A 72,089-nucleotide genomic window follows, 5' to 3' on the forward strand; every position below is an offset into this window, starting at 1 on the left:
TCAATGATTCCATATAGATAGTTAGAATTGGTTTGAACTTGCAGCTTATATGGCAAGAGTATCGTCCAAATAATAGCTTGCAGAAAGCTCCGCATTGAAAAATTGTTAGCTTAGAACAAGCATGAGTAAAAATTTCTTGCATCCTTAAAATGAAACTGCTGCTGACATTTTATGCCAAACTTTCATAATAACATATCGCCTCAACATGTTTTCCGCTTGTGCTCCACTGTGAGCAAATTCCGATTGCTCGTGTAACTATGAGCATAGTCCCACATTTGATCCTCAATGAGAGTGATTGCCTGAGAAATTCCAACAGTGGTTGGGGTTCCACTTTGAAAAGTAGACCCGGTCTTATGTTTTCCCGGTGCTTAAGGAAGATTCTAAACTACATTTCTGCTTACTTCCTCGTGGAAGCTTTCAAAAACCTTACTAGCAAGGCAGGGTACCCCGATTGTGATAAGATTGCACACACATAGTATGCCTTCACACAAGATCCTGTGAGCCGCTCATGTGAGCTGCAGCTGCTAGCTTTACATTGTGTTAAATGTACGCCTTCACACACGCGTCTTGGTGAAAGTGAGCGGCGGCTCTAAGCTGCTATGAAGATCACCCCGCCAGTAGCCGGCTCAAGCGGGATGCTGGCGGGGAAGAAACTAACACGCTGTCTTATGAGAGCCCTTCACACGTGAGTGCCTCACAAGATCTAGTGTGAAGGAGCACTACGTATATTTGATATTTATTTTTTTTTTCATTTTGGTGTTACTCTGATGAAATGCACATTTTATACTATTATACAGTTCGTTAAACGAAGATATAAACATCCTGAAATAATCGAAAAATGTTATTTCGTCTTTTCTCAGTTTAGGAAACAGACTGGTACAACGATAACATGTATTTGCATTGTTTGTTTCATTTAATATATAGGACAAAAGTGCACTAACGTATGCACTCGCTATACGATAGCAAAAGTAGGAGAGAATCATATAATAATCTTATTTTGTAGATGTTATATTGCCAGTCGATAGATATCAACGTTTATTGATTCGTTGTTAAGGACAATAGTACGGTTGCTATGATAACAGGTCCGTTGCCAGACTTGTTTATCTATGCTTGTTAAAAATATAATGCAAGAGAACGCCACATTTAAAAGATTGCAAATAGTATGCCATCAATATATACTTACCGTAGTAAGTAGCAGTCGTGTATGAGTTATACTACAAAAGTAAAACCGAACTGATGCAAAATATAACATTCCTTATACTGTAGAATGAATTCTTCCAGTCTTGGTCGAATTATAGGATAAACCCACATTGTTGTATATCTTCTTTTCCTTTTTTTCTTGCAATTTCTCGCCAAGATAAGGCTGCAGCTTCTTCTGGCTCTAGCATGACAGCCATTTTGATATCACGATGTTTCTAGCGTCTCAGAAGTATTCCATGCCTTCACACTACAGGTTCACATGAGCGGCTCACAAGATGTAGTGTGAAGGTGCATATAGAGAACATCGAAAAAGAAGCGACACGTATTTTTTTATATCTGCCAACAAACGCATTTAAAGGGTCCAACAAGGGAATAAACATGGAGTCAAAATGAAATTATGTTGAATATAGCGAGAATGAGAAGAGATATCGGAAAAGCTCAAGTGCACGAAATACTACCTATAGTCGACGCAAGGCAATGAGGTAGAACGCACCCATGGGAAGAAAGCAAAACATCTGGAAATGGACCAATCACATGTACAACATTGTCACGATGTGCTACGGAAATGAGTGAAGAGGTGGCAAGGAACAGGAAGAAAGAAGAAACAACCAGTTGAGAATGCTTCACGAACGATGCATTGCCAGAACGAACTTAAAGAGAATGGAGAGATAGAGCGGGAAGGATAAATGTCATTATTCCTAGACGTAAAAGTAAATCTTTTTATCCGCACCTTCTCTTTCTCGCAAAAATTAGCAATATATCGCAAAAATATCATCTCTCTATGACTTACAGTTCTCGAAATATGGCTGCTTAAAATATCTAGAAATTCGAAATTTTTTGGCCAATATCTGGGGAACGGTGGCTAGTTTGCCAGTAGACAGTTAATCAGTGGCCACCGGTTACTATTTGGTACCAAATATTTACCATCATTTTAGATATTGATCAACACCCACATGATCTCTCTATGACTTACGGTTCCCGAGATATGGCTCCTTAAATCACTGGAACTGGTCCATTTTTGGCCAATATCTCGGGAACGGTAAGAGTGGCGCGAAAAATTTAATCACTTTCTGTGATAGTTTTTGATGCTCTATCGAATGCAGGGTTCAAAATTGAAAAATCGCAAATAAACAGACAGGCGGACAGACAGTGAGACACACAGACATAGAGAATTCAGTAACGAAGTTCGTTGAAAATGGGAAATACGTATTTTTGCTTTGGGTGCATACGTAACCCGCTGGCGAAAGGGAAGCAGATCACCAAGATTCATCTCTACACGCAAGAAGCATGCAAACGCCGTTCGTGTAGGCAACCAGCGAGGCAGTACTGCACAGTGGGTTGCATATATTGCGTAATGGGAACAACGATGAGATGCATGTTTGAAACGAAAATGTGTGTAGGTAGTAGTAACACAAAAACAAAATGCATTGCACAGTAGAATGTAACAGCAGGTGGTCCACATGTAAGATAAACAACAACAGTAATATAAGTTCCACGTATGAGTATCAACATTACATCAACACGAAAATACGCGTACATAACATACAACATAAAAGTAAGCGGGGGTGTATGTTGGAAACAAAACTCTCACTCCAGATAAGTAGCACAAAAAATGATATTTCAGGAGGAAATCGTCTAAACAAAAGCAGTGTTGGCACCACGAACACTTGATGATGGATGGGTTTTGGCACTCTGCTTCGCAGACCAATGACGTCAACTGATGAAAACAGACATCCGCTGAATTTGGGAAGATATCTGATCGTGGTAAAAAAAAATCGTAGACTCGTAATGAAATAGCTATTGTGTCAACACTGTTCATTGGAAAGTCATGGTTTATAGTTCATTCTCTTAAGCATGAAACAAGCTTTCCAGAAATGCTATGTATTGGGGTCAATAATGTATTTTAACAAATAAAATTGGGAGAATGTGGGTAAAATTCCCTCCAGAAATTCCTCCCATCAACTTTGGACTCCTCTGGAGTGGCCCCGGGTAAAAGCACTCAATCCAAATGTATCTCGAAAAATACTATAGGGAATAACAAATGACTATACCAAGTTTTATATTGATAGATATGAGGAAAAAGCTTGTATACCAATACATGATTTCACCTCATACCTATTGTGTCTATGAACGCAAAACTTACTACAGTAATTTCTTATACTCTATAGTGTTTTTCGAGATACATTTGGATTGAGTGTTTTTACCCAGGGCCACTCCAGAGTGGTCCAAAGTTGATGGGAGGGATTTCTGGAGGGAATTTGCCCCGCATTCTCCCAATTTTCCCTATTCAGGTACATTATGGACCCCAATACATAGCACCTCTGGAAAACTTGTTTTATGCTGAAGAGAATGAAGTCACGACTTATCAATGAACAGTGTTGACACAAGTGGGTCATTCCATATCAATCCAACACATTGACTTAACCGCACCATCTCAGATTTTAAAGAAATTTAGCACATAGTTGTCCTATAGTTAGACGAAGTAAAATACCAAATTTCAACTTTATACTATATATCAACCTGTATTGAAGATAGGGCTATGTAAAGTTTGAAAAAAATTCCAAAATAGCATGCTCAATGAATTTTGAAATTAGAATTGCAGCTCTCGTAATTGAGTTAGAGAGATGATTTAGGTGTCACTTTACAGCATTTTCATGCCCTTTCCTGTGGCATAGGCTAATACAGAATCTGTTTTATTAAAATCGAAATCAAAATTTTACTTCCAAAATTTTTCAAAAAGTACATATTTTAAAATTTTGAAATTAATTTCGTAAACAGGTAGTATTGTTGTAAAGCACCTGGCAAAATATGAATTTGGGATGTTAATGGGTTAATGTTAAAAATTCAAAACTAACATTTGATTTTTCACGAATACTCTGTACGTAGGGTAATAACACAAGAATGCTTAGTTTTACTCTTCCGTGAAAATAAAAATAAACAGTTACTTGAAGAAAGAGTATAGATGAGTCAATAGTAAAACTTTTCAATGAGTAATAGGATATGTTTATCATTTGAAGTTTGAGAAAGATACATTCGTTAAGCATACATCACTTTCAAGGAGAGCATAACTTTTTCCAGTGGGAGTTACAGGATCCACTTTATCAGAACGTCCACTACTAACATCCACAGAATATAAGCATTTCTTGGATATGAGAATGATGGAGATGGCCAAGGTGGATGAAGAAGTTATTTTTACTTCATCGAGTTCTTCAATTTTCTGTAAAATATACCCGAGCCACCAATTTCCTTATAGACAGCGGTGACGACTGGTGTCTCTGGCATGTAAAATTGGGGGGGGGGGAATCAAAGAAGGTGATTTAAAAGGCATTACCTGGTCCAGCCTGTTTATTATCTCCGATTCCATTTGCTACCTTTCTGCTTATCTTCACGGACCCCCTAAAATATATTAAGAGCTCTGTATTAATCATTTGAACCCACCTCTGAAAAGCTGTGTATCCCCCGAAATAAATTCCTGCGTAGGTCCCTGATAACCAGTGCGTGAAATGGCGTTTAGAAAAACAAAGAATGCTGAAATTTTAAAATTAAAAATTTAGTATGAGATATCACTCAAGAAAAATTAAGAAAGTCCATTTGATAAGCTAGAGATGTAGTCGAAAAAGTTTGCCTACTTCCTATAAATATATTTAAGCAAAGTTACAAAATATTGAAAACTATGAAACAGATATTCAGGCAAGCAGATAGATAAGATATAATTTGTTTCCTTAGCAGGGGTGGCTTCAAGATTTTAATTCTGAGTAAACCAATCTTTTTTAATTTTATTTTTTGCTCCTTTTCAGTAAATATATATTTATTATCTTTTAGTTGTTTATATTTTTCAAAATTTTTGGGTAGGTACTGGTCTACTTCCTAAAGCTGTTTCAATTCGTTTGGTTTGTTTAGACTTAACGTCCTTATGTAACAACGAGGTTATGAAGGACAAATTACTTAAAGTGGCATCTGAACCACTACTCGGTTTCTAGCTGAGAGAAATCTTGTAGGCTCATCGGGACCCCGTAATTGCAAGGGGAAAATTAGATTCAACTAACACAAATGATTCGAGACATGTGAAAATGTCACTATGAAATTCACACAGCTTGTGGCATTTATTGTTTACACCATTTAAAAAAAACACCTTTTTTAATACAGCCTACCCTGCTGTTGCATCAGTGCTAGATGTGTACTTTATACAAACCACGTTTTTATACAGTAAAATTTTTAATTGTGAAACTTGTATTAGTATTATTTTATCAGCTTTTATAAAATTAAACTTCAAAATTATCAGCACTTTAACTTAGCTTTAAGTTAAAGTTTTTGGAATATGAGCTAATAATTGTTGCCAGCCGATTAGAAGTCTATATGATATATTTTAAACCCATTACTCTACTAAATCCATTACTTCATATTTATTCCCACAAGTAAAACAAAAAAAAAAAAAAAACTTGGATACTTATATTTTTCAGCTAGATATAGGATATTAATGAAAACTCTAGTGTTTGTTTCCATTTTTTAAACAATGAACCCATTATCACCCCAAACTCAGATTTTGAATGAAGCTTTACAACAGTACTATCTATTAATGGAATTAATTTCAAAATTTTAAAATATCTACTTCTTGAAAAATTTTGAAGTAAAATTTTGATTTTGATAAAAGAATTCTGTATTAGGCTATATGTTGATGTACGTGACAGGAAAGGGCATGAAAAATTCTGTAAAATGACACCTCAACCAGCTCTCTACCTCAAATACGAGAGCTGCAATTCCAATTTCAAAATACAATGAATATATTATTTTGGGCATTTTTTTTTGAAAATTTATATAGCCTTATTACTAACAAAACTCAAACTGAGCAAAGCAGAATATATATATATATATATATATATATATATATATATATATATATATATATATATATATATATATATATATATATATATATATATTAAGATGAGATATTTGTGTTACAGTTTCGGCTATGTAACAACCTTCCTCAGGCACATTATCAGATGAGACAGATAATGTATCTGAAGAAGGTTATGTTACCTAGCCGAAACTGTAACACAAATATCTCATCTTAATATATATATATATTGCTTTGGTCAGTTGGAGTTTTATTAGTAATCTTGTATATAGTCTTATCTACAATACCGGTTGATATATAAAGATGAAATTTGGTACTTTTCTTAGTCTATATGAATAGTGCAAAATTTCATGACAATCTGAGATGGTAAGTTAAATTTTGTCTTAAAATTATGAAAACTCAATAGCTATTTCATTAGAAGCCTACAATTTTCTTTTACTAACAGGGTTGATTGGACCCAGGGACTTACTCCGTTCTCCATGGCACCTAATGTTTTGTGTATGAATATATTTTTGTTATGTTTATCGAATGGACTAGGTTTCATTTCCATATAACGTGTATAGCCACTATTAAATATATCGAATGCAAGCATCACTAAAATTTTTATGCGTGAATTGAGGTAAATTAATAACATTATTTTGGTCCAGTAGAAAAATTCTGGGGAGGGCCAGCTTTGCTTCTAGGGGGCCGGTCCTCTTTGGCCCCCCTATAGTTCTGTTTATGTTGGAAATATCAATATTACAAATAATAAAAATTTCCTTTAATTACCCAACGGGAATCGAACCCACGACCATCGGATGTGAAACCAACGCTTATCCCACTACTCTAAGACATCGCTGTCGATTAAGGGGGGAAATTTGGTGTGAAATGTCTTCAGCAAATTTCACACATTTACGGTTCACATCCAATATTTTAAAATTCTTCTTTCGGTCATAATAAAATAGAAAGTATTATGTAGAAACAATAGTAAAGATCATTCAAATCTAAATAATCAAAGTAAATTGCTGAAAAATGAGTGATAGAAATAGTAATAGTGGATGTTGTTGCAGCATTTAGATATGAATAAGTTTAACCCTTCAAGAATAGTGGGACAGATATGGGTCATAGTGGTACATAATATGTGCTTATGTATATACGTAACTGTATGTACTTGCTAATACATTTTGGACCAGATTAAGAACGTTAGAAGCTAGTTGTAATTCCACAGTTTTCGGGTAGATGGCACTATTAAGAGTACCGGTACTTCCGTTACTCATTTTTATTTTCAATTGCAAAACTATTTTTTCACAGAAAATAAAAAATCATGCATTATAGGGTTAACGCCCTGCTTGAACATCGAGAGTAAATTGTTACGTGAAACTACAGTTTATATATACGTATATCTCTTTGGGTATTTCTTTATAATCATAATCTTTCACGATGTATTAATATGCATTGCAAATTGTCGAGTTCAATGTTTTATCCAATCTACTCGATATTGATCAAAATCTCTAACCGTTGGCCCGCGAAGGCATGATGTATGACCCGCACACTAAAAGATACTTTGTATACATATTTTCTGTTTATTACGTTATTTTGTATGGAAGTTTTGTTTTTGTGCAATGTAGAAAAATAGATCCTTGTTTTAAACCCTTTACTGTGTTGTTATTCATACCAAGCCGGATACGTTAAACCAAACATTTTTTAAACTTACAAGTCAAGAGAAATCAAAGAATTTAGATTTTCATGCTTGTGTACTAGCAACGAAGTCATGTGAGTTAATTACTTCTTTACATTGTATGGAGTTATATTTGTAATTGCAATAATTATGAAATTGCATATATATATATATATCTAAAATATATTTAGTACATACCTAAATATAGGTATATACTATATTTAGGGCATTTACGATAATCAGGGTATATTCGACATTTAGCGTATACTATATTTTATTGCTACAAAATAGTATTGTTTATTGCCTACTTTAAACCCTTTGAATTTCAGTCGCAAACATCCGAACATATATATATATATATATATATATATATATATATATATATATATATATATATATATATATATATATATAGGGTAACTTCAGCAAATAACGCCATTTAAAGCCTTCCACAGTGCTAGCATGAACACGTGGTTCGTAAGGTGAACGCTTATCAGTGTGTGATAAACAGTGATGCCTGTTGTCTTTGTGGACATAAAGACTAGAGGTCAGCCAGGCGTCAGTAAAGAGAAACCAGTGAACAAATGTTGACGTGACAGCCGCGGAGCAGAGGAAACAGCTCGCAAATTATTTTTTGTGCGTCAGACGAAGTAGGCGAATTGTTTGGGTAAAAGTAAGATTTTACTATTACTAAAGGTATGCGTTGATAGGGCCGTACTTGTATAATATTATGATATAGATATGATATGCAGGACCGCTATTCTTGGCATAGAAATAATGGCCAAAACAAAGTCTATTGTTTCTGGAAATAACGCCACTATTGCGTTGGGAAATAACGCCCCTCCATCTAATCGCTAATCGAAACTAATACTAGTGTTAAAAGTTTATTTTTCTTTGTCGTAGTGGTAGAACCGGAAAAGTCTGGTTTTGCTTTCATGGCAAGACACTCGAATATCGTGTGCAGAAAAGCAGAGAATTTGAGCTAAGGTAAACTCATGCGTTTCAACAGAACTATAGTGAACGAATTGTATACGCTATTGGGAAATACACTTGATGCTATGAATCTTTTGTTACAATCCTAAACTTATTTACAATGCAGATTAAATGAATGACTATAACTAACGTACAACAGTAGCCTAAAAAGTTTGGCACAGAAAGGGAGCAAGCAAGTACTTAATGCCACACATGGCGGAAAAGGTGAAACTGTGAGTGTTATTACGTGGACTAATGTATCAGGTCCAAATTAGATCCCTCCGATGGTGTTATACAAGGGAAAGTATGAAAAAAAATAGTTTGGTGATGATTTTCCTCCAGGTAACACGTAAAGGCGTATGCAATGACACGTAAAGGCTATGTTACAAAGGTAGAATTCCGTACATTTCTGGAACATTTCAACAGACATCGGATCCCGGCCCGAGCACTGCTTATTGTAGATTGCCATCGCAGTCATCTTGATATTACCATTCTAAATGCTGCTGAAACCAAGTGTATATTAAACTGCTCTGCTTGCCTGCACATTGCACCCACGAACTTCAACCTTTTGACAAGAGCTTCTTCAAATCGTTAAAATTGTACTGCTCTGAAGCAGTTGACAGTTATCGACGAACGCATTCCGGAAGAACACTTGGGAAGCTACAGTTTCCAAAACTGTTTCCACAGGCATGGTTCAGTTCAGCAACACCTCAGAACACAATTTCAGGCTCCAGCGCTACAGGGCATCCTTTTAACAAAAATGCTATACCAGATGTCCCTTTTCTCCCCAAATGATGTCTCAGAGCAACAGCAACCTCCACCAACACCTCCAAACACATGACCAGCCTCTATCTCTTCTTCAACACCACCAAGTGCTCACTCCATCCACGAGCTTCTGCCCACAGCTAAAATAACTAGGAGTAAATCTCATCCCAGAGGGATTTCTCTTACTGCCAGAGGAGTATTGGTAACACTAGACCTATTCACAAGAGCTAGCCCTTTCACTTCTTCCGGCACGAAGAAACAAGCATCCTCTAGAAAGATGAAGGCTGGAGATATACTCCGTGGGGAATTTGGAGAATATTACTATGATCTCTTTGGTCTTAAAACGTGGATTCAATGTATTGAATACAAGATTTGGTTTCACGAATTATGTGATTCAGACAGCATTGTTAAATGTGGATTCTGAACATTTTGTGACGCTGGTTGTGCATTGTTGTCTGGCTCCGACGAGTAGTGCTCCATATGACTGCAGCTGTTATGTTAAGAGGTTCGCAATCATCGAAAGAATTACCGGTTAACAACATGTACGGTGACTATGAGTTTTGTGTACCAGTAAAGCAGGTAGCACATTGCTAAGAACATTGTTTAGTTGTGTTCAAAATGTATTTCGTTACGATTCCAACATCTTTCCGTTGTTGTAAAGCAAGTGGCGTTATTTGCCGACACGTCTGGTAATAACGCCATCTCATACTCATTCCGATTCTCAGTGCATTGTGGTCGACATTTTATGTGTAGGATCATTGTTTTCTCATTGCATTATAACGGAGAGTTCACTCCATCTTCCATGTAATTTGCAGGGTTCTAGACATAAAAACACTTACCAGAACAATATGTTGAATTGGTGGCGTTATTTGCGGAAGTTACCTTAGTCAACACTTTACCAACTACGATACTACCGCTTTGTATCCGTAGCCTGTAATTTGCATTATATAATTAATTTCATTCTTTAGACTATGAATTTATCTAACAATGGAGTATAAAAGTTGTAAATATGAATATAAAACTTTACTCAGTTGGAACTTATATGGAAAAGTGGCAAATTTAAAAATATCCCTGTTTTAACATTTTTTTTCTATAATGGACATCATTAATACAAATGTTATTTATTTCAAAACTGTTTTAGCTATACTTGTGTTGTAAAGCCAATGGCTTGAGTTTCAGGTTGTTTACATTAAGGGGTACTCTGATTGGTCAAAGTAAAAAAAAAAAAAAACTCTACGATTTATCACTCTACATGAGACGTATCCTTCGTCTCCTCCGTGGCGAAGTCGGAAGAATACGCGTCTACTGATCACAAGATTAGTGCTTCGCGATCACCCCGCGTTACTTTTTCTTTAGCATTTTTAAACTCACTTTAATGTAAACAAATCACGTATATAGACGATTTAACATATTTTGGGGAATAATTTTGTTGTTCATTGGCGTTTCGTCGCGTCTCTGCCGCTGGTGGCATAATTTTCAAAAAAGAAATGGGGCAACAGCGGAACGTATCTGCAGGGCATCCAATTTTTGCTGAGAGGTCCCTAGTTGCAAATCGACGGTCCATCGACGCTTTTGGCATGGGGTAGCTTGATTTTCAGGTTTTTTGCATTATAAATTTTCTTTTTCTACATCTCACAAAAGAAAAACTTCCATACAAAATAACGTAATAAACAGAAAATATGTATAAAAAGTATATTTGAGTGCCTGGGCCACATCTTCGCGGGCCAACAGTTAGAGATTCTGATTTACCCAATATCGAGTAGACTGGATAAAATAATGAACTCGACGATCTGCAATGCATATTAATGGCCCGTGAAAGATTATAATTATAAAGAAATACCCGAAGAGACATATTTAAACTGTAGTTTTACATAACAATTAAGAATCGATGCTCAAGCAGAGTGTTAAATTTCCTCATATTTAAATGCTGCAACAACATCCACTAATATTATTTCTATCACTCATTTTCAACAATTTACTTTGGCAATTAAGGTTTGAATGCTCTTGACTATTGTTTCTACATAACACTCTATTTTATTATGACCGAAACAAGAGATTTACAATATTGGAACCGTAAATGTGTGCAATTTGCTGAAGACAGTTCACACCAAGTTTGTCTCCCCTTACTTAACAGCAACGTCTCAGAATACTGGCATGTACATTGGTTTCACATCCTTGTGGTCGTGGGTTCGATTCCAGTAGGGTAATTAAGGGAAATTTTCTCATTTATAACATTGATATTCCCACTGTAAGATAACATGGAAAATATTCAATTTCTTTCAGTTTTATTGTCGAGACAACTTTCTTCAGGGCACTCGCAATAGAAAAGTGAACTACGAAAGATGATGACAGCCGTATCAACCTTGATTCGCACTGTCTGGAAATGTAGCGTGTTTGGCGAACAATTGATGAATACGTAACACATAACGTTAGTATGGGTCAACCATACGAATGATCAAACACAAACGTTTCCCAACAATTGCTTATAAGTTTCTACTACGAGTACTTCTTCTATTGCTACTACTACTACAAATATTAGTGTTTAAAGCAACTCACCTATTCAGATACGTTCCATATCAACAAAATTACTTGAAATTCAATCAAAAACTTCATAAAATATAAAATATGTAGTCAAGTCTCGACTTTTCAATAATAATAATAATAATAATAATAATAATAATAATAATAATAATAATAATAATAATAATAATAATAATAATAATAATAATAGCGGAATAAGGGAATTAAAATTCAATTACGTAAACAATACCTTCCAATAAAGAAAAAATAATAATTGCCATGAGGGAATTCGAACCCTAGTTTCTGCCATACGAGTTTTATGCTTTACCATTCTTCTAACAATTACTCATACAAACATAAGATAATAAACTAATAGTTACGCAAGATAAAAATGGAACTTTCTGTTTGATACAATTCAAGGAATGAGAAAATAATGTCTGCCATCTTTTCTTCTTTGGAAATTAGAAGTTAAGGTGAGGAAGAATAGTAGTAATGTAAATCGAGACCATCGTTAAAAACGATGAAGTAGCTTTAACTTGAAGAACGTTTCGTAATATTTTCCTCATTGACGAAGGTCTATATAACTTGTTTTTGAGTTAAAGGAGGGAATCTTGAGTAAGTCATTGTGACACTCACATAAGGAACATTTCTTTGTACGAGCATTAGTATCTCGTGTATGTATAGCCTTACATGCAACGATTTTAGGTAGCTAATAGTTTAGGTGGAAGATGAAGTAAGGCGGTACGTATGTGGTTAGCGTGTTGAATCTATTTGGCGAACCCTGGTTCAAATTACGGCCATCTTCAAACTTTTTCAAATGTTTCAATATCAATTTCCATACATACTCAATCTGGCAGGGAATATCTTCTCTCTAGAAAGAAAAAGATGTTGGAATGAGGAGAATTGGAGAAGGTCTGTTAATGGAGGCAATCATTTGCAAAATTATTTCCTGCAGTTGTTCTAAAGGGCCTGTTGCACTTCCATACGGTATCTGGACCACAACAACCGATTTTTATGAAACTTGGTACACTAATAGGACACCTTGCCAAACTAATGTGACTAGCACGAATTTATCGAAAAAGTTGTAGTTTCTGAGATACAGTCGATTCATTAAAGATGACATTTGTCATGATATCTCGGAAACGGCTCCACCGAGAACAAGCAAACTTTGCAAGTCATAATAGATACATGATAGCTTTAAAACGAAATTAAAACGAATCGTCTGCACCTGCGCAAAAATGCGCATAATGCGCAAAAATTATGCGCATGCGCATATCTCGAAAACGTGAAGACTGAAATATATTTTCTCTTGCTCAGCTTGAACTACATGACGAGTATAACATAATGCAAGAAAAAAACTAGACTCAAAGGTGAGCATTTTTAAGCAACTGAGGTGCGAATATGTTGGGAGTGGTCTGCCCCCAGACACCCGCCTCTAGTTACGCACTCTGTCTGGCTTCTCAGTCATACATTTCCACTACACCTGTGTAGAAGTCACGTAGTTAACGCTAATAGTCGCCATATTCGGGGCGTATTGATATCATGTACACTAAGTTTTCAATGTTGCACAGCAGTAATACAGTATTAAGAGAGCATAAGGATAAACTATCAGGCCTATGGTCGCGGTCTATTGGAACACATCAGTATGATGCAGGCATCTATGCATCAAAGAAACGTGCCAAAGTCATAGACCATAGGGTTACCTATATATAGTTAGTGTTGCCACGAGACAAGCTCTTTTTCATGTCTCGTCTCGTCTCGACAACGAGCAAACACTTCGAGACGAGACCTGTCTATTATTTACGAGACTAGATACGCAACAGTGTTGTAAGGAGACGAGATGCGACAGTCCCATTATCCCGCCTCGTTTCGTAGCAATACTACCTAGTTGTAAAAAGCAATGGCTAACGTAAGAAATCCGCGACTGAGGTTACGCAGGCTTGTTCGGGTCTTGACTACCATATAGTCGGTTTTCCCTTCATTTTTATTACGAATTTTGTCTCGTAATGTTCTACGAGACGACACGGCACCAGACACAGGCTTCGAGACAAAGACACGAGAAGACACCAGCCTCTCAAGTTTGCGACGAGACTGTTTCATGCAACGAGATGAGACAACCCCAAAGGTTTCGTCTCATGGCCACACTAACTATATATAGGTAACCATATGGCCTATGATTTTGGCACGTTTCTTTGATGCATAGATGCCTGCATCATACTGATGTGTTCCAATAGACCGCGACCATAGGCCTGAAAGTTTATCTTTACTTCTCTTAATACTGTGTTACTGTTGTGTGACATTGATGACTTACAATACTTGATATCAATTCGCCCCGAATATGGCGACTATTAACGTTAACTATATGACTTCTACGCATGTGTAATGGAAATGCATGACTGAGAAGCCAGAAAGAGTGCCGAAAATAGAGGTGGGTGTCCGGGGGCAGACCACTCCCAACATCTTCTCACCTCAGTTCGTTGAAAACGCTCACCTTTGAGTCTAGTTTTTTTTTCTTGCATTATGTTATACTCGTCATGTAGTTCAAACTAAGCAAGAGAAAAATATATTTCAGTCTTTACGTTTTCGAGATATGCGCATGTGCACAATTATTTGCGCATGTTGCGCAGTTCTGTGCAGGTGCAGACAATTCGTTTTAATTTCGTTTTAAAGCTATTATGTATCTATTATGACTTGCAAAGTTTGCTTGTTCTCGGTGGAGCCGTTCTCGAGATATCACGACAAATGTCATCTTTAATGAATCGACTGCATCTCACAAGTAAACCTTACGTTTGGGTGAATCGAGTTGCTGACTGAGACACATATGAGAAAGTAGTATTAAATGTGGTCAGTATTTCAGTGAAGTTGTAGGTGCGAAGCTCCAGAGGTTTAGGAGATACAGCTACCAGAACATCACATGGAAGTACAGAATAGTCTTCATACAGTTGGAGGTAAAAGCCCTGTAAGACCTCTTGTAACGACCAAAGGTGAATAACAAATATATGGGTACATATTAGGACTAGAGGGAAGTCATATACTAAGGGTATACCTGACGGCGGCCAATCTTGAAATCCGTCATTTTGAATTAAGGTTAAGTTTTTAAAATAGGAATAGGGTTATGTGATACATGATTTAAGACGCAAATTTAATCAGAAGAACAATTGTGACGTTAATTTTGATTTACGCGCAATTGGTAAAAAGTTACAGGGAAATTAAATATTGTTGCAGCATATGTATTAGTCCTTTACCCCACCTTGTAAATTTTGTGTTAATGATAATAATTAAATAAAAAGCAGGTGGATAAATATTAGGTCTATGGTAAGAGTTGCCTTGATGGCGGCCATGTTCAAATCCGCCATTTTGAATCAGACAAAAGTTTTAAACAAAACGCATAACATTGACACTTTATTAATAGCAAATTTTACCATAAATCCAATGGTATAACCATTTTTGCTTTATCATTAGCCAGCATTTGTTATCGCATAAAGAAGTTGCTAATTGAACATGGCCGCCATCAAGGCAACTCTTACCATAGACCTAATATTTATCCACCTGCTTTTTATTTAATTATTATCATTAACACAAAATTTACAAGGTGGGGTAAAGGACTAATACATATGCTGCAACAATATTTAATTTCCCTGTAACTTTTTACCAATTGCGCGTAAATCAAAATTAACGTCACAATTGTTCTTCTGATTAAATTTGCGTCTTAAATCATGTATCACATGACCCTATTCCTATTTTAAAAACTTAACCTTAATTCAAAATGACGGATTTCAAGATGGCCGCCGTCAGGTATACCCTTAGTATATGACTTCCCTCTAGTCCTAATATGTACCCATATATTTGTTATTCACCTTTGGTCGTTACAAGAGGTCTTACAGGGCTTTTACTTCCAACTGTATGAAGACTATTCTGTACTTCCATGTGATGTTCTGGTAGCTGTATCTCCTAAACCTCTGGAGCTTCGCACCTACAACTTCACTGAAATACTGACCACATTTAATACTAATTTCTCATATGTGTCTCAGTCAGCAACTCGATTCACCCAAACGTAAGGTTTACTTGTCAGAAACTAAAACTTTTTCGACAAATTCCTGCTAGTTATATTAGTCTGGCAAGGTGTCCTATTAGTGTACCAAGTTTCATAAAAATCGGTTGTTGGGGCCCAGACACCTTATGGAAGTGTCACAGAATATTTGATATTTTCATCTACTTTCAAGCATTTTCTGATTCATGCGTGGTCAGTATTTTTATTCCTCTGGACATATAGTATATAACGAAATAATACATTACATACACAGCAATATTGAGAATAATACATGGTGTTGATTGGACAACACGATCCGAACCACAGAGATTCATCTTGGAATGGAGAGTTGTTTCATTAGTCACCTGCTTTACGATTTTACCTGCGTAAACACGTTGCTCAGAGCTACCAACTGCTGAAAGTGCCGGGAGAAGTTACGTGTAAGTTGTTTTGCATCTGTCCAGGCGTTCTTATAACTGCAAATTATCTGGACCCCAAGTAATGGAATTATAGCAATTAACGGGGAGATGCTTTTGCTGGTGGCTGTACTACGTCGTCTGACCTGGCACTCCTTCATCTATTAGTCGTTTCTACCACTCGAAGTTCTGCTCCTCTATGCAACCCGTTGTGCAATACTATGTCGCTGGCTGCCTAAACGAACGGCGTTTTTATTCTTCTTGCGTGTAGAGATGTATCTTTGTTCAGTGAGATTAATCTGCTTCTCTTTCGCATACGGGTTACGTATGCACCCAAAGGAAAGATACGTATTTTATATTTTTGTGTCTTTTCTTCCCGCTCCTTGCCATAATCTTCACTCATTTCCGTAGCATATTATGACAATATTGTACATGTCATTGGTCCATTTCGGCATGTTCTGCTTTCTTTCATGGTTTGTGTTGTACCTCATTGCCTTGCGTCGACTATGGATAGTATTTCGTGCATTTAAGATTTTCTGATATTTCTTCTCGTTCTCGCTATATTCAACATAATCTCATTTTGACCCCATCTTTATGCCCCTGTTTGTCCCTTTAAATGTGCTTGTTGGCAGATATAGCAAATACGTGTTGCTTCTTTTTCGATGTTCCTATGAGTGCGCAATCTTATCACAATCTACCTTTTACACCGGGGTACCCTACCTTGTAAGTCAAACTCGTTATCTTAAAACTAGCATTTTGGTATCCACTGAACGAAATTGTGACGAACTTGGTGTGAAATACTTTTATTATTATTATCTCACTAAATCTAAACTTACTGACACAAGGTCCCTAAGATGGTGTAGCTCATAATTATTTCGGATGATACAGTACTTTTAAACTTACCTCCACATACTTAACGTTAAATACAAAAAATTTATACGCAGTCAAAAATGTAAATATTACTTATAGGAGAACTTAATTTCTGCAATGCATGTTGTTTTAAAATGTGTTTAGTTTTCTTTAGTATATATATTATTGTATATAAAAATTATTAAATCAAAAATTTTAATGGAATTTTAGGAAGAACTTACCAACAAATGTATTAAGTTCTTCTTTTTTATTTCTTATTTTGTTTTTGCATTTTACATACCTTTAGCCTAAAGAGGACATGAGAAAGAGAGGGTGATGCTGAAATGAATAATGCAAGAACAATACGTAACACTTATGCCTTAAAGTGAATTCAAACTCGTGGCAGAAAGTTCTTGCAACAGCCAATTTCATGCCTTAAATATTTTCACTGTAACAACTGGCTTAAATTCACCATATAGCAAATGTTATACAAAATACAGATTCATATTGTTTTAAAGCACGTAACACGTAAAATAAAGGTGTATGAAGAATATTGCACTAAACAGTGTACCACTTTGTACACATAAGTAATATGTTATTGTGCCGAGATGTTAATTCAAGTTTGAAGTGTGCTTGCTGAATCTACCTAATTTGAGTAATCAAAATTCAAGCCAAAAGTGTGCTTGAATTGAATCATCAGGTTTAATAAGAGTGAAGAACAGAAAGTGTCGACATTAATTTTTGTACTCTACATTGTCCCTAAGCTTTACTCTATACTTCAGATGTAAGACAGAAACAAAAAAACAGTTCCTAATGACCAAATTTGCTGGTTATTGATTGAAAACTCTTCCACTTGTACCGTTTGTTTCGATTTCCCAACATAATGATTTTTGAATTTTTCCCTTCTTACAACTGACAATTAAATTATCCTTGAATGGAACAAGTTGTGTATGCAAGTCCAATGCCAGCTTGAATCATGTTCTTTAAGCAAAGTTGATTATACAAATCAAAATAAGAAAAACTCGAATTTGCCAAAATTTTCATGTTATGTGGGAAACATATAAAACCCACACACACATTCAAACAGAAATGCTGACTTCGTAAATAGGTATTGCTCTACTCGTTCACTGAGTAATACCTTCAATCAGAAAAAAAAGTACTGAATTTGTTAGTTAGCATGTACTACTTCTTTGTTTTGGTGAGTAACATCTATCATTACAATTATTTTGAGGAATATTATCTCATGTTAAAGTATATGGTTTACTCTATGGATGACAGTCTTTAAAAATAAAATGACCCTAAGCAAATTTCGTAAAAAAAAAATCAGTCAAACTTTGACTTTTTATTTTTTTTAATTTAACGTCCCGTTCAGCAGCGAGGCTATATGAGACGTGGACCTAATGATTAACGTGGAATCCGAACCACATGAACTCCTGCCGTGAATCGAACCCGGGTCTTCCACGCCAAAGGTGCGTACGCTAACCGCTTAGCCACGAAGGAGCTCTCAGTCAAATTTATATAAGGAACAAAATGCTGAAATCATACACAAGACAAAATGATAATGGTTGTTTGGAGTTCCTTGTTGCAAACATCTCAAGTTTTTTTTACAAGAGAATATCAGACTTCAGAAACGTAATATGGCATACAAGTTACCAAAATATAAAAGAGAACAGTGGAAGCTACGTATTATTGAACTCTTTTTTTTGTTTTAAGTCAATTGTCTAAAATAAATGACTTACCCCTAAAGCTTCCACTTTTCTGCAACTATGCACTTAGCAAATACGTGGGAACTTGGCTATGATTTGCTATGAAACTACGGAAACGAGCACTGCCTTCTAGACTGTGTGTGCGTAAGATGTTCTTGGTCTATATCTGTAATCATGTTTGAGTTAGCAACATTAAGTACACTCATAAATACTTTTTGTCAACAGTATCACTTAATGTATACAACTTGTGGATCACACCTTAGAATGGAGTTAAAATGGTTCTTCAGACAACTTCCCCACTCCAATTTGCCATTTCTGAAGTTCTTACACTTTGTTAGGTAAACATATCAAGTGTTCTTTCTTCTATAAAATATAAAACATTTTCATTTTAAGGCTGACACTTCTAGTACTCATTGACTTTTGCAGTATTTATGATCCAACATACAGAACTTAAAAGTCAAAAGTAATAACTAACGTGAAAATAGAAATAAAGGAAAAGACCAAATATTGCTCATTCTTAATATGAAGGAAAACGTAACCCCTTTCAGTAAACATTAAATCTTATCACTAGTTTGTGCTATATTCACTACTGATTGTCCACTGATTTAAATCGCAAAGGAGTAAAGAAAAAAATCTTCATTCTGGGGTCACTTAGCTAATTTCACTGGAGAGTGTACCGGTCTGCTGTGTCAAATAAAATAGTCAATGTGTTAAATGTACAGTGTTGTTCAAAACAACCTGGCCACCCATCTATAATTTTTGAGTGGCAAGTAAGGGATGTTGTGTAACCAAACGGCGTTATATTACAAAATGTTCTAGTGATTTGAGGTTCAATTTTACTTGCTTTGCTAGTGGCGAATCTCGAATTAACAAAACGGCATTTTAGTAACGGAAATAACGCATATATATATATATATATATATATATATATATATATATATATATATATATATATATATATATATATATATATATATATATGTCAAATTTCCCTGTAATTCCTAATTATAATTTGTCTTGAAAACAAATGTTAAAATAAATGACTAGAATGTAAATCGTTCCACTATATTCGTATATATACTTAAAGTAGAAGCTTCGTGTATTCGTGGTTCTACACAAAATTATAAATTTCTTCCGCATATTTCCTAATTCCCCGTGTAACGTGGATTCCTGTCACCACGACATAGCGCGTCCTCAGGTTGCGGATCGAGAAGAAGGCCTCTAGTTATAGAGGTTAGCTGCGAATATACTGAATAAGCAGTCGCGGACAGACGACTAGGAGTGGTCCTCCAGCTTGGGGGTTTGGGTAAGGCTAACAGCCTCATCCTGTTAAAAAAAAAGGCACTTGTTTAAAAACATTCACTAAAGCCTCGGACAAGGACTGATAACTTGGCACGACCTTACTAAAGGAAAATGAACATGAGATTCGGAACATGGAATATTAGAAGTCTTTATAGGGCAGGCACGTTAAAATCCGTAACAAGTGAGTTAGAAAAATACAGGATGGACTTAGTGGGAGTTCAAGAAGTTAAGTAGGAATTAAATGGATCTGTGAATTCCGGTTATTTTACGTTCTTTTGCGGGCAGGGAAATAAAAACCACCAATTAGGAACAGGGTTTTTCGTTCACAAACGAATATTATCAGCAATTAAGCAGGTTGAATTTGTTACTGACAGACTTTCTTTTATTACTCTTAAGGGTCGGTGATGTGATATTATTGTTTTAAATGTACATGCCCCAACTGAAGATAAGGATGACGATATAAAAGACAGCTTTCACGAAGAAGTGGAACGGATATTTGACCAATTCCCAAGATACCATATGAAAATTCTATTAGGGTATTTCAATGCGAAGGTAGGACGAGAGGATATTTTCACACCAGTTATAGGGAACGATAGTCTGCATAAGGAAAGTAATGACAACAGTGTTAGACTCGTGAACTTCGCAACATCCAAAAACCTAATCGTGAAGAGTACAAAATTCCCACATCGCGACGTTCATAAATACACTTGGACATCACCAGACGGAAAAACATATAATCAAATTGATCACGTTTTAGTAGATAGAAGAAGGGAATCTAGCATAATTGATGTCCGGTCGTTTAGAGGGGCTGATTGTGACACTGACCACTACCTGGTAGCAGCGATAATAAGAGAGAGATTATCGTTGAATAAAGGAAATATTCAATGCCCGAAAACAGAGAGATTTAATTTAAAGAAATTAGAAGAGAGCCAGGTAAGAGAGGAATAACAGGTGAAGTTTCGAATAGATTCTCGGTTTTAGAAAATTCGGAGTGCACTAGTGTTGAGGATACTTGGATTGAAATTAGAGATAGCATTTGAATTTCAGCAAAAGAGAGAGTGTTACACGCGAGGTAGGAACAAACCATGGTTCGAACAGGAATGCATTAAACTAGCGGAGGAGAGAAAACAGGCAAAATTACGCTGGCTACAAAATCCGAATGAAATAACTACACAAAATTTCGCAGACATCAGGCGGGAAACTTCCAAAACTTTTAGAACAAAGAAATGCGATTTTTTGAGAGCTAAAATTAAGGAACTTGAAGATAATACTAAAAATAAAGCTTTGGGGACATATATAAGGGGATCAACGCATTTAAGAAAGGCTATCAACTCCTGCTTATAAAGAAAACTGACGGAACAGTTCTCACTGATACGGATATTATCTTAAATAGATGGATTTGACGATTTGCTTAACACACAGCCAAAAACTAATGCACGTGGAGAAAAAGAGATACACACCGCAGAACCGTATATTCCAGAACCCAACCGAATGGAAGTAGAAACCGCTATAAAGAAATTAAGGAAACACAAATCTCCGGGTGTAGACGAAATTCCAGCTGAGTTAATTTTAGATGGAGGCGAAAAATTGTGGAACAAGATACACAAACTCATTCTCCTTATCTGGAACAAGGAAAAATTGCCACAAGAGTGGGAAGAATCAATCATTGTTCCAATTCAAAGAAAATGACTAATAATTATCTAGGCATTTCTCTTCTGTCAACATCCTATAAAATTCTTTTAAATATTCTGTAAGCAAGATTGGCCCCATACGCATGAAATTATTGGAGATTATCATTGCGGATTTAGATGAAATCGATCAACTATCGACCAAATATTTACCATTCGACAAATACTCGAAAAGAAATGGGAATACATACCCCGGTACATCAACTATTTATTGATTTTAGAAAGGCCTACGACTCGGTTAGGAGAGAAACATTATACAACGTTATTACAGAACTTGGAATACCGAGAAAGCTAATTAGATTAATTAAGATATGTTTAAATTAATCCCAAAGTAAAGTCCAGGTAGGTAAATTTTTGTCCACGAGCTTTCACGTCGAAAATGGCCTGAAACAAGGAGATGCGTTGTCGCCATTGCAATTCAACTTTGTTCTGGAATACGCTATAAGGAAAATCAAAGATAGCAACCAGGGCCTAGAGTTGAAAGGTATTCACCAGGTTATGGCATATGCTGATGATGTAAATTTAATAGGGGTTTGTAGGAGAACAATAGAAAGAAATGCAGATCTTATTAAACGCTTACAGGGACATGGGTTTAGAAGTAAATGCAGAGAAAACTAAATACGTGGAAGTGCGTCGGGATCGTAATACAGCAAATTATGGATACGTTAAAATATTAAATAATACTTTTGATAAAGTGGATACTTTTAAATATCTAGGATCAGTTATTAACAGACGAATATCATATTCAAGAAGAAATTAAATGCCGACTACAAGCAGGGAATTCGTGTTAATATTCTGTTCAAAATCTCTTGTCGTCGCAAATTCTATCGAGGAATTTGAAGGTTAAAATATATAAAACGATAATCATGTCTGTTGTTCTATATGGTTGCGAAACATGGTCGCTTACTCTGAGGGAAGAACAGACTGAATGTTTTTGAGAACAAGATGCTCAGACAAATATTCGGACCCAAGAGGAACGGGAATGGGGAATGGCGGAAAATTCATAACGAGGAACTACATAATTTATACGGTTTATCCAACATTGTTAGGGTCATCAAGTCTAGGAGGCTTAGGTAGGCAGGTCATGTAGCTAGAATGGAAGAAAGTAGAAACGCTTTCAAAGTCTTGACTGGAAGACCAATCGGAAAACGACCATTAGGAAGACCTAGGCACAGATGGGAGGACAATATTAGGATGCATCTCGCAGGGATAGGAATACAAAGTAGAAACTGAATCCAGTTGGCTAAGGATAGTAGTCAGTGGAGAGCTTTTGTGAACGCAACATTGAACCTCCGGGTTCCATAGGCCACAGAGTTAGTTAGTTAGTTGGTTCCTAATTCCTAACTTGCATCATAAGGCCTAAGTTGAAGTACACATGGAATGCAATACGAAATCTTTCATTTTTAAAAACCATTAACTTACCCAAGAAAAATATGACGAAACTAGCATCAACAGGTTGGGACCAGACAATACTGAAAGTATAGCCAAATCGTTTTATCAAACGTTCAGTGTTAACAATGGGATGGAAAGATATGTTTTACAATGACCTCGATCAGAAGTATATATTGAAATATATATCCATTATTAATCAGCAATAATTTAGGAATCGTTTCAGTGTAAATTGTGGCATGTGGTATTTGAATCTAGTATCTCCATATTACTAACCGTTCGCTTAAGCTTTTCTGAATTAGATGAAAGATATATCAAATAAATTAAATTTTATCAATTTAAGAATAAGAGCTCTTGATTTTTATGACAAGTCAATGTAAACAGTGGTGGACATATATTTTAGGATGGAGCCAAAGAATATCAAAGTACTTTAGGAAGACTAATATAATTTATTAAATCAATATTGGCAGCCAGTGTCTTCATTCGCCATATTATGTAGTAATCATTCGCACGCCGAATAGAACTTTCAGGGGGTACTGTGTCTGACCAGCGGGGCGTAGTTTGTCTATTACTGGATACAAACTGTGCCATGATGCATCTGGAAATATTATTAATACAACACATTTTGATACATTGTAATGGATTTCCTGTTTGCCAAGTAGCATGGTTCAGATTACCTAGTCAAAAGTACGGAACAGAAAGTGAATCACACGATGGATGTTTAGATATCGTATTTGAACCTGAGAAGCCAGTTTGTCCAGCCAGAAAAGAGGAAATACGTGTACATGAAATATAACTTGCTATTGCACAATAGCTTTTCTGTATTAAATCATTACTTAACAGAAATAGTATGTATGATATATACTGCTTCTATTACTTTTATATATATATATATATATATATATATATATATATATATATATACAAGGGCGCCGATTTCTCTGTAAATTTGGGGGGCCGGCGGATCGGCGCCCTTGCCTATATATTACTTATATATATATATACTTCCTCATTTAGTAATGAAGAATAATATTTATCCTTCAAATAGTAGCCTAATTATTCATTTCAAAGTGGTAATTAATATATCACAACTTTTACAAGACATATCACCTTAGTTGAGATCCAATTTGCCTGTATTAACTTCCGAACTATGGTATGCATAAATGTTGGAACTCTTATAGGGTGATTGAGCTCTGTCTGTCGACAGGTATTAGGATAAAACTGCTAGAAGAAGTTTTTTTTTTTTTTTTTGTCAAGATTCATAGAGGAATAGAATTCACATTTGCCCTTATCGCTGTATTGAAAGCGGAATTGATAAAAAGATAATCAATTTATGAGTAGTAAGAGTAGCTCTTGAGGCAAATATCTTCTATTAGCTGTTGAGAATGATGTAACCCTAGTCACATGGTATGACATCATTCGGGTTAATGACCTCTTAAATTTAGGAGGGAAACAAAAATTTCCTCTAATTATCAGACAAGTGCATTGGCCGGTCCTTTTAAATTTAGGAATTTACCAAATTAAAAATTTTGGAGGTATATGCGGGGTAGGTCTATCTCTGAAAAATTTGATTTATTTTTAGCTCGTTCCCTATGGATGGATACCTTATGAATGAAGTGGGTCCCTTACTTTTTTTCTGGGTGTTTAGGATCAGGTACCTATTTGCCCCTGTTGCCCATTTAATTCTCTTGGAAGAGTAAGGTGAGACACACCGTCATCTCTGATGATGATGAGAAATGATTGAAATGGTGGAATGAAGAAAGTGGGAGGAAACGGAAGAACCCCAAGAAGACCCACGCACACGGTGCTTGTCCACCACAAAGTTCACTTGACGTGAGCTGGGATCGAACTCAGGACCTCTAGCACCAGAGATGAAAACTCTACAACTGAGAAAACGCGGCTCCCATGAGTACTTATTTATGGTTCTATGGATAGGCACTTTTCTATCCTTTGTAGGTGTTTACGGGCAGGGTGTCATTCTGTGCCTTATCTCGTTCCCTTAGATGGGTTCAGTTGATTTTGAGTTTAAGGTTCCGTTCAGCAGCGAGGCTGTATGAGACGTAGACCTACTGATTAACTTATGGATATATATATAGGGTGTTTCAAAACAACACCGACAACGTTTGGGAGGTGATTCCTGACACCAAAATAAGACAAAAGTATACACCAACCTGGGTGCACAAATGCTTCCTTTCGGGGTTATAGCCAGCCGAAAACATGAAAAATGAAATTTAAAGATCCATAGCTCCAAAACTATGGGATCTACAGTAGTCGGGTCAAGACTTTACTTAGGAACTAGTATGCTCCCTATCCAAATATCCATGTTTCAGACTCCCGCTGTAGTTTCGCAACATTTTTTATAGAGGTAATTGGTGAGTACATCAAATTATATGCCTTTAGCAAGCTACCTCTATAAAAATTGTTTGCGTGAGTACCTTAGGATTCTGAAACATAGATTTTCGGATATGGCACGTATTAGTTCCTAAGTGAAGTTTTGATCCGACTACGGTAGGTCCCATAGTTTTGGAGCTATGGGCCTTTAAAGTTCAGTTTTTCATTTTTTCGGCAGCCCATAACTCCGAAAGGAAGCATTTGTGCACCCAGGTTGGTGTGTATATTTTGTCTTATCTTGATGCCAGGAATCATCTCCCAAACGTTGTCGCTGTTTTTCTGATATATATATATATATATATATATATATATATATATATATATAACAGTGGCGTCTTTAGAGGCTTATCAGGCTCAAGTCCCCTCTGAAAAAATGTGTTATTGTTTTACATTCCATGTACTACAATAATCCTTCTTACCATTTCTAAGAGTTTCTTTGACATTTTCCATTTTCTTATGCTATTTATTCAAAAATAATATTGTATTTTTCAATTTTCATTCCATATAAGAACTGAGTTCTTTTTTTCTTTCTTTTGTCGATTCTACTATTCTGTTTCTTAATTGTTACCTTCTTTCGTTTCTCCTATCATACTTTCGACCGTTGTTAGTTGTGATTCAAGTCGGCCGTCGTCAGTAACACCAAAACTGAGAGGAGCTGATAAGCGAAACTGTGTTCCACACCAACTTGCGTGGATATCAACATAACTGAACTAGTCATTATAGCAAAGGAATATTTACACTGTTGAGTTATAAAGAAAGGTAAATGTTTAAATTAAAGTAAATCAAGAGGGGAATAAGTAGCCCGAGAAATTAGGTAGGCCAAGAGGATGTTTCCTTTTTCTTCTATAAATAGAATAAAAAGCTAGATTCACTACTAAATTTTTATGTGTATCATATCACAGAAGATTCAAAAATCTGAAAATCTTGCCATTAAAACTGCGATCAGTATCAACCTTCAACTTGTGTCAACATTTTTTTTTCAGGTAAAAATGTACACAGATAAAACTGAATATTTCCATTTTTTTCAAGTTGAAATGAGATTACAAACATTCAAGGTGTTTGCAGGAACGTCATTTCAGAATTGCCTGGGGGGATAAGATCCTCCACCGACATAAAGTTTCCTATTATATTAGTAGACAATCGATTAAAATATATTTAATTCTCAAACTCAAGTGGGTAATTGCCCCTGCTTCCCCCTGTTGTGCATACCCCCGTAACAAAATTTTAAATACGTCCCTGATATATAACTAAGCTATGTTTTGTAGTAAGGAATGAGAGGTTAGGTGTTTAAACAGTTGGCTATGCGTGGGCCTACAGTTTAATGTGGAATTCGAGCTCCCACCGGAAATTGAACCCAGATCTCTGGCATGTGCTAAAAAAGTAAGAAATAAGAATTGAGACATGAATTAAGGTACGTACTTCTATGGTTCAGTCACAAATATCAAAGTGTGACACAATGTTTAGTCAGCATCATGGGCGCCCGAAGGGGGGCAGGAGGGGACTTGCCCCCCGGCTCACGAAAACAACTTAAATTCCTAAAGAGTTTCTTAATACAAACAAAAAATACCAAACGTAGGCTAATATAGCAACCAGGGAGTTGGAGCCCCTAGAAAATTTTCTTCGGGCACCCATTGTCAGCATTACTGCGAAATTATAGTCTTGTATTATAGCTGAAGTAGAAGAAGAGATTAAGTTCTAGGTTTGAAAAAAATGGATGCTTTCTTATAGGACATTGTAGTTTGATATATCAAAATGGCGGATAAAACTGATTGCCATTTGGTTGTTCATATGAAATCATATGACGTCTTTCGGTAAGATATGAAAGTAATTTTGATGATTATGGTACTTTATCACGGCTTATAAACTTATGAATAAGTACCGTAGTCTCTTTTGAAGGTGAGTTCCCTTGTGGCTACATGGATAGTGTACGGGCCCTTGGCTTGAGAGACCCGTGTTCAATTCCCGGCGGGAGCTCGTGTCATTCAGATCCCACATTAAGCTGTAGGTCTATATATAATATAGCCTCGCTGCTCAACGGAACGCTAAACTCAAATCTAATCCAATTCAATCTTTTATAGTTCTAGGACCCTCTGTGATTCCTTGAATTTGAAATTGAGACTTTATCATAGCTTACTATTCTATGGACGAGTACATTACTTCCATTTTACAACAGGTATTTAGAATTAGAATACATACCTCTGGAAACTCAGAAAATTCAACTGTAGTTAAAATGACGATACATACCTTCAAGTTTCAGTACACTTTAATGCTCTAGTCAACTTCTCCTGGCAACAGTTCGACACCAAATAAGTGAACTCTCTTCATATGCACATACATATCATATTTCACATGTATGATGTTATAGCATTTCTCATTCGCTATTTTTCATCACGCAATCCTATTCCCGCCATCTCTTCTTACCACGTGGAATGTTAGTAATACCTTTTATTCTTACGTAGAAACAAGTGTCATCTTACTTTCACTCCTATGAAGGTTTTGTCATGGCTTGTGGTCTTATGGATGGGTACCTTACCCTCTCTCATAGCTCTTACTTCTGACAGTGTCAGTTTTTACTAATGGTGGGCACAAAAACTGGTTTTTCGGTTTCTGCTTTTTAGAAAAACCAAAACCAGTTAAGAAAATGTTTTAAAAAACAGGGTTTTCACCGAAACCGGTTATCGGTTTTCTCCAAAACCGTTCGTTTTTCACCGGATCCGGTTCGGTTTTCTCCAAAACCAGTTTCAGTTTTTTCAAAACTCGTTCTATTTCTGATCAGAATAGAACCGATCAGAATCGAGATTTAAATCACTTGATTTTTAAAATAAAAATCGTTGATTTAAATCAAATTGCAAAGTAAATTAATTTAAAGTGAAAATAAGTAAAATCCTGCATCTGTTGTGTTATTTCAATTATGGAAGATAATCATAATATAATAATATGCAAATGTATGTACAGCACAATATGAAAACGAGTATTTCATCCAGAGGATGATTAGGGAAAATCCCGTTTTGAACGGGTAACGGAGGAATTCTGCTTTCTTATCTTCGTAACATAAGGTTTTTAAATCGTTAACTATTCCAACAAGAAAATCATCATGGACATTTAAGACAAAAATTCCTTTGTGTCCGCGTCTGTTTGTTTGTTCCCAGATAATAGGGGCGTATTTATAAAGGGATCCGATTCCCTCTTCGAAACTTAAATCTTTTTTAGATTTTATAACTTTAGGCGAAATTTGCGTGTTTTATATGTATTTCGTGCCGCAATCTACTTCCATTTTTTTTAAAGATATGCCCCTGCCAAATATGAGTAACTTTTGTTAAAAGAAAGTATCATGTTGATAAACGTCGCCGTTCTTTTTCCTTAGTGCTTAAGAAACATTGTTTGGGATTAGAGATGTAAAATAGCCGGCGTTTTTGAATTGATGTTTTTTTTTTTTACATAAAAGGTGGCTTTTTAGGGAAAAAATGAAAATTTTGGCTTTTTTCATTTTCATGAATTTATTTATGAAAATGAAAATATTTATTATAATGCGGGGGCCGCGGTGGCTCAGTGGTAGAGCGTTCACCTCTGGTGCTTGGTGTTCCGGGTTCGATCCCAGCCCTCGCCAAGTGAACTTTGTGGTGGACAAACACCGTGTGCGTGGGTTTTCTCGTGGTTCTCCCGTTTCCTCCCACTTTCTTCATTCCACCATTTCATTCATTTCTCATAATCACCGTCTCCTTTAGCCTAACCGGCATAACCGTGGGACGTAAAACTCAAAGATTTCATTTCATTTATTATAATGCATATGAAAAACTTAACTGCAACTTATTATATACATGAATTAATTTTTTGGGATTCATAAATGTGTTAAGAATTAAAATTGTTTGAAATATGTTTTCGAAATTTATGTTTATTTTCGAGGTTTTGTATTATCTGTATCCACTACTACTTAAATGAGTTTTTGTATTGTAGAGAAGCGAAACAAAACCTGCTTTATCAATTTAAAGCAGAATTTGGAAAAGAGCCCAAAATTTCCCAAGCAAAAAAGCGAAGCAGACAAAACTCGAGCCCCACCCCCCAAAAAAGAATTTTTTCCCGAACCCTTGCATCTCTATTTGGGATTGAAATAAGTTAACGACTGGCAATCAATTCATAATTCAAGCCCAATACTTTCACTTAAATAACATAATTAACATTTAATATTAATTCTTACAAGTCAGTTCGTGACTTGTATTACGCAAGAAGATAGATTTGATTTAAATAAAAAAATCGATTTAAATCAAAATATCAACAAAAATGATTTTTTTAAAAATCATCATTTTTTCCACCCTGCCGGAAACCGATTCTATTTCCACAGAAATAGTTTTGTGTTTTTTCCAAAACAGTTTTCACCGAAAACAGTTTCGGTGGAAACCCGAACCTTTTTTTTTGGTAAAAAACCGCAATAGGTTTCGATGAAAAACCGAACCGGTTTTGGAGAAAACCAAAATGTCGGTTTCTCGAATTTCTGTTTTCTAGAAACCAGTTTCCGGTTTTTATACAAACCGTTTTTGCCCATCCCTAGTTTTTACAAGGCAACTATAGACACCCAACTACGGGTTCCAGATTCTAGACGACACCGAACTGCCAATAAAAAATAAATAAATTGGAGATCAGAAAATTGTTAAGGTTTCAATTTATCTTAATGTTTTATTTGGTTTTATTTTTGTTCACTATTAACATTTGCGCACATGTCAGGTAAGCTACTAACACATCGTTTTTTTGGAAAAGAATGTTAGCATGAAAGCTGTGGCGGTTTCTTTGCTTTTCCCTCTGGCCCTCCGATATAACGAGCTACGTACTGTTGATAGACAAATCAGACAACAGTAGATGAAGACATTGAATATTGACAGAGACGTAACCAGAGTTCTGAGTTTAGAGGGGGGCATATTTGCAAATGAAGAACCCATGTATATATATAAATTATATTATTACGGAGATGTAAATTTATGTTTTAGTTTTAGAGGACAATATCAGTAAATGTCTCAAGAAGTTTTTCCAAGGCCTAAAGACGAACACATCAAGAGGCTGAATCCTAGCAGATGTTCCTGCAGAAATAGTTTCTATTTTGAGGTACTCTTTTGTTCGTAAAATAGATTGAAAAGTTGATGAATTGACCACTCCACTACTCTAATAACAAAATGAACTTAGCATTAGACTTTGGACTATAGGGCCAAATGTTCCATTCTTTTCCTGCAAAATAATTAACAACGATGATAACGAAACATCATTTTCAAAAATAAAGGCTGTATGGTGTAGCTATGAGTCATTGATTTATTGATTGTACCGGACTTTCTACTGTTTGTATCCTTGCTAAAGCTATAGTGAGAGGTGCAAAGACTCGCTTTAATCAAGCATCCCATTTAAGTAAATACAGAAAAGGGTTTTAAATTGGTGTGCAACCTCCTCGCTGTAATCTCTGCCATCTGTAATTGTTCTTGTCTAACTGCAGAGAATTTCAAACCAGAAGACATTTTGTAATTGTAATCAATATTTTGGATCCGCCATTTTGAATTTTGTTATTTTGACGTCACATTCTGCATCAGCTGTCCTAACCCCCCTCCCTGGAAGTATGTTTTTTTCTAAATTAAATGATTGTTGTCTGTCTATGTTTGAGACCACCCCTAATGTTCAAAAGGTGGTTTCCACCCTTAAATCTTCACCATTGCCGAAACAGAAAAATACGTGTGGATTATTTTTTGATGCTCTACAAGTATGCAAAGTTTCATTCAGATTGGTGAGTGACATTTCCGTAAGTCTCCTTGTCAGTTTAATGAGAGAGAATGAAGGCAGAAATCTGCGCCGGATTCATATCTCCATAACGGACCACAGCTGTTAAATTATTTCCAGGTTTGGGTATTTGGCGGGCCAGAAAAGGGTTCTGCTTCCTCCTGACGTTCCTCAAACCACGTCGCAACTGCTCCAGCTATGCGAGTGGGCATATCGATATGGCCCATCCTGGAATATGGCTTAATTGTCCAGAAACAACGTCTGAACAATAGAATGCACATGGCCCCTAAAATAACATGATCATGAGAAGTGATGAGACCTTTTAAACAAAAATATAAAACTATTAAACCAGGATATTGAGGCTCATACAATCACAGATTTGCAGTCATGCACACGAGATAAGATTTGAGACTGTCTCGTCTCGAAAATGTGCTGTAAAAGTGATGTCTCGACTCGAAAAATATATATTATTCTATTGGAAGTGCTGTGTCTCGACTCGAATTTTGTCAGGAAAATTCTGTCTCGACTCGTCTCGTGCACATCCGTACATGTTTCACGGTTGGGCGAAGACACTGTGGATCATACTCTTCTTTGGGCACTCGCCACACAGAATCACAACTTGTGGTTTAATGATGACTCGTCGAATCACATCGCAGTTTCCAGTCATCAGCAGTCCATGTTGCAGGTTCGTAGCACCGTAGTGATCTCACTAACGCGTTATGCTCTCTTAACGGTTTTGCCCACTCAACTCGACCACGTATGTTCATGTTATGTAACTCGCCTCGGGCTGTGATTGTCGACACACGTTATGAGAGGTGCTGCTTGACTTCATATGTCACTTGCAGCACAGTCGCATGACAGTTCTGAGTTATAATCTACTTTAATGCTCGGTGGCATCTGTCACTGAGGTTTATCAGCCGAACACTGTTTCTCTTTGCCGATGCGGTTTTGCCTTGAGTTTCATAGGCTGTCATTACATTAGATACTGTCATTCTTGACACACCGAACACACATGCCACTTACATCAGAACATCGGCGCAAATCTGTCTTCAACGTTGAGGGGGTATGGTACGAACGTTCCGATAAGTGATGTTGAAAATAGTTAAAGTTGAAAAAAATGCTGTGGAGGATCAGGGGAGCCGAGTTATTCTCAACATTGGGAGGCGTGCAGATTTGAGGCTTATTCTGGGGGGGGGGGGGAGATGAGACTCATATTGCGATAGATGAATCTGATTTCTGAGGTGAACCAGTTGTATATTATATACGGTATCTGGCGATGTGGATGAAGTAGGGAAAATGAAACAAGCCAAGGGACATCAATTTCACCTCACTTTCCTTTGTAGCAGTCGAACACAAATAATAATATTTCTCCCCGAAAACATATTTCAAATCGGATTATTGGGAGGACAGTCCCCTTAGTTCCAAGATTGAGGGGGACATGGGCTTCTAGCAATAAACCAAAGCAGTGGGAGAAAACTGCTGTCGTAACCCTCCAACTGATCAAGGATTTGGATATTGTATTTTGCATTAATCGGAAATGAATTACTAATTTTAAAAAATCTTAATAACTTAAGTAAATACAAGTTACTTTTTCATGTAATAAAGCAGAATAATAGTATCAGGCTCAATTTTGTTAGTTACGCTTGGGACCATCAACAATATAATCAACAACTAAAATTGAGATGAAATTTGATTCACTCAATTCTTGTATCCATTTTACACTGCCAAACAAAAATTATTCCACAATATCGAGGTGATTTATCACTACAAAATGCATCAGTGAAACCATTCAAATAAAAACTTTTGCTCCTTGGCAGTACATTCTGTCACATGAATACCGGGAATTGTTCATTTAAAATGTATCCATAAAGAGTAAAAAAAAAGTGTTGTAAGTTGGGAGTGTACTGTGCCAAGGAACCTGTAACACAGAATTTTGGAACAATTTGTCGACCATCTTGTTTACGCTAGTTGGTTGGATTAGTGAATGTCAAGTTTGCCCTACTATTTTTAAAATGGATGAAAATATCGAACAAAGAGTTTGCTTTAAATTTTGTTTGTTGAAGTTTTACGTCCCAGATCAGCACCAAGGCTACATGAAATGTGAAAATCATTTTAAGGTGGAATCCGAACCATCTCAATGCGTTCGAATTATAATGCTCTCCCACCATGAATCAAATCTGGGTTCAGGCGCACCGCACTATCCACTACACCAGCAGGAAGGGCTTCTAATTATATGTTGTCAATAAAACTTGCTTGTGCTTGTGAAATATTGGAGAAGGCCTACGGTGAGTGAGCTTTGTTGAAAACGAAAAATACACACACACACACACACATAACTGATACAAAGCATTCAAAGAAGGTTAACAAGTCCTTCAAGACTTGCCTTGTTACGGTTGACCTTCAATGTCTTCGACAAAAACATCTACAAAACATCTACAAAATGAGAGAAGTATTGATGGAAAATCATCATTCAAGCTTATGAGAGATGATTTACGATCTGAACATACCTCATGAATCCACTTGCACCAGTTTAGTTGATATTTTGGGCATAAGATTTTCACGAGACAGCTTGTGTGAAAATCTCATGCCCATTTACAAAACAAGTACGGCAAACAATTTTCTGGAGACATGCATGAACGAGTCAATTCTGACCCTACATTCATGAAACGCATCATAACGGCTGACGAGATGTAAGTTTATTTATGTGTTTGACATAAAGTGCTTTGATAACGAGCTGAAACTGAAAAAAAAAAGATACTTCGAAATCACTCGAAAATCAAAGTTACATTGACAATTGTATTGCACTATCGTATTGTTGTCTATTCACAATTCCTTTCGGAGGTACAGACATTCAACTAACATTATCTTGGCACTACGAGGCATTTGAAAGAGAATATTCACCGGAAAAAGGCTAGATTTGTGCAAGAACAATTCTTGGATTTTGCACCATAATAATTCTTGTTCGCACGTTTCTAACCAAAGACTCAACGAATGTAATCGACCAATACTGTATTTTCCAGATATTACACTGTGTGATTCTTTTGAACCGCGAAGTTAAATTACCACTTCGTGGAATACGTTTCGAGTCTACTGGAGCCATAAAGAAAATTTGAAAAGGGAACTGAAGGCCATCCCAGCAAGTGCCTATAAAAAATATTTTGACTATTAGGTAATTCGTTGGCATATACTGTATGTATCACATCAAATGGAGCTATTTTTAAGATTAAATAAATATGTATTATTAAATCAATATTGTGTGTGTTATTGAATAATTTCCGGTATTACAAGTATTGTGATTAATAAGAATGAGAAAAGTATTTCCTAAGAAACATACTGCCTGATGAAATATTGATAACTCTAGATCCAATTAGAAAAAGTTGAATTTCGCAAGACAATACGAAAATAAATAACACGATGTGCAAGTAAATTAAACAAGAACCTTGTAAGGAAAACTATCAAAGACGACATGGGTGTTAAGAAAAGAAAGGAGGGTCTAAGCAAGAGATGGAAGCAAATTGTCACGTTGAAAAAATAAGATTATACAAGCACTAAAATTCGAGAAGAAATATCGAAAGAGATTCTACATTATTTGGTAACAAATTCTATTCAAGTAATGTAACGGAATTGAAAAGAAAGAGAGGAGAACAAAAAATAAATGAAGAAATTACTTATTAGATTTCTTGGATGAAACAAAGGAAGGCATATAGAGAAGATATACTTAAATTAGATGTTCTAAAAGGATGCTTGCAAATAAACGAATAACACTTTAGTGCACCTTTAAGTAAATTTGTATAAGAGGTTTAGATTTTGCAAAGTGAATACGTGCTTTGGTCAAACTATTGTATAAGGAAAAATAAAAAGATATGCAAATGATATACATATCATTGTTATCCTTGTAATTACAAAATAGGCCCACTTACGAGAGTTCTGATCCTCTGATGTGAAAGGTAGTTAGATATCTTTAACCCAAGAGAGCAAGCTAGATGTCTTCTTGTTCACTTCAGCCACAGGTTGATGGGCAAATGGAAATTTAAAACTTTTCTCTCCCTTGGGAGAACCGTTTTGTACTTTGATAAGTTCTCTTTTTCGTAACTGCATGTAGATATTATGTCCTTGGTCTTCCTCTTCCTGGTTTTCCTTCTGCCTTTCCCTCTATCAACACGGTGATCCAATCAGTGCCGAATAAGATGGCCAAACATGCTGTTTCTTCTCTTTCCTATTATCTTCATGATCTGTCGTCCTTTATTAGCTTCCTTTAGTGTGTCTTCATTCCTTTTCCTTTTGGTCCATGATATGAGTAGCATTCTGCGCCAACACCACATTTGAAATGCTTCCAGTTTGCATATTTCAGCTTTTCTGAATGTCTATGTCTCTGATCCGTAAAGCGTCACGCTCCATACCAGGGTCTTAATAAATCATTTACGAACGTCCAACGACACATTTCTTGATGTTAGCAGTCCTCTTTTCCTATTGAATGCTTGTTTAGCCTGCGCTATTCTGGAACTTACGTCTATTTCACTTCTTCCGTCCAAGGATATTAGACTTCCTAAGTAGGGGAACGTCTTAACGTCTTCGACTTTCTCTCCAGCTAGCCATACGTTTGCCCCTTCCTGTCCTGCTCTTGTGCACTTTATCACTTTGGTTTTCTTCTTATTCATCTTCATTTTGCATATTTTTTTCCAGTTGGTCTTTCAAATTTGAAAGTGCTTCCTGCAAGTACTTTCCATTCTCCGCTATCAGTGCTACGTCATCAGCAAACCTGATTGTGCTGAAAACCTTACCATTTACTTTTACGCCTTTTTCGTTTTTATCAAAGAATTCTTTCATACCTTCTTCTTTATAGACGTTGAACAAGAGGTGAAGTCCATACCTTTGCCTTAATCCTTTACTTATTCTTGCTTCCTTCTGATCTCTTCTTATAACAGCTGTCTAGTTCCTGTAAAGTTGGTACATTATTCCTCTGTCTCTGTAATCCACTTTCAGATTCTTCAACGCACTGAACATGATATTCCAATCTACGTTGTCAAAAGCCCTTTCTATATCTACAAATGCTATCATAATTGGTTTGTTTATTCTGATATACTGTTCCATGATCAATCGTAGGCTCAGTATTGTTCCCCTTTTTCTCTGAATCCAAACTGGTCCTTCGATAGCTGTTCTTCGATTTCCCCTTCTATTCGTTGTGCAATAATTTTGCACAGTACTTTTGATGCATGGGAAAGCAAAGTTAACGTTCTTTGTTCTTCGCATTTCCGTGCGCCTTTTCTCTTCGGGATAGGGACCAATATGCTTTTCTCGAAATCTCTTGGTATTTTTTCTGAGATGCACATTTCATTAATAAGATTAAATAGTTTCTTCTTTATTGCTATTCCAAGATTCTTAATCACTTCTGTTCGTATTTGGTCTATTTCAAGGGGCTTTACCACGTTGTACTTTCTCCAAAGCATTGTCAAATTCGCACTGTAAAATTGCTGGTCCTGATTCATTTTAATCGACGTCTTCTTCCTTCTCTATCTCTTCTTCGTTCACTCCTTTGTAGAGTTCTTCAAAGTATTCATTACATCTTCTTGTTGTGTTCTTCTCTTCTAGTAGCGCTGTCCCGTCCTTGTCTATGATAATGTCTGGGTTTTTCTTTTTCCTACCGAATTGTTTTCTAACCTTTCTATATGCCGTTTCTGTATTGCTTTTAACTATATTTTCCTCAATTTCCTTGCACAAATTGTTAATTCACTTTTCTCTGGTCTAAGTGATTATTGTATCATAGTAGATCATATTTGCACTATTCTAACATAATTAGATATATACTCAAAATTGAGCCTAGGGCCATTGCTGCGTACCAGTGCACAAAAGAAACCATTCTTAATGATGGTGTTAATACTTTGTGGAACCCTTTCTGGCAGCACGAAAAGCTACAAAACTACATTGACATGGTGTCGAATAAGTTATCAAAATATCCTGTGATAGATAGTGCCATTCGTCACATAGCGTCCCAAGTTATACTTCCCTGTTTGCGGTTCTGTGCAGAAGATGGAAACGATTCCTATAAGATTGATGCCAGGGGGTTATCCGGTCCAAGGCAGAGTTATAACGCCAGATTGACTTTTCCAGCGGGTGGTTAACTTTGCTCTGTGATATAATGTTGAGTCATCAATAAATTGCTTGGAATTCTACGAGAAAGGGTGGCAATCCAACTTGCAATACCTCAATGAATTTGACTTCCTTAAAGTGTTCATCGCAAAAAAATGAGATTACTCCAATCAATTGTCCAGATTACATCCCACATCTTTACAACGTCGTGGCCGTATCAGTGCAAGATGGTTGAATTTTGGTGAACAGTGGTCTGTTGTTTGGTTCTATACTTCCTGTCGATCTCTGAAGCGGGATAATTGGCTTTTGCCGAAGAATGCAAGACAATTTCAAAAATATTCTGCTTTTTATACATGGCGATGCTCTGTTACATTTCCATGTCATTTCTAATTATGTAAGAAGAGTCTTCTTAGCGACGTATCAAACATTTCTGCGCTATGCTAATACACTTCGGTCTCTTACTACAAAGAATGACTGACTGTTCGTGCTCATCTGTCAACCTCAGCTGCTTTATTGTTAGAATTGTGTGATTGACCCTCTTATCTCCGAAATATCATGTTTTAGGCCTGATGTTAATACTTGATCGATCCGATCTAGGGACTATGCATGTGTTTAAATCATGTGTGTACTGCACTAAATCCTGTTCACAGTTGCTAACGGTACACATAGGACACAACTGATGGTGCACTGACTTTTACGACACTCCGCATACACAGTTGTCCGGCCTCGAGTAAACTCCATTAGCTCGTCATAACTACGTACGGGCGTCATGGTGCTACTTTCTGTAATAAACACTTACACCATTATCCATGTCATGCTCACCGTCCATTCGCATTCGTACTGTGTTTCCACGAAATCATGTTCTACGGCTATAGTAGTACTGGGGATACTCTGCCTAACTTTGGACTTTGACCCCGACCTTTGTGACGTCATAGGTCAAAGGTCAATGGCCTTGCCTCGGGGTCAATGACCTAGGGGTACCTAGGACCACCCCCCTCTAAATTTTGGCAGGGGTACCTTGGCCCACCCACTAAATTTTGGCAGGGGTACATAGGACCACCCCCCTTAAATTTTGGAAATTGCCAAATCTAAAAATTTGGTATGGTAGCCTAGGACCACAGTATGTACCTCTATCAGTATTGGGTGTCTATGTCGTTCCCTTTCATGGGTAAAAAATTGCCAAAAATTCAAATTTCGGGGGTTTCTGACCTAATTTATCCCCTTTGATGAGGTATTATTACCCTATATGGTTATATGGGCGTATACAGGGGTTCATTACCTTTCATAAGACATAGGTATATTAATGCACTCCTTTAAAAATTTGGGAGGGGTACCTTGGCCCACCCCTTAAATTTTGGAAATTGCACAATTTAAACATTTAGTATTATAGTATAGAACGCTAGTATGTATCACTATAAATTTGGGTGGTCCACTTCGTTCATTTCATGGGTACAAAATTGCCAAAATATAAACGTAAGCAATACGTTGTACCACGTGTTTGGTTTTTGGTCCATTTTATCCCCCTTTGATGAGGTTCTATTACCATATATAGTTATATGGTCATGCATAGGGGTCGATTATTTATTATAAGACATAGATACAATGGTGCACCCCTTTAAATTTTTGGGAGGGGTACCTTGGCCCACCCCTTAAATTTTAGATATTGCCCAATTTAAACATTTGGTATTATAGTACTGGACTCTAACATGTATTATGATAAATTTGGGTGGTCCACCTCGTCCCCTTTTAGGGTACAAAATTGCCAAAATATAAACGTAAGCAATACCTTGTACCACATGTTTGGTCTTTTGGCCCAATTTATCCTCTTGGATAAGGTCCTATTACCTTATATGGTTACAGGGGTCCATTTCCTATCATAAGACATGGGTATATTGTTGCACCCTACTTAAAATTTGGCAAGGAGGTCCACTGGAATTGTCCAATTTAAGCATAGTACAGGACATCAATATGTTTCGGTGGTCCTATTGCCAAATTTTTTTAGTATAACCACGTGTTCGGTTATTGACTCAATTTATCCTATTTGATAAGGTTATAAGGTATGGACGGGTATCCCCTTTCAATTTGGTAGGACCCTTCTGATGTAGTACGTTCACGTGATCGATGATTTGGTTTTGATGCGCGACGAGGTCCCTGGTCAATGTTCTCTAGGAATTAGGTTGAAACTTTGAAAGGAAAGATTCATGGCATTTAACTTTTTTTCAACTTTCAAACTAAAAAAAATCAAACCAAAGTTTTCAAAACAAAAATTGAAACGAAAACTTTTAAACGAAAATCTTGAATCTAAAAAATTTTGAAAACAAAAATTTTAAACGAAAAATTTTGAAAAATTTTCAAACAAAAAATTTCAAACTAAAAGCTTTCAAACAAAAATTTTGAAACGAAAAATTTTCAAACAATAATTTTGAAACGAAAAAAAAATTGTTCAAACTAAAGAATTTTGAAAACAAAAAAGTTTGAAGCAATATTTTTTGAAACGAAAAAATTTTCAATCTAAAAATTTGAAAAAAAATTTTCAAACAAAATTTTTGAAACAAAAATTTCAAAACAAATTTCAAACGAAAAATTTTCAAGTAGAATTTAAATCAAACAGTGATCAGCTTTCACGGTTAACAGTTAAACTTTATCCGGGTTTTAACTATTCGCTTAACAAATAAACGGTTTTCAACTATTCGCTTAACAAATAAACGGTTTTCAACTATTCGATTAACAAATAAACGGTTTTCAACTATTCGATAAACAGATGAACGGATTTTCCGTTTCTCGCTAACATTTACAAGTGAGTGCAAGAATTTACAAACTAAAACAAAAAAGTTTTGTATTCGCTTTAAATACACATCATATTTGAAACAAGTTGTTAGTGTTCATCATGGATACACAGTGGAAACATCCGTTTACCTGTATTCTCGCTGGACCTAGTGGGTGTGGAAAAACGTATTTTGTGAAGCGATTACTGTCACATCTCCCAACCATGATCAATGCAAAATTTCGTAAGATATACTGGTATTATACAGAATGGCAAGACGTGTATGCAACAATGTCGGTTCCAGTAGAATTTCAAGAAGGACTTCCACGAATGGAAGATTTTCAGCCTCAAGATGGACCACATTTGATTATTATTGATGACCATATGCGAGAAGTGAATAGTGATATTGTTGATATGTTCACGAAAGGATCGCATCATTGAAATATTAGTGTGATTTTTATAACACAAAATGTATTTCGTCAAAGTAAAGCAAATAGAAATATGTGTTTAAATTGTTCGTATTTGGTGTTGTTTAAAAATCCACGTGACAAGTCACAAATCAAGCATATGAGTTATCAAATCATGCCTGAGCATCCACTGTTTCTACAAGAAAGTTATGCAGACGCAACAAGAACTCCACATGGCTATTTACTGATGGATCCTAAACAAGATACACCCGATGAAATGCGATTTCGTACAAATATTTTTCCCGACGATTTGCATCATTATGTTTACGTACCAACAAAACATGTTTAAATTATTGTGCATGTGAAAAGAATGACTTAGTCTGTCACGATGTCTCCTACAGTGAAACACGCTGATCTGCTACGTGCTCTGCACAAAGCTAAACCAAGATTGCGTAAAGCTATTATTGCCAATGCAGACGCTTCATTAATTCATAGTATTTGCGAATGTTGTTATAATGTCTTAAAAGGCAATGTTCCACTGACAAGTGCGCAGAAGTCAAGATTAAAGCGTTACAAGAACACGCTCCGCTATCTCGTAGACAATACAAAATCATTGGTTAAAAAGAAGAGACATTTAGCCGTACAACAAGGAGGATTCTTACCTGCATTACTTGCACCTATTGTAGGAAGTGTGTTATCCAGTATTTTGTTTAAACAATAAACATCATGGAACATAGCAAGAAGATGGTTTTAGTGCCACCAGAAATGCTTCAACGAATGCATGCATCATCAGCCCGTGCGAATGAAAATCGAGAATCTAATCTCGATCGTGAAATGCAATCTATATTGAATACTACGTATCCAAGTGATGAAGAAAAATGGAATCAGTACAATAGAATATTACAGAAATATCTTTATGTGATACGTAAACAAGAAGAACCAATACCACTTACAATTATATGAATGAAACCTGATGGTGACGTCCCGAATGTTGACGATAGCACGAAACAAGAAATTTTAGCCGCAATACCACAAATGTATCGTAAGAAAGCCGAACTACTATTCCGTCGTTTAAAACAAGATGACGCAATTACGTGGGATCATAAAGGAACAGTGTACATCAACGATAATAAACTACATGGATCCAATATTGTAGATTTAATGTGCGATGTGTCTCGACCGAGGAAACATTCTAATCCTCAAGGCTGGGAATTGTTTTGCAACTACCTTGCATCGTCAAACACACCTCAAGAATTGATTGGTAATAAACGAAGATTAAACTATATTGTCAAGCATAATGGTACAACAGCATCTGAGAGATCTGCACCACCAAAACCGGCACCTGAATTATTTTCTTCCGGAGAAGAAGAAGAAGAAGAAGGTGATGATGATGATGTTTTAGAAGTCCGACCAAAAAGAAAACGTATCATTCCACAATGGTCAACGTACAAACCATGAACAAAAAATTGAAATCCATTTATTACAATCCAGCACATCCTGCATCGTTTTCTACTGCAAAGAAATTATGGCAAGCCACAGGAAAATATATACCTTTAGCCAAAATAAAATTTTGGTTAAACAAACAACCTACCTATACGTTATATCGTCCAGTACGTCGTCGTTTCCGTAGAGATTTTTATCTTGTCAACAATATTGATGATCAATGGGAATGTGATTTAAATGATTTACAATCACTTCAAAACTATAATGACAATTACCGCTATATTCTTACAGTGATTGATGTGTTTAGTCGGTACGGGTGGGCTGTACCACTAAAATCGAAAAGTGCCGAGGATATAGTGAATGCATTTGAAATGATTTTCCAGGACAGGAAACCAATTGTGCTACGTAGTGATCAAGGAACTTAATTTACCAACAAGACAGTACAAAAGTTTCTCAGGAAACACAACGTGCAACATGTTACAACAAAGGATCCAGATATTAAAGCCAGCATCGCAGAAAGATTTAATCAGACATTGAAACATCGTATGTGGAAATACTTTACCAAATATCAAACATACAATTACATCAAAGTATTGCCTTTACTTGTAAAAGCATACAATGAAAGTCGGCATTCCAGTATTAAAATGGTACCTGCAAACGTTCCTCAGGACAATTTACTGGAGGTGTATCATAACTTATAAGACAAAAAACTACAACGTTCAAAACAAGATATGGATTTATCTGTTGGTGATACTGTTCGTATAAGTAAAACAAAACGTATCTTTGACAAGGGTTACCTCGAGAACTGGATTTGGGAAATATTTAGAGTGAGAGCCATTGTACCAAGAAACCCACCAGTGTATCGGCTAGAGGATTTAAATCATCAACTCATCGATGGTATCTTCTACAGAGAAGAATTACAACCAGTACCGCTCCCTTCGACGTTCCTCATCGATAAAATATTACGTACAAGAACAAAAGGTCGCAGAAAGGAGTATCTCGTTCAGTGGAAAGGATATCCTTCCTCATTCAATTCGTGGATCCCTGCAACTTCATTGAAGAAGAAGAAGAAGAAGAAGAATGGAACCTGATCAAGATTTTTACGTTACACTTCCCAGTAATAGTTCCATGGATTATTTTCCAGAAAATACATTGACTTCATATATTACGAAATTACAACGACGTGTAGAGTTTCGCCAGAAATGAGATGTGGCAATTGTAGAGATTCATTATCCACATTCTTTGCTGAACATTAACAGTAAAAACAATAAAATATATTACAAATCATCAAGTAGTAGTTATCAAGAACCGTGGAAGTTTGTAACGATCCCTGTACGCTATTATAACAATATACGGGATCTTATTCATGCAATTAATATACATCATAAAGAAACCAATTTATTTATATCTCATGACGCAACTAATAATATATGCCTCATAAGACATCCCAATAAGGAAATCCATACTTCTGTACAATTCTCACCAAGTGTTAGTTCAATGCTTGGATTTGAACCGAAAAGTGATTTAAAAGATATGGAAAAGGGACAATATACACCGGATGTACGATTAGGCTTACCATCACAAATGTACGTCTACTGTGACATTATTGAATCCGTCATTGTTGGAGATACAATGGTACCCTTGCTACGAATTGTCAACATGGATCCTGTGAATCATACTTTTGGAAGTCATGCAGTACAAATCTTTAATCCTGCACATTATGTTCCGGTGGAAAAACTGAATTTTGAGCAAATACAAATCGATATAAAGGATAGCACAGGTCATCGTATGCCATTCACCTTTGGAACGGTGTGTACAAAACTACATTTCCGTCGTCGTCGTCATGACTGATCCGTACTTGCAATACTACCAAAAACAAGCGTTGTTCGGTATCGGCAACGTCTATGTGGGAAGTCCCTATCAAGCAGGACATGGCATTGGAAGTTTCCTTGGTGGTTTATTTCGTTCAGTGTTACCACTTGTGAAGCAAGGAGCTAAGACTGTGGGAAAAGAATTATTAAAATCAGGTGCCAATATGATTAATGATGTTGTGATCTCGAATCAACCGCTGGAAGAATCGTTTCATCAGCGTATGCAAGAGGCAAAAACAAATTTACAAGAAAAAGCTAAAAATAAGTTGAAAACTATGCTGGGAAGTGGATATCATTAACGAAAATGGGATGACTGCTCTCAGTTTGAGGTTGACCTTCCAACGATCAACAACACCATCAATCCTACGAAGAGACGTAAATTATCACATAAGAAGAAGAAGAGATCATTGGCATCGTCACCAGATACTTTTGATTAATTCAACGATGGCTTTCTTACATCATCAATCCTGTGAATGTGTAAAAAGTGAATTGGATATTTTTTCAACGTTACCCACGCAAACCAGTGTTATAGACAATCGTATTATTGGCTACAAACCAATTAGTTCAATAGCTGAAAATTCACCAAAAGAATTTTTAGTGAGTGGTAGCAGTGATGAATATATTGATTTGCCACAAACCTTATTATACTTCTAAGCACAAATTGTGAAACCAGATGGTTCCTCCTTCACCGAAACGGATAAAGCAATTGCTCCTGTCAATGATTTTCTAAATGCTATGTTTAGTGAAGTACAAATCTACTTGAACAATAAACTAATTTCATTTCCGTCACATAATCATCCGTATCGTTCGTACCTGGAAAAACTGCTCAATTATAGTGATGGAGCTAAAAATACACATTTACAAACAGCAATGTGGTTTCAAGATACGGCTGGTCATATGAACGCAACCACCAGGGAGAACAAAGGATTTCAACAACGCTATGAACTGACAAAACAAAGTATGAAATTCGATATGATTGGACATCTTCATTGTGACATTTTTAATCAAGATAAATTTTTAATTCATGGAGTGGAATTACGAATGAAACTTATTTTTGCAAAACCAAACTTTTATCTTATGGCCAGTGAAAGTGGTGTCAATGCAAAAATCAATATTCTTGATGCTTCGTTGCAGCTGAAAAAAGTCAGCATCAGCCCAAGTGTCAAATTGGCACACACACAAAAAAAAATAAAATTTTACAATCTACACCGGCAAAGTATCCTCTGACAAGGATTCAAATGAAATCATTTACCATCCCGAAGGGTATACAATCCAAAACTATTGATAACCTGTTTATGGGAACATTGCCAAATCGTATTATTGTAGAATTTACATCGAATGAAGCATCCAGTGGAACTATTACCAGCAATCCATTTGAATTTCAACATCTAAACATTAATTTCTTTACATTGTACGTGGATGGAAAAGCTGTACCTTCAAAACCATTGCAACCCAGCTTTGAAGAAAATCTCTACATTTCATCGTACCACACATTGTTCTCAGGCTCTGGCATACATTTTACCAATACTGGAAATACAATTTCAAGAGCCGACTACAAGAATGGATATACACTGTTTGTATTTGACCTAACTCCCGATTCTTCTGCTGGAGATTGTCACTATTGGAATTTACAACGACATGGAGCCATCCGATTGGAAGTTCATTTCCAAGAGAAATTAGCAGCACCTGCAAACTGTATTGTGTATGGAGAGTTTTCCTCACTCCTAGAGATCGACCACCAGCGCAACATTATCCTGGACTTTTAAATTACAAGGTACGTATACGTTATGTATCATTTCCATTCACGATGTTGAATACATTACAATTAGCTAGTGCTTTAAACGGTAATCCATTATGCAGAAATCATTTTACCGGGGTATTTGCAAGCGATGAGTTGCCCTAACGGATTTCTCTTCCTCTGGCAATCATTGTAAATACAGATCCATCCACAAAACTAGGAAGCCATTGGATTGCAATTTATATTGATAATCGCAGTGTTGGAGAATATTTTGACAGCTATGGCCTTCCTGCTTATGTACCACAACATGTTGCATTCTTAAAACTTCATTGTATGTACTATAAATATAATAATAGCCAAATGCAAAGTCTTGATTCATCCGTATGTGGCTATTATGCTTATTTTTATTTGTGCTGTAAAGCCCAAGGAAAATCCCTGCGTGAAAATCAATACTTGTTCACAACAGTACCCACGGTTAATGATCGTAGATTACTGCAATATACCTTCCAGGTAATTTTATCATATTTATCATTGTAAGTGTATTTGTTTTATCATCATCTATTTCTATACTAATCATCTTTTACCTCGTTCTTTTTACAGAATTCACAATACGAAGCTTTGCAAACGGGTGCTATGCTGCAAAACATGGAAACAAATCATCGCAATCCAGAAGAGGAGGCGGTCTAATGAAGAAACCCAGCTCAATATACAAACATTGTCAATACCTTAGTGTAACAAGAAAGAAAAAGAAGAAACCAGAAACATGAATAAAATACAATTTATGCTTATCTATGTGTTTTTATTGTTCATTCCATCAATGTGATACATACAACGTTATCAGATTCTCCTAAAGAACTGTGCGATATAAGACGAGAACCCTGGGCAAAGTTTCCACCTAATTCCTAAAGAACATTGACCAGGAACCTCGTCGCGCATCAAAACCAAATCATCGATCACGTGACCGTACTACATCAGAAGGGTCCTACCAAATTGAAAGGGGATACCCGTCCATACCTTATAACCTTATCAAATAGGATAAATTGAGTCAATAACCGAACACGTGGTTGTACTAAAAAATTTGGCAATAATTCCACCAAAACATATTGAGGTCCTGTACTATGCTTAAATTGGACAATTTCAGTGGGCCCCCTAGCCAAATTTTAAGTAGGGTGCAACAATATACCCATGTCTTATGATAGGAAATGGACCCCTGTAACCATATAAGGTAATAGGACCTTATCCAAGAGGATAAATTGGGCCAAAAGACCAAACACGTGGTACAACGTATTGCTTACGTTTATATTTTGGCAATTTTGTACCCTAAAAGGGGACGAGGTGGACCACCCAAATTTATCATAATACATGTTAGGGTCCAGTACTATAATACCAATGTTTACATTGGGCAGTTTCCAAAATTTAAGGGGTGGGCCAAGGTACCCCTCCCAAAAATTTAAAGGGGTGCACCAATGTACCTATGTCTTATGATAGATAATGGACCCCTATGCATGACCATATAACTATATAAGGTAATAGGACCTTATCAAAAGGGGATAAAATGGACCAAAAATCAAACACGTGGTTGTACTAAAATTTGACAATTTTGTACCCATGAAAGGGAACGAGGTGAACCATCCAAATTTATAGTGATCTATATTAGTGTCCTATACTATAATACCAAATGTTTAAATTGGGCAATTTCCGAAATTTAAGGGGTGGGCCAAGGTACCCCTCCCAAAAATTTAAAGGGGTGCACCAATGTACCTATGTCTTATGATAGATAATGGACCCCTATACATGACCATATAACTATATAAGGTAATAATACCTCATCAAAGGGGATAAATTAGGTCAAAAACCCCCGAAATTTGAATTTTTGGCAATTTTTTACCCATGAAAGGGAACGACATAGACACCCAATACTGATAGAGGTACATACTGTGGTCCTAGGCTACCATACCAAATTTTTAGATTTGGCAATTTCCAAAATTTAAGGGGGTGGTCCTATGTACCCCTGCCAAAATTTAGTGGGTGGGCCAAGGTACCCCTGCCAAAATTTAGAGGGGGTGGTCCTAGGTACCCCTAGGTCATTGACCCCGGGCCAAGGTCATTGACCTTTGACCTATGACGTCAGAAAGGTTGGGGTCAAAGTCCAAAGTTAGGCAGAGTATCCCCAGTACTACAGCCGTCTATTTACTTACAAGGAATGGACATGAATGTGTCATCTGGACATCCGAATCAAACCTATTCCATTCGATAAACATAACAAAGATATGTTCATGCACAAAAATTAGGTGCCATGGGCAACGGAGTAAGTCCCTTGGGCCCATTAACCCTGTTAATATAAAGAAAACCGTAGACTCGCAGTGAAATAGCTATTGCATCAACACTGTTCATTGGAAAGTCATGGTTTATAGTTTATTCTCTTCAGCATATAACAAACTTTCAAGAGGTGCTACGTATTGGGGTCCATAACATACTTGAACAAAGAAAGTTGGGAGAATGTCGGGAGAATTCCCTCCAGAAAACCATCCCATCTACTTTGGACGCCTCTGGAATGGCCCCGGGTAAAACCACACAATCCAAATGTATCTCGGAAAATACTATAGGAGATAAGAAATGTGTGTAGTAAGTTTCGTTTTGATAGACGGAATAGGTATGAGGGCAAAGTTTGTATACCAATACGCTATGTACATACAAAATCGAACCTATGACATGACCTATAAAGAGAACATAACATAAACAGTATAAACGCAGTACTATTTTTCCTGGTATCAAGATTTCTACCACATTATCTGTAGAATGAAGCATGCGTTTTACACAGCAACTGTGCTACAGTTATATTGGGATAAACCCAAGTTATCCACCAACAGGCCCACCCATTTTCTTTTGTTCTCTATTCCGTTCCTACTTCTCATGCTATGTCTTCTCCTTTGTTTTAAGGATATACCTCCTATCTATACACCTCATAGCATTTTTCAAGGTATATTTTAATTGTGTACTCCTACCAGTGTGCGACTTAACAGGAAGGATGAAGCGGAAATCCCCCTCTGAAGAATTGGATGTCTCCCGTAAGTTTTGAAATTTACCATATTAAATTTCTCGGATGGCCACTTTATTCCCCCTTAAAATGTCCTTTAATTCGCACACTGACTCCTACCGGCTCCAGTGTCGCTTCAGAGGACACTCAACTTCACAATAGAACTATGTTGGAAGATATTTTGCAACATATTACCAATTTTTTCCCTCCACATGTCACAGAACAATATGCTTGGTAACTATTGAAACGCTTGCTTCATTTCACAGAGAATGTGGTACAATACTTCGTAAATTCGTAAAGAGTAATTTTCAACGACAAACGTGTTTTAGTAAATGTTTTAATAGGGTTAGCAACAACTGTTCTATAAACGTGGTAATTTGATTTCGTGGAACAACATTATTGCTAACAATTTATGCATAAACTAAAACTTCAGTTAGTAACATTTTACGGGCTAAAGAAACATTCTATTAAGAATACGTAACAGCTTTCCGCATCTGTCCCTTGCTGTCCCACCAACGAGTACTTTCAGAAGATCTGAACTTACCTGGTTAAGACATTAGATAACATTTCCAAAAAGGGATCACAGAACTTTTCCCAGATTGCTCTTTGGTGTTATGAAATGAGCATAAGGCACCGACAGGTACGTATGTCTTGTCTCGAAATTCTCACGGATATTCAGATGATCGCTCAGATCACGACACACACAAAACACTATGCATACATGCAACGAAAACACATTAAATAAAATAATACTATGCTTATTTATTGAGTGCACTATGAAAAAATATATAGAAGAAAAAAATATATATATGAATGAAATATCATATTTGGGGTTCACCACAAATACTTTTCTCACATCACTAACTAATGCACATGGGAGTTAGCACTGTGGGGTAACACTAAAGGTAATCCCACAATGTAAGTTCCTGCCTGCTACGAGAAGAATCTGTAAAAAGTTAACAGTAGTATTCAGCCGAACAAAACAGGGAGTCGGAACGTATAATTTAGGACATAGGTAGGACCCGTTTACTAACGATACGCACTGGGTCAAGGGACCCGGGACTTCACTAAATGGGAGCTAGCCGCTGTACAGTACCAGTCCTTAACCGGCCACTAGGCGTATGCCCCTTTACTTAATTCCATAAGTAACCATCATATATTACCCGCTTCGCTGGGTTGAAATAAATAATTTAAATGTACACTGATATTGCACATTTTCGATCATTTTAATGTATGTCACCCCTCCTCATCCCCCAATCGGCGACCACAAGAACTATAGATTCAACACTAATATCGGTAATTTTTGACCTTATATATATATATATATATATATATATATATATATATATATATATATATATATATATATATATATATATATATATATTCCCCCTCCCCATGTTGCGAGCCATGGCATCGAAAGTGTCACCGTTCATCTCAGCGACTCCAAAAATGTGGATTCAACACTAATGTCGGTCTTTTTCGATGATTTTTAAATATCTCTTCCTCCCACTCCCCTAAGTTGCAGGTTTGAATTTGGATTTAAAGGGGATCGAAAGTATCATTTTTCATCTAAGGGATCCAGAGAAATATAAATTCGACACTGATAGTGACCATTTTCGATCATTTTTATATATATCTTTCTCCCCCTCCCCAAGTGGCGGACCTTAATTTGGATTTCAACCGGATGGGAAATGTCAGTGTCCATCTGAATGATACCGAAAACTATAGATTAGACAGTAATATTGGTCATTTTCGATCATTATTGTATATAGCTCCCCCTCCTTCGTGCAGCGTGCATCAGAATTGTTACTGTTAATCTCAGCTACTCCTAAAACTATGGATTCGACAATCACATTTTCGATCATTTTTAAATGTTTATCCTCCTCTGCCCCTAAACTCATGCATGTTGAAAATTTGATTGAGATCGGTCGAGTTGTTCAAGAGTGATGAAGTCACACTGGCAGTCATTTTTATTTTAATTCTTTTACACATATCTCCCCCTCCCCCTCCCCTAGGTTGGCTCTTCAAAGTGAAACGACAAAAAAAACACCCAAAGCCCTACCCTCATATATGTTGAAAATTTGATCGAGATTGGTTGAGTGGTTCAAAAGTTATTAGGGTTTATTAATTTTTATTTATACGTCACCTTCCCCTCCCCTCCCCTAGGATCTACCGTAAAATGTTTCCAGATCCGAACCTCATGCAGCTTGAAAATTTGATTGTGATCGGTCGGATAGTTCAAGAGTTATTAAGTTACAAAAATAGTCACTTTCAGTCTTATATAAATTGATTTTTATATATCTCCCCTCCTTCTCCCCCCCTAAGTTTCTCCGTCTAATTTAAATCATAAAAACGATCCCAGTCCTAAACCTCATATATGTTAAAAATTTGATCAAGATCGGTCCAGTGGTTCAAGAGTTATTAAGTTTTATTTATTTTATTCCTCCTCTCTCTCCCCCGCCCTCAGTTCTACCATCAAATTGAATAGCCTAAAACCAGCCCAGCCTTGAACCTCATCCATGTTGCAAATTTGATCGAGATCGGTCGGGCGGTTCAGCAAGTCGCAAGCATTGTGATTCTCAATTTTATATATATACACTCTGTTTCAAGAAGAATATACGTATTTCGAATGCATACATTTATTAAACTTTAAGACATACGAATCTGAAATTTTACATACATATTTACGAACCTCTCAAGTTCAAATTACAGTTCAAAGTTCAAATTACAGATGTTCAATATGTCCTCCATCAGCGACACGAACAATATCACATCGATACTCAAATTCCTCCCATACTCGGGGAAGCATGTCCTGCGTCACTGATGTTATGGCAGTACGAATCCGGTTCTTCAACTCTTCCAGGTTCTGTGGGAATGGTGGTACATAAACGTTGTCTTTGACGAGACCCCACAGGAAGAAGCCACAGGGTGTCAAATCCGATTACCGTGGAGGCCAGCTGAGACATGCTTAGTCGCCAGCTCCTTGACGACCAATACAAAGGTTCGGTAGAGTTTCATTCAGATATTCAGCACTTGGGGTGTCCCGTCTTGTTGAAAAATGAAGTGGTCTTAGTGCAGCCTCGGAAACAACCAGTTTTGTAACATAGCGAGATACCGCTGACTGTTAACCGTGTTTCCATTAAAGAAGAATGGGTCGTAAACAGATGATCGGGATATCGCACAAATCACATTGACTTTGGGCGAATCTCGTACATGTTCAATGACTGCATGTGGGTTCTGTAGGCCCCAAATTCGAACATTTTGTTAGCTTACCTGACCACTAACACGGAAAGTCGCTTCATCACTGAACACGATGCAAAAGTGTTAACATTGTCAATAGCATCCAGAATCTCGTTACAAAATGCCACACGTTTGCGTTTATCATCAAGACGCAGAGCTTGTAACAGCTGTAACTTGTACGGCTTCATACCCAATCGACGTCTCAAAACACGCCAAATTGTTGTTGTCGGCACTTGTAATTCCTGACTGGCACGACGAGTTGATTTTGAAGGACTATATTGGAAAGCAGTTTGAATTCGTGCAACATTTTCTTCAGGAACACGAGGGCGGCCAGGACTCTTTCCTTTACAGGCCCGTATCCAGGGGGGCCTAGGGGGCTGCCCCCCCTAAAATTTTCACGGTAGGCTTGCAAATGAACTATAATATGGTGATGAACAATAATATGGTTGGCCTAACTTCGGCCGGGCTCCCCCTACATTTTTGGGCTGGCTACCGGCCTGTTCCTTTACATACACATCCTGTATATACAAACTTTCGGTACCATCTCCAAATGTTCCACCCATTCGGAGGATCAATTTGGTACCTCAACCTGAAACGTCTTTGCACTGCAGTCACGGAATTTCACTTCGCAAACTCGAGAACACAAAATGGTTTCTGCTGCGGAGTAGCCATTTTAAACATATGACGGTTACCAAGCAAAACAGAAGACAACTGACATCTAGCGGCTATTAATATAAACTAGACTATGTATTCGTTTCTCCAATAGTGAGCCGAGGCGCAGCGATCGATAGTTCGGACAAAATAATTCTTCGTAATACGTATATTCTTTTTGAAACAGGATGTAGTTTCAACGAACATATTATCTATATCGACAAACGGAGAAAGCTTCTAGAGTTGAGGTGCTCTAGGTACGAGCTGGGTTGATAGACTGGCAGTTCATTTTAAAATGTGATCAGGTTAAACCACCTGTATGGATATGGAATAGATGTTGAAAGAATCTACGTTAAATTACAGTTCACTGGCCACAAAGTACAAGGCCAGGTGAGTAGTTCGAACGTGGGAACGTGGAGATAAGTACGAACTGAGAGATATGGTTGATACGGTCAGACGTTAAAACACCTGGTCTGGTCTGGCCTGCCAGTATTTAAATAAATAATTGAAGAAAGCACTTAGTTAAGTTCCAAATAATTATATAATGTTGTCTTTGCATGTTAATGAGTAGGGCCGCGGTGGCTCAGTGGTAGAGCGTTCACCTCTGGTGCATGGGGTTCCAGATTCAAACCCTGCTCCCGCCAAGTCAACTTTGTGGTGGACAAGCACAGTGTGCCTGGGTTTCCTCGGGGTTCTCCCGTTTCCTCCCATTTTCTTCATTTCACCATTTCATTCATTACTCATCATCACCGTCTTTTTTAGTGTAGCCAGTGCTGGGTAAGTTACTTGTAAAAATGTAACGCGTTACTTTACTTTCTCTTAAAATGTAATGCGTTACTAACTGCCTCCGAAAAGTAACTAGATCCGAAACTTTGAATATGTCAAAAAATCTTCTTACTTCAATTTTCTGTACTACTATTACTACCGCTATTATTATTATTATTATTATTATTATTATTATTATTATTATTATTATTATTATTATTATTATTATTGCACGTTCTGAATCGCATTTGTAAATGCAAGGACAAAATTTTACTCGACAGCTATATGAACATTTTCATATAATGTAATATTGATTAAAATGCCATACTGCATTACTCGTAGGGATGGGCACGAACGAGTTTTCTTTGAAACTCGATTCGACTAGAAACAGACATCTTTGAGCTCCACCCGAGAACTCGGCTCGAAAAATTTCCTCCAAGTCGACTCGAATTTGGGTCGAGTTTTCGAGTCCAGTCGAGCCAAATCCGATGTGTAGTTTTGAGTACTCTCTTCAAGTATTTTACATAGGCAATATAATTATTATCTATGATACTACTACTACAACAGCTTATATTATTATTATTATAACAACACTGTGTATAAACATGAAAGATAGGCGGTTTGTGTTTAAACACTAAAAGAAGTAGTTGATTGCCAACCACGGTAGTCGTGAAGTCTAGGAATCAAGGACATTGCTCACGAGCTTCTGAATTTGGATTGAGGGTCTAGATTGAGTATTCGGGTCGAGCCAAACATTGTTAAAAGTTATAGGGCACTGGCCGAATATCTTCAAAACTGGTCGGCCCGGGTTTAGAATTGTCAACGACTCGAGTAGCTCGGCTCACAGCTCATTCACTATCGACCCGACCCGAGAAGTAAGCCGAGCCACGGAGCCAACAGCTCACCCAACCGAGTCGGCTGGAGCCCTCGGCTCAGTTGAGCCGAACCGAGCAGATGGCTCATCCCAACCAAGCCAGCTCGAGCCGATGATTCACTCCAAGCAAGCCGACTCGAGCCATCGGCTCAGTTGAGCCGAGCAGAGCTGAGCTTGTTATAAAAATCTCTTGTAATCTTGCTGTCGAGACGAGACTAGATGCGAGCAGTGTACCATCTCGTGAGCAACACTAAAAGTATTCCATATTACTTCTTAGCTTACATTTCTCATGGCTTTCGTTTTCCAGTGAAATCAAGCCATGATTTCAAAACGAGTTAAAACGAGCGAACCACTTATCAAACTCGACTCGACTCGAAACTCGACGCCAAAAACAGTGAATCGGCTCGGAACTCGACTCGAGAATATTACCTCTGACTCGACTAGAAACTCGACTTGAATTTGAGTCGAGTTTTAGCTTGACTCGTGCCCATAACTATGCGTTAGAAAAAATGGTTGCTTATTATTATTCTGTTAAACTAATTATATAATAATAACAATGTTGTTATGTAAAATTAAAAGTACAGAATATAGAGAAACATTATACTATAATTAATAAAATGAGAACACATGAAATGGGGGTGAATCAAAATTTGCCAGTAACTCTAAAATCGATACATGCTTTTTAAAGCTAGTTGTTCCAAACTCTAAAATTAACGGGACTCTAAGATACGCAAACTGATCTGAAAGAACTATAATATTACATACCATCAACAAACTATTTTCTATTAATGAAGTAGCCTGTTCATCAGAACACAGTTTATTCGTATTAACCTTTTACTGTATATCGTTAATTATGGCACCCTAGTTGTTGATAAATATTTCCCACCGGGGCACCACTTTACTTTTAAATCCTGTCCACCATCATCTTCAGCTTTTAAGAAAATTATTCTTTCAAATGTTCGAACGATAAAATATTTTCGTTCTCCATCTTTATAAAAACAACACCAACCAAAGTAAAATAGACTATCGGTACCCAGGGACGGATCCAGGTGGGCGATCGGGGCGAATGCCCTCCCCCCAGAAGAGGAAATTTTCTTGTTTTATATATAAATAAACCCATCCATAAAAAGTTTGTAGCTCTTAAAAGTAGCTCTAAGTAGCAATATTACAACCGCCCCCCCCCCAGAAGTCCGTCCTGGATCCGCCCCTGCCGATACCATTGTACTCGTAATTCACTCACTCAATGTATTCATTTGGAGCTGTCAAAATCTACGACAAAATGCTCCAGGTGCTTGCAATAAATACACATGCAATAATACATCGTTCATGCTCCATTGCTCCATTCTGAGAAATTCGCTTACAAGAAAGAAACATTTGTTTATATATATATATATATATATATATATATATATATATATATATATATATATATATATATTGTAGTTACTCATCCGAAATGTAACGCGAAAAAAGTAACGCAAACTAGGTACGTTACTTAAAGAGTAACGCGCTACAAGTAACGTGTTACTTGCGTTACGTTACGTGATTCGACTGAGGCTGTCCATATCTTCCAAAAACAACAAGTTGCGCTATGATCTTATCTGTTTCTTTGTGTGCCGGTGACTGTCGATCACCTACATCGTTCATGCTCCATTGCTCCATTCTGAGAAATTCGCTTACAAGAAAGAAACATTTGTTTATATATATATATATATATATATATATATATATATATATATATATATATATATATATATTGTAGTTACTCATCCGAAATGTAACGCGAAAAAAGTAACGCAAACTAGGTACGTTACTTAAAGAGTAACGCGCTACAAGTAACGTGTTACTTGCGTTACGTTACTTCCCAAGACTGAGTCTATCCGGCACAACCGTGAGACGTAAAATTTTTAAAAAATATTAATGAGTAAGGAAGAAACACTGAAGTATGCAAGTAATCATTCATTCATAGGTATTCTGCCTTTATTGGCAGGTCACTTGCCGCAGCTGAGAAGCTTCCATGCTCCACGGTCCTCCGCTAACCTCTTCGTCTTCGCGTATGATCTTTCTGTTTTAATATCATCCATTAATTGTAGTCTCCTTCGCCCCCTCCCTCTCTTTCCCGCCACAATACCCTCTAGAACGTCCCTCATGATACAATCTCTTCTTAGGCAATGTCCCAACCAGTTTCTCTTCCTCTTCCTAATAATATCTAAAAGTGTTCTTTTCTCACCCACCATTTCTAACACTCTCTCATTCGTTCTCCGCTCGATCCAACTAATTATTTCCACTCTTCTCCACACCCACATTTCGAAGGCTTAAAGTCGATTTTCGTCACCATTAAGTAATGTCCACATTTCCGCCCCATACAGTACAACACTCCACACGAAGCATTTTATGAGTCTTTTTCTCAACTCTTTATTTAAGATCCCACAAAATAGACTTTTCTTCCTCCTAAAGGCTTCTTTCGCCATTCCTATCCTTGCTTTTATTTCACGTTCGCACTTCATGTTATTACTAATAATACTGCCCAGATATCGAAAATTATTCACTTGTTCTATTTTCTCCCCTCCTACTTTTATATTTGACACAGACCCCTTCGTTCCAATCAGCATGGCTTTTGTCTTTCTAACATTTATTTTCATCCCATATTCTTCAAAGCCCTTTCTCATTTTTTCTAACATTTTATTGATTTTCTTTTCAGATTCTGCAAGGAGCGCCATATCCTCTTCAAATCTTATGCATCTAATCATTCTACCTCCTACCGAAATGCCATCATCATCATGTAGGCTCTTTTTCACTATCTCTTCTAGATAGACATTAAATAGTGATGGCGAGAGGCAGCATCCTTGACGAACTCCCCTTCCAATTGCACTCTCTTCCGTCAGTTCTTCCCCTATCATAACACTTACTTGTTGGTACATGTATAAGTTTCGTATGAGTCTTCTATCTTTCCATTCCAACCCTATCTTCGTTAGAACTCCCAACAACAATTCCCAATTCACGCGGTCAAATGCCTTTTCTAGATCTATAAATACAACACACACCTCTTTCCCTTTTTCTATAAATCTTTCACCGATCGCCCTTAATAATCCAATTGCATCTCTTGTTCCTTTGCCTCTTCTGAACCCGAACTGCTCCTCCTCAACATCTTTATTTGTTCTTTCATATAACATTCTGTTCAGTATTCGCAGCAGAATTTTAGCTGCATAAGATATGAGACTAATAGTTCTATAACCCTCACATCTCTTTGGGTTCGATTTCTTAGCCATCGGCTTCATGATCGTTTTCAGAAAGTCTTTTGGCCATTCTCCTGTTTCATATATTTCATTGCACAGTCGCAAAAATTCCTTCTTTCCCTTGTCTCCTATATTTTTAATGAATTCGATTGGCATGTTATCTATTCCGGTTGTCTTTCCATTCCTAATCTCGGATATAACCTTTTCAAACTCATCCCGAAGAATACTAAATCCTTTATCATCCTCGCCTACTTCATTTTCTACTTCAACATTTAGGCTACAAGGTCTATCCCTACTCTCATATAAGTCTTCAACGTATTCTTTCCACCTTCATATGACCTCATTTCTCTCTCTGACTACCTTCCCATTCTTATTTTCTACTGCCATCATAATACCTCTTTGTTTCCTCAGAATTCCATAGATTTCATCTCCTTGTACATTTCCTCATATTTCCCAACTCTAATTCTTCTATGTTCTCGCATTTTCTTTTGTAAAATGCAAGTAGTAGAAATACAAGTTTCAAATATATAGTTCTGAAAGTGAATGTGTCTTTTTTACTCACTAAAATCTTCTCACCGTGAAAAATACGTTTCACATATATGTATTGGTGAACGATGAAATACTATTGTTCTAATTCGTGGGAAAGAAATCGGTAACTAGCAGTTTCCATCGAAGAAAAGAAATTGTTTGCTATAATATAAATCGCAAAAAATAAAGTACAAATCGAAGACTGGTTTCTCTTTCCCAAATATAAAGAGCGTCCACAAAAATTACTTATGAAACCTGGTGACAGTTATAATTACAAGGAACAATCTGTCTATCTGTTTATCTATATACATAGTATTTATAGATATCATAAATTTTGAAGAGTAGACAGTTAAGAAAGCAATACTTAACGTTGCCATTTCAAATATACAGTATTTACTTGGTATAAGATAACCAAGTAAGTTCTGTCGCTTTTTTGGAGGTCTGTGTTCCGTTGGCCCTCACAGCGTAAGTTGAACGCGAATGACCATAAGGCGGTTGGTGTGGGTATATCTAACATACTACCTGGTTTGGATAGTGCAGTTACACCGTAACTTTGCGTAAAGACAGAATGAACATGGGAACTCCACAGAGCATCATAAGAGCGTGTATGCTGTAGAAGTTCAAACTGGGGTCAGATGCCTCTGCAGCGGAGTGAAAGATATGCCAGACCTTTGGTTAAGGAATTGTCACTACGCGGACAGTGCAGAGGTGGTTAAACAAGTTTAAGGACGGTGACGAAACACTCGAAGACGCATCACGTGCCGGAAGAGTAACACATGTACAAAATTAAGATTTTCAAGCAGCAATTGAGGCGAACAGTGACCAGACATGTGATGAACTGGGACTACAATTCAGTGTGAGTGGAGAAACCATTCGGCAGCACCTCCATCAACTTGGGACACTACAAGTTGGGTCGATGGGTCCCACATGATTTGATTCCGGGCCAGAAGGTAACGCGAGCAGACATCTGTGTTTCTTTGCTGTCTTGTCTAAGGAAAGAACCATTTTGGACAGGGTGTTGACCTGTGATGAGAAGTGGATCCTGTACAAATCTCCACGGCGCCGTTATCATTGGTTAGCATCTCATGAACCGGTTCCAAAACACCCGAAACCAGTACTACACCAGAAAAAGGTCCTCACATGTGTGTGGGGACTTCTCGCGATATCGTGCATCGGGAACTCCTAGTAGCTGATTAGAGCATCAATTCAACTGTGTACTGGCAGTAGTTGAGCCGTGTTCAAGAAAAACTCAAAACTCTGGAGACACCAATTCTGAATTGCAAAAAGGGTTCTCCTCTTACAGGAAAACGCTAATTCCCACCTGGCTATGATGTCCTGGGACACCATTCTAGAGTTTGGATGGGAAACACTATAGCATCCGTCTTACTCCCAGACATTACACCGTCCAGTTATCACCTATTTCATTCATTGGATTATCACCTTAGAGAACGCCAGTTCAAATTCTTAGTAGAGGTGCAAAATGTACTTGATACTTGCTTCGTGTAACGGAACACCAAGTTTTACCGCGATGGAATCCATGACCTTCCAGAACGTCGTCGATGCTGATGGAGATTATTTTTGATCTTCCAGGTACGTCTTAGGTGACATATCGATGTTTGAAGGTGGTGGGTGATAAGCGACAGAATTTTATGAATACCTTTATATAACAACTAGTTGAAATACCCATTATTCGCATGGGTCGGATAAAATATCTTTGTAAACAAACTGAACAACGAAAGATAAATTGTTCATTTTTTACTACTTTTACATGTCTCAGTAACTCCCCCCGCTGGCAACTCCCGGCAAGCATACAATGGGACTGTATTTGGCAGTCAACACCTGTGGGAATATCACCATTCACCTTAGCGACGTCAAAAACTATGAATTTTACACTAATATCGGTCATTTTGGATTGTTTTTACATGTCTCGGTATTCCTCCCCTGGTGACGTCGGCCTGCAGCCGAATGGGGAAGTTTGGAAGTTAATGCGATTTATCTCAGCGATCGCAAAAACTATGAATTCGACTCCAATACCGGTCATTTTCTATCAATTTAACATGTTCCGGTAAACGCCGTCTGAGACCTCCTGGTTCCCAGCTGATGGAGGCTGTATTTGTGAGTCAACGCCTGTGGAAATATCGCCATTCACCTCAGCAACCGTGAAAACTATGAATTTGACACTAATATAGGTCATTTTGGATTATTTTTACGTTTTCGTAACCCCGCCGCAGAGGACTTTCGGCCCGCATACAATGGTAGGTCAATTTGAAAGTCATCGTTCATTGATGAGTCACCATTGATCTCAGCGATCGTTAAAACTATAGATTTGACACTAATATCTGTTAATTCGGATTATTTTTACATGACTCGGTACACCCCTCCCCCAAAGTGGCTCCTGAGCCGCAGCGGAATGTGGTGAATTTGGAAGTTAATGCTATCGGAGTTTCACCATTGATCTCAGTGACCGTGGAAACTATGAATTCGTCCCTAATGTCGTCATTTTCTACTACTTTTACATGTCCCGGTTAACGGGCCCTGAGACCCCCTGGTTCCTTGCCGATGGAGGCAGTATTTGGAAGTCAACGCCTGTGAGTGTATCACCATTCATCTCAGCGACCGCGAAAACTATGAATTTGACACTAATATAGGTCATTTTAGATTATTTTTACATGCCTCCATAACACCCTTACGCAGGTGACCCCCAGTCCACATACAATGGTAGCTCAATTTGAAAGTCATCGGTAATGAAAGTGTCACCATTGATCTCAGCGACCGCGAAAACTATGGATTTGATATTAATATAAGTCATTTTTAATTATTTTTACATGTCTCGTTATCCCTCCCCCGAATGGGGTGAGCTTAGAAGTTAATGCAATTGATCTCAGCAACCGCGAAAACTATTAATTCTACACTAATATCGGTAATTTTCTACTACTTTTACATATTCCGGTAAACGCCTCCTGAGGCCCCCTGGTACACAGCCGAAGGGACTGTATTTGGAAGTCAACGCCTTGGAAGTGTCACCATTCATCTCAGCGACCGCGAAAATTATGTATTTGACACTAATATCGGTCATTTTGGATTATTTTTACATGTCTCGATACCCCCTCCCCGCATATGACACCCGGCTCACATACAATGGTAACTGAGTAGAGTAGAGTAGATTTTGAGTTTAACGTCCCGTTCAGCAGCGAGGCTATATAAGACGTGGACCTACTGATTAACGTGAAATCCGAACCACATGAGCTCCCGCCGGGAACAATGGTAACTGAATTTGAAAGTCATCGCTAATGGAAGTGTCGCCGTTGATCTCAGCGACCGCGAAAACTGAATTCGACACAAATGTCGGTCATTTTGTACTATTTTTACTTGTCACGGTAAACGACCCCCCTCCAAACCCCGCTGGTTGGAATTAAAAAAAAAACACTTACGAGAAAACCGATTCAAGTGTGACACAAAATTGTGGACTAGTTTATGCGCAAACGAAGTGTTTTGTGTACAATTAAATACATTAGAGGGAAAAACCCTGGATCTCAATCGTTCCGGAGATACTGAGGAATAAGCGGAAGGCTGATGCTCCGATATTTTGCGAATTTTTGCATACGTAGCGGTAGTACAAGTAAAAGAGGCTTTTAAAAATGAAGAGTTCCTTCATCCACAAAACTTTAGTAATATGTCGCCTTAGATATGAGGGTTACAAAACCCAAGAGTCCATACAAATTCTAGGGGAAGAATGTTTTGGAGGGAGAAGTCGAAAATAAAGGAGTTCTTTTGTTGCCTAAAATAAGCGTGTAAGATATCTATGTATAGATTTCTTGGTACGCTGAATCGAATAAAAGCATCATCAGGTAAAATAGGATGAAAAATAATAGCAAGTAATATCATACAATTTTGTTCTTCGTGTAAATGGCGTTTGTTATTCCTCATAGCTCCTTTTTCCGGCCCCGGATAAAAGCTACGCCACTCACCTCAACACTCAACAACGCTTTTATTCGTTCTGGTGCATCTTTCTTAACATTTAAATGCAATTTTCAAACATATTCACTCGCAACATAAGCGAAAATCCACAACTTATCACAGCACCAGCTTTCCCCTTACCCCTCTATATCTCCGGAACGGTTAAGATCGATGGGTTTTCCCTTTAATGGGTTTAATTGTACACAAAAACATTTCGTTTGCGCATAAACTCGTCCACAATTTTGTGCCGCACTTGAATCGCTTTCCTCGTTAGTCTTGGTCTGGGGCCTGGACCAAGGTACCCGTGACCAAAATTTGTTAACTCTCGGTCCACTCATCTGGTACCTAGGCTCCACACAGACAGATGGACGGACAAACACACAAACAAATTCCTTATTTGATTTATATTAAATAGAGAAAGAAGCAGTTCTGAGTCAAGTTTTACCACCGTTAGTCTAACAAAATTTCCAAATCTGCAGTTAATATTCTTAAATTTATATATTTAACTGAACTTATATTATTCTAGGTTCTAATAGAACATCTGAAGCTCACAAGAGTGTTTCTCAACGGAGAAAGAAATAGAAGCGAAATGTTTTATCAAAATGGAAATGGTGTTGTAATCTGTTTCGTGGTGTATGATACCTTTCTTGGCTGAGAGTTTAAATTTAGGCAACGCGTAAAACATTGTATAGCAAAATGTATAACTTACAGGCACAGGATTAGGTGCTTAGGCAACCAAACTGCCACTTGTGATATGTTCGTTTGCATAACCTATGCTTTCTGGCACTTAAAAAAAATGCCAGTTTGAAAGCCCATCAAGATAGCCAACCTCTGACGAAAGGTGGGATTGACAGGTAGTGAATGTTGTAATGGTAATTCTTATGTTGCGGAATCCACTACAAGAAAATAAGGATGGTTTTTGAATAGAAAAGTCACAAAGAAACAAGAAAGCAAAAGCTTTCGTTTTTTTCCACAAAAACGGCTTCCTATTGGAAAAATCTTTCATCTGAAAAAGTAGGCTTTTTTGCATCTCTACTTGAAACATGATCTTAAAGTTGGATTTTGCGTGATCCTTTCACCCTGGAAAGTTTCGAAGAAAACATATGCCGTTCTTAATGAAAATCGGATAATTTATGGGAAAGATATATTAAAATTTTTTTAAAAATATATGGTGAAGCCACCCCTTTACCTCTGAATAATTTCAACGCCAAATAATATATATTTAGCCTGGAACAAACCATACGCTATGCACCATAACTACAACATTTCTACGAAATTAATCCTCAAACACATTCTTAAAATTAGGAATAAATTAGGGAAGAAACTATATTGCATTACTATCGAATACATTTTACGAAAGCTAAGGTGACTATTTATATGACGAACCTGAAGTAGCGAGTTCCTTTACTCACTTTATCAACTTATCTTTGACCGATATCAACTCCAAGCTGTAGAGATGATACTTAAACCAAAAGCAAAATATACACTATATTACGTCAAAATCAAAGTTTTATACGAAAATTTGATAATAAATTGCTTAAATTATCACATTAATTATATATGCAGTCTTGCAACATGAAGTAGACACTACTTTAATATTTCTGCTAATCACAAGCCAAGTTTCACCAAACTCACAAGGGAACCTTCCGAAAATGATAGTTGCAGTGAAAGATGTGGCCTATGCCAATTGAAAGAGCTGTAACAGAGATGAGCATTTCCAAAAAATTAGCTGCCCATAGCAATAGGTTCAAGAAATATAAGGGGTGGAAGTTTGGGAAACAGCAAGTTTGGACAAGGGAGAAAAGTGCAAATTCCGCCAAAAAGGGGGGCACGGCAAAATACAATGCTGACAAATGATGTATAGAAAGAGACTTGAGACAATAGGGAACAAATGAAGGCCACCAGTGGGGTTAACCGTGTTGCCAACTGCAATGAAAAGTATATGTTTTGCAAAGAACACTATATGAAGTGAGTGCAATATTCAGTGTCAACCTGTCATGTAGAACATAAGATATGGCCGGGCTGTGCATATTAGAATGAACAAAACAAGAAGCACCGACTATGCAGGAAACCGACGTCCCTAGAGTCGAAAAGAAAAACGAGTTCCAAAGTTGGTAACATTGGCCATGAACATCCAGACAAGTCTAATATAGTTAGGCCACTCGCTTCACAAAAAGAAAATTCCGGCAACAGGCATCACTCGGAATGCATCAATGCTAGAGTGATTGAGGCAATGTCAAGTCGGGGAACATGAAATGGTTGGGTTGAGCCAAAAACCGATAATAGAAGTAGTGAGCATTATGTCATGGTTGGGTCGTATGTGGGAATATACAGGGTGTCCCACCAAACTTTGTGACCTGGAAGATTTGCGAAACGAACAAAAATGTGACGGATCCAGTTGTGCAGGAATGTATCAATGTCAGGGGGTGATAAAAGTCTGTGAGAGGCAAGTGCCCCCAGGATCCCCATAATAGGGCCCCAGGAGCCAACTTCAAACTTTCAAATGGCAACAAGGACCGAGTGGTAACTCTCTTGATATATCATGGAATGTGCAACAACACCTATAGGAAACATTTGTTATATGAAACATGTTTTTCAAAATAGCCGATACAAATATATGTTGTGTCTTAACATGGCATCGAACATTGTGATCTCAAATTGCTGGGAAGCGAAAAGAAATGTTGCAAATCCAGTTGCACAGGAATGTACTCATGTCGAGGGCCAAGAAAACTTTGTAAGAAGCAAGTCCCCCAGGGCCCCCATTATAAGGCTCGAGGGGTCAACCGCAACATTTCAAATGGGAACAGGGGGCGGATGATATTTCTCTGGATAGATACAACACCGCCTATAAGAAACATTTGTTTTATGAAGCACGGGTTTCAAAATGGCCGCCAAAAATGCGCGTTGTTCTTGTCACCGAGCAGATATTTTTGGCGGTCATTTTGAAATCCCATATAGTAAATATTTCTGATATGCGTTGTGGCATATTCCAAGATTTATCGAAAGAAATATAACTCGACCGATGGTGCTATTTGAAATTTTGAAGTTGGCCCCTGGGACCCTATGATGGGGACTTGGGGGCACTTGCGTCTCAAAGAAGTTTGTCGCCCGCTGACATGGGTACATTCCTGCACAACTGGATGTGTCACATTTCTTTCGCTTTAAAAGTATTTCAGTCGCAGAGTTAGGTGGGACACTCTGGATATATCTTATAGGCGGTGATAGTACTGCAGACAGCAACACACAGTAGATCAAGCCTTTGATTATGTTTGCTTTCTACAGGTGTGGATATGTGATAGAAAGACCGAAGGTTCCGACACCTCTAGAGTACTGTTTCGAGACATTCACAGGCGATCATTGTACCATGTGTGACGGATTGGCAGTATTCCGCTGTGCTCACTGCAAATATATCTTCGGTTTGGACCATTGTCTCATCGAACAATTGCACGTACAATGTGGACGAGCATGTACAAATGATGCGGAGGCTAATGCCTGTTGCAGAAATTTTCTTTGTGTGAAGCGAGTGGCCTAACTATATTAGAATTGTCTGGATTTTCATGGCCAGTGCTGCCAACTTTGGAACTCGTTTTTTTTTCGACTTTCTTCGACGTCGGTTTCCTGCATAGTTGGTGCTTCTTGTTTTGTTCATTCTAATATGCACAGCTCGTGATCAAATGTAGCGCATTATGGCCAACTCCGCCTTTCCCGTATTTTTCATACTTCTGTTTTTTCTATTCTCTTTTGTTAGATTGTACCACTGATTATACACTCATATCTTATGTTCTACATGACAGATTGACACTGAATATTGCACTCACTTCATATAGTGCTCTTTGCAAAACATGTACTTTTCATCGCAACTGGCAACACTGTTAACCCCACTGGTGGCCTTCATTTGTTCCCTATTGTGGCAAGTCTCTTTCTATACATCACTTGTCAGCATTGCATTTTGCCGTGTCCCCCTTTTTTGCGGAATTTGCACTTTTCCCCTCTTGTCCAACTTTGCTGTTTCCCGAACTTCCACCCCTTATATTTCTTGAACCTATTGCTATGGGCAGCTAATTTTTTGGGAATGACCATCTCTGTTACAGCTCTTTCAATTGGAATAGGGCACATCTTTCACTGCAACTATCATTTTCGGAAGGTTCCCTTGTCAGGACCATGTTACGAAAGTTATCGTGAAACAATGATAAGTAAACAGATACACAAATTCCGATTGTTACGAAGAATTAGAATTCGCTTACGCTTGCTTGAACATTTAGTTTATTTCATCTATTGTTTAATCCTATTTATAAACGACAAATCTTTTAGTATATTACGCTAATTCGTGCGTGTAATAGTAATAATAAATTCATAGTAGTAAACAGTCATGCTAATAGATGTCACTGCCTGCGCTATCGCTTCCCTGCCTGACGCTAATAGATGTCACTAGGATCCAGGTAAATTTGCTGCTTTAAAACAATTGTGGCAGTTGTAACTTAAAAACTGCATTGCTTCAATTAAATTATTTCAAAATAGGACAAGTGCCATGAACGTCCACAGGGAGATGTTGGAGCGATGGCTCCTTCCTAAAATTCAAATGAATCAATAATATGAATTAGTCTCTGGATATGAGCAATCCTAATAATAGACTGAAATAGTGATGTGGTCATTTCCTCTTCGTTACCATGGTGATCGTTTTTTCTTTTCTAAACAAATACATGAAACGAAAGGAATACTGTGAAGTATAAGCATACTGTTAACAAGACAACTGTAGTAATATTTTGAAGACGAAGTGCGGAAAGGTACATATTAAGAATATGGGATCACTATTTAGAAAATTTAGAGTGAAATCTAATAATTGAAGCCGTGACTTCCATAACCGCACAAGTCCATTTAAAGAGATATTGAGAAACTGAATTAAAACTGAATATTTGTTGGAAACGTGAACTTGGAAATCAGTTTTTTTTTTATACTTACATTTTGCTGAATAACAAATGTCACTAAGTATGAAAAATATATGATTTCCAAGTTCCATTTCGAACAAATATTCAGTTTTTATTGAGTTTCTCAATATCTTTTCAGCTGGACTTGTGTGGTTATGGAAGTCACGGCTTCAATTCACGAAGTAACATCTAAAGAACCTTTTTCTACAGGAGTCACATCTCTAGGTAAATTGATAAGCTAGAAACTGCATAAGTAATGCCAGAATCATTACCACGTAATGCATAATGAACAAAAGCAACTATATGCAATGTAAAAACTCTAAGGTACACACAATGAAAATAGAACAAATATACAATTTGTCTACAAGGAAAAAACATTATCTACTTTGAGAATAATGTTAACTATATTGGCGCATTCATATTTCTTACTTCTCTCTAAAATATAAGTCCATAATTACAGTGGTTACAAAATAAACAAACGAACAATCAAAACAAGAAAAGGACATTAAGCTTGTAAGCATATGCGTGCTGAAAATTTTCAATCTGGACCAATTTTTGATCTGTTAACATGCATCGGATCTTTCTTATATTTCCTATTTACTTTAAAAATATACCGTCGCAGCGCCTCGAAGAACCGCTATGCGACATTTTTGTCGAAAATGAGTTATGTCGTGCAAATAAACCAGAAAGCTGTAAGGCAACGTTCCTTATAATGTGATAAGTTAATATTCAATTGTTTCGCCACAACAATGAAAATTTATAGATTTAAATTAAAGGCTTCTGCTTCTCATCGCGTACTCATTGATTAATGTATACAAATCGTCCATGTACTTATAAAGGCGCAAAAGGTGCTACGTAAACACAAAAATAGTAATAAGCTACAACAATGTCCAGTGCATAGTATACGCAGAGCCAATTTTATCATATTTTTCAAGTGTTTCCGTGTATTTGGCAAAATTTTAAGAGTTCGGAATATTTTTTGCTTCTCCTGAAAAGTTACACTGACAGTACAACAACAAAATATCCAATTATGTGTGGTTCAGCATAACTTTTAAATAATGATTCCGTAGGGCTAAACATTTGCAATGTATCCGTAATGTATGATACGAATAGAAATAATAAAAATTATCCAGAATTGTTTGAACTTAATATCCGATAATAAACAAGCTAAGTTTGTTTTGACACTTAATATAACCTCCAAATGTATAAACACACAAAATCTGCAATATCAGGATCATAGGCGTGCCCACCAAAAATTTTCTGGGGGGACCGTACCCTTCACTCAACATTGTGGGCCAAATTTAAAGAAAGGCTGATGTCATTGCAACCTTCCCCTCTTATTTTCAAGATGTCACATAACATGAATTAAAGTGCCGCAATTTAGGATAGATAAATCCTATCAATTTTGATAACAGGTTCTATTCCAGTGACACAAGAAATCCTATTTATGGTACTGTTGACAATTTATTATAATTAATGGGATTTCCAGGGCGATGATATTAATTTGTTGGTTTCATGACAGTACAATGAACTTACGATCAGTGAGTAAGCATATTCAAGTTCATGTTTTCATTTATGATTTGTATTGTTTCCCATTTTCACACTGAAATTGGGTCTTCAAGAGTCCTGTTAAAAAACTCCAACCTCTGATAATATCTCTAGCCATATGAGCCCAAGAAATGTAGATCCTTCTTTAAAAAGCAGAAAAAGCAGAGCTGCTGATCCTGAAGATGTGTTGTCAATTCCGTCAGTCTTCATCTTTTCCAACGTAGAGAGAATTTCTTCATAATGTTAAACAACTCCCGTTATTAGACTAAGTCTACAAATTCACTTACTGGGACACAAGGATTTAATGTTTACAATGTTTAAGACGAGACCACCAGCATTAGCCTCGATTAGAGCAGAAAATCATGACCTCACTGAAAGTGACTGCGAAAACAGTACTCATAGTTCGTGCACCCACTGCAACGAGTTTCTCACTACTTTTGACGCACTACAGGCACCCTTAATCACAAGATTAGTACTGTGAGTTCTACAATGTACGTACAAGGCAAGAAGTTTACATATAATAGATGGAACACTAATTCCAGAGCCATCACTCGTAATATTTCCAGAGCCATCACAAACTTGTCCACTGAGTTGAACAACGGAAAGTTGGAGTCTCACCATCTCATCCAGAAAAACTGAAGCTATAAACTCACCAGTAGTTATATATATATATATACTGTAGAACACAAGAAAACTTTCATGAGAACAGAGATCTTCATCAACTCACCTGGCGCAAATACTTAATTGTTCTTCGAAATTCACATCACGGGAACCATCAGACACGATAGAGAACACAGGAGGGTTCTGAGATTTGATTTTGTTACCTATATGAAAAGTAATTTCTTGGCCCATGGTTTCGAGATTTCGTTCTGGATTTTAACATCCATGAAAGTACATCTCTTCATGTTTCTCTTTATCCGGCTCTTCAATTGTGGAAAATCTTCAGAGCAAAGGCTCATCAACTGAAATAAATTCATATACAAGGAGTCATGTCCTCTAAATGCGACTCCCTGTCTTGCAAGATAACGATACTTGAGATTACATTTTTTCCAGGAATTTCCTAGCTCTCAGTTGTTTATCTAAAATTTGTTTGTCTAGTTGGTTTTCTATTGGATTTTTTCTCTGTGTGTGGCGCAGTACAGCCAGTTTATGGCATTCTGAAGTTTCGTGTATACTTAATTTCTCTTTAGCCTTCTTCCAGTTGCAAAATACTACAGTAGAGAAAGCGTCTTCCATGGTTTTAGTAAGTTTTTTAAACGTTTTTCAAGATCTCCATACAGTAAAAACAGAAAATGACGTTAATTTTGTTTGGGTCGACGTGCAGCCACGGAAGGAACCAAGTTGGCACAAATTTCAATGTTCGACCTTTCAGAGACTGTTGTAGAAAATTTATAGGTAACACTAAAGTCTAATTGGGCTTTGAAAGGTTCGAAAGGTGGGGAGAATCTGAACCATTTGCTAGACGTGGAGATTGAGAAGTTTCTTCTATAGACACTGATGGTGATGGTGGCCGATACAAGATTTGAATTTCCATTGTCAGTTTCAGCTTGTAATCCATCAGCTGAACTATCATTTGAATTAATTTTTCTCTTCTTTTCTTCAACAATGGCACTGCTTTGGCCCACGTGCTGTCTATCCTTTTCTTATGACAAATTGATCCACTTCAAATAATAAAACACTAAAAAGAAACAACAGATGAAAAACTTCATATCAACGTTATATTCACAGTAACACACATGAACACAGCTGTCTAAATAACGTTACTGTTGGAGAAAACACGCTGCTAAACATGTTCTTTCAAAAACAGTGGCGCACTTGCGCACAGCCTAGTTGACGAAGTTCAACAATACATTAGAAAGAACACGCAGAGACCTACGTTACCAGCAGACGAAGGAAAAGGTCTTTTTAGGCAGGTTTTGAGTTATATTTCCGAAGCTAAACAGTGTTATAAGCAGAGCCCGGATCTTGTTGACCTAAAAATTTTTAAAAAGTGACCTATAAAATGACACTAAAATTCCTGTAAAATGACCCTAAAAATCACAAAAATTGACCTTAAAACTTACGTTTTCTCAAACTTTTATTTCATTAAACATTGACATTTTTAAATATCCATTGGATTTTTAATTAATGAGGTCTTTTCTCACTCATATTCAAAAAGTTTTGTTTAAGTTAGTTGCAGTCCATTTATCACTTATGTCCATTGATCAGTCCATTGTACGGCATTGTAAGTATTGAAAGCGTAAGTTCACTCCCGAGTTGAAACTAGGAAGCACTCTTAAACAATAAAACTTAGCAAGTTTAGACTACATGAAAATAATAGATAACAGCCCGTTTAAAGCCCTTGTACGCCTTCTAATGCATTTTTAGTTATTCACGTGATAACATTCTTTGTGGTCAATAACCCAAAACTATCTGTTTGGCCACCTACCAATCCCCGCCTTTCGTTAACCAGCTACAGTTTAGTTTTCGTTAATTTGTTAAGAATGCAGTTTTTCCACTCCAATAGTCAGGAAGTAAGAAAAGAGATTATTTAACTTCGTCTTTTCCACATCCGTAAACCGTGTTCATTTAAAGATTTCCTTATGTAGAAAAAAAGAATAAAAAGACTATAAGTGACCTAAAAGTTACCTTAAAATATTAAAAAAGACCTGAAATTTCAAAACAGCAAAAAGAGACCAAAAGTTGATTCTAAAAAACTATATTTTTAGAACATAGAGTTGATGGATAACGTTTTTACTTGAACTTGCCTTCTCCTATGCGTAACAGAAGAAAGTTGACTTGTGAACAAGATCCGGGCCCTGGTTATAAGTCTTCCATCGATTGCCCAAGTTGGCGCAATAATGGTGGTATTTTTACATGAAGCCGATACAGCAAGAGTCGGTATATTAAATCATAATAATAATAATAAAATCATTCCACATTTACTCTTTTCTCTTTGTAATGTTATAAGTGTGGAGGGAAAGAAATATTTTTAGATACTTAGAAAGCGACATTTTTTTCTTGCAGCTACCGCTTTCTTGGAAGGTTAAAGAAAAAATTTCAAGGCAGAAATATTTTAAAATGAGCATGAAACTTTTGATAAGTACTAAGACAAATTCGAAATATTTTTGCTTTGGAACCAAGTTGTAAATCTTTCACAAAACGGTAGCTGTTCAAAACTAAAAGACACACTAAGAATTGAATACTTTCAATTAGAATCTACTATTTTCATAAAGATACTAGCTCACACACACAATTAATTATAATGTAGGAGTAGTAAGGGCGTGACCTGATGTAACTTTGGACTTTGACCCAGACCTTTGTGACGTCATAGGTCAAAGGTCAATGACCTTGGCACGGGGCCAATGACCTAGGGGTACATAGGAATACCCTCTCTAAATTTTGGCAGGGGTACCTTGGCTCATCCACTAAATTTTGGCAAAGAAACATAGGATCACCCCCTTAAATTTTGAAAATTGCCAAATCTAAAAATTTGGTGTGGTAGCCTAGGACCATAGTATGTACCTCTATCAGTATTGGGG

Source organism: Thermobia domestica, chromosome 6 (genome assembly GCF_964235325.1).
Source record: "Thermobia domestica chromosome 6, izTheDome1.hap1.1, whole genome shotgun sequence".
NCBI classification, from domain to species: Eukaryota; Metazoa; Arthropoda; class Insecta; order Zygentoma; family Lepismatidae; genus Thermobia; species Thermobia domestica.